This window comes from Panthera leo, chromosome E2, assembly GCF_018350215.1.
Source record: "Panthera leo isolate Ple1 chromosome E2, P.leo_Ple1_pat1.1, whole genome shotgun sequence".
In the NCBI taxonomy this organism is placed as follows: Eukaryota; Metazoa; Chordata; class Mammalia; order Carnivora; family Felidae; genus Panthera; species Panthera leo.
The window spans coordinates 32,550,465-32,622,130 of record NC_056693.1 but is presented as its reverse complement, the minus strand read 5'-3'; the positions used below and the strand labels follow the sequence as shown (position 1 = coordinate 32,622,130).

The following is a 71,666-nucleotide window of genomic DNA, read 5'->3' as shown; positions in this document are numbered from 1 at the left end:
GAGGAAGGTCAGGACAGGAGAGGGAGCTGGCTGGATGCCGGCTGGTAAGGATGCCCGCGGATTTGGAAGCGAGAGGGGAGGGAAGGGCTAACAAAAGGGGGGCCAACCTCTGGTCCAGGGGATTGGGAAGGGACAGTAGCATTAACCCGGCTGCTCCTGGCCTCCCCGGGGCTCGGCCGCCTTTCCGTTTTGAATCCGTAAAACAAGGAGCTGGTAACTGATGTGTGTGAGACGCCTCTCCGGCCATTAGTGTGTGATTCTACATCCAGTTCTGTCTCTTAACATATGGCCTTGTCCTTGCCACTTCATCTCCAGGGCTCCGTTCCCTCATCTCTACAGAGCAGTTGCGGGGGAGGAGGGGGGGCTCGGGAAAAGAATACCCACAAAGAGGCGGAGCCGGTGCCTGCAGCCTAAGAGGGACCCAATAAATGCTGCTTCTGTACGCGTCCCTTCGCCCCACCTCCCGCGGGCACATGGGGAGCGCCCAGGGGATTCGCGATTCCATATGCTTATTCCCGTAAACATCGTAGGCTCTGTGGGCTGTGTGTAGGGTCCTGTGGCATATTCCAACCCCCCCCCCCCCAACTATTTAACGATGTAAAAACCTTTCTCAGCTCGCAGGCTGTACGAAACCACCGTAGTGGGCTGGAGTTGGTCTGTGGGCCATGTTTGCCAAACCCTCTGCTCGCAAAATCAACAGGTCGGGTCCGACTCTCCCAGCTAGCAGTGTGGCCTCGAGCAAATCGTTTAACATCTCTGATTATCATTTTCTTTAGCTACCAAGTGGGGCTTATAACTACCATTTCCAGAGTGGTGCTTTAGGGATTATACACACAGGTACAACATTTAGCAGAATATCTGGGATACGGTTAGTTATTATTAATGTTGTCACGAATCGGCAGCTGAGAACTTGGGGCCTGCCTGGATGAGAGCTCAGGTGGGGACAGGGCTTCATTTTTCTTGCCACGGGGTTGAGGGAAAAGGAGTCTTTGGGCACAGGGTCCAGGGCATCTCTGAACCAAAGATTCATTCATTCATTCATCCATTCACTCGCAAACATTTATTGAGAATCTACAGCATACCAGGCATTGTAATCAGAATTGAGCATACAGCAGAGTACAATATAGACCAAATCCTTGCTCACAAGAAGTTCGTATTCTCATGGGGGGAAATAGATGCTACACATCTAAATAAATGTCAGAAAGTGATAAGGACTCTCAGGAAAAAAAAAAAATAAAGCAGAGTAGAGAGGGTTAGGAAATGCTACAAGGGGATGATGATTTTTTTTTTTTTTTGTATGGAGATCAGAGAAGGCCTCCCTGGGAAGGTGTTATATGAGTAGAGACCTGAATGAAGAGAGGGAATCAGCCATGTGGATATTGGAGAACGAATTTGGGGCACAAGGAGCGGCAGGTGCAAAGGCCCTGAGGCCGGACTATGTTTGGCCTGTTGCAGGGACACTGAGGAAGCCAGAACACCAGCAGCACCAGTGAGGCCAGAGCTAAGTGTTCCAGAAAGAGGTGGCAGAACGGATGTCAGCAAAGGAGGGAGGTTGGATAAAGGCTTCAGGCCATGCCCGGCCTGACAGACTGTTGTGAGGTCTTTCATGTACAAGGATGCTGGGGACACAGGCAGATTCCTTGCTCATTCCCGTTGAAGATATCTCTTTTTTCACCCAACCCATATCCATGTAGCACCCACACTATGCCATAGTCGCGTACCATCGTCTGTGCTCTCAAGGAACTCAAAGTCAAGTTGGGGATAGACAGCCATTAATTCAATAAAGACAGAAAAATCAAGACCACTGCCCTGTAGGGTGATGGGGTAAGAGGCTTTGAGGGAAACTGAGACTGGCAACCAAGGACGTCTACCCCAAGGAAGGAGCCATGGAGGGGAGGCAGCGTGGTCCCTCCAGAAACTCAGAGAAGGCCAGTGCGGCTGGCAGGTGGAGAGCGATAGGGGGCGTGGGAGGTGCAGTAGATGCCGGCTGGGTGTCCCACACCTTGTGGGCTGCGTAGGGATCCTCCTTTCTCCTGAGAGCAAGGAAGCCTCCGAAGTGGGCAAAACAAAGACGTGGCCAAATATGCAACTGGACAGGATCACTTTGGCTGTGCCTGTGGTTGGGGAAAGCAGACAGGATTTGGGGTCTCCAGTTAAGAGGTCATTACAGTTAGCAAGCTGCAAATTTAGCAGAGAGAGGTGGATGGCCCCTGGCAATGTTTTGCAGGTGGTAGAAGATTAGCCGTGAGGAGTAGAGAGAAGAGGCATCGAGACACCCCTGAGGTTTGGGATCTGTGCCCTCAGAGGGAGGGTGGGCAGGGTGCCAGCTGGAGGACAGAAGCCTTGACCCTTGCTGCTGCCATGCTCTGCCAGACCAGGCTCCTTGAAGGTAAGGACCAAAGTTAGCTCCCTCCCCAGCACCTGGCTGCTGACCCGATTACGACAGGTGCTAGGTCAGGGTGGCCCTGAGATCCTTTCAAGCCTCCAGGAGTTAGGAAAGAGCCTGAAAACACCCTGACCTGGCCAAAGTGCAGTGACATCGAGATTTAGTTTGGAAGTGAAGAGAATAGGGCTGAAAAAAAAGTCTGTGGGGTTTCAACCATCAACTGGGACAGTGGCTCCTGATTTTATCTGTCAGTTTCTCAAGGTGACTTTGGACTGCCTCAGCTCCCTCCCACCCTGGGTCCTTTCCCTCAGCTTCTCTCCTCCTCCATCGTCTCCACTCCCTCTCGAGCCTATTTCCATAGGCCACCCTGGAGGGGACGCGCCAAGCTCCTTCCTACCTCGAGGCCTCTGCACACACCGCCACTTTATCGTGAGTGCCTCTCCCGTCCAGCCCACCGCACCTCCCTGAGCCCTCCTCATGCCTCCGTGCCACCTGTCACCTGCTCAGGTGCCTAATCCTGGATCCCCTTCTCTAAGTTCTTCATTCCTGGAGCATCCTGTACTTTTCCTGGGTGGCCTTGCTCACAGCTGTCATTAGTTATTGTCCTTGTCCTTTCATACCCCTCTGGGTAGTTTGTGATCCTTGGTGCCTAGGGCTATACTGGCCAGTTGCTGAATGAATGAATGAATGAATGCATGAATAGGCGGGCAAGACTTACGCACTCTTAGGTTTGGATGAGCCAACGACAAACTCATATTATCCAAGTGTTTTGGAAAGAAGAGATTTTGCTCCCCATCTCCGAGGCATAGCTGCATTTTATGAGACGAAGTAAACCTGGGGCTAAAGGGACGCACCTCTTGGGGAAAATATTTTAAAAATATTCAATGCCTGCGGTTTTCATCCAAGCCCTCTATACATAACGTCCACAGCCGTTGTATCACGTTTGCTCCAGTGAAGGGTGAGTGCCACCTTGGGAAGGAATGTGATAGGAGGCAGGAGAAGTCCCTGCGGACGAGAGGGGGAAGGCCCTCCGGGCGAGCCATGAGAGGAGAATGAAGTGCATGGGCAGGAAGGGAGGCAAGCCACCGGAGTTCCGACCGCCGTCCCCAGCGGGGCCACGTTCTCCACGTGAGCCACCCCTCCAATGTGCAGGTGGCATGGATCGCTGGGAGGCCCTGGTCCCGCGGGCGGGAGTCCACCCCGGCGACCGCTGGTGCCAGCAAGTACTCAGAGGGCACAGTGCGGATGTGACGTCCCCTCCCTCCAGTGCCATAAGCGTGAGGATCAGAAGGGATGATGTCAACTGAGAGGAGACGCTCCAGCCTGAGGAAACAGAGCCATCTTTAATTAGGAAGCTCACCCTATCCACTCCTGAACCAGGAATGACAGGAGGCTTCGGGGAGACGATAAGACCAAGCATCTGAAAGAAAACAGCAGCATTTTCTTTGGACAGTTAAGTGGTATTCTGACTCGCCCTCCTTCCGCACCCTCGTATGCTCGCCCCTTAGGACCGGACCCGCTTGATATTACACGGTATGATGTCTGCCCATTGGTGGCATCCCAGCAGCCACCCTACGGTCCCCAGCATGCCTCCTCCTCCAGGTTGCCCTCCTCTTCCATATCCTCTGTAACGAAGATGCCCAGCACTGAATGACTATCGTGGTCCAGTAGCAAACAGGAAGTGGGGGTCTTGGGGCTGAGGCTCAGCTTCCCAGCCTCCCAGACTCTTTTACTTGATGCACAGGAGACAGTGGTGACCAGGGGGCGGGGGGGTGTGTGGCAGCATCCCTCCCTGCTTCCTTATACGCAAGACGGGTTTTCTCTGCCTCACCCTGTCCACACGCAGACGCTGGGTCCTCATTTTCATTCAGCTGGTGCCCCACAGATCCAGTACCCTTGGGCTCCTTAACCGAGCACACTTAACCCTTATCCTCTCGAGTGGCCGCTCTCGCCCACGAATCCCGTGATAACTGAGCAGGTCTTCCGTTCCTGGCTCATCCTCCAGCCCACTCCAATTACCCTCTGCTCCTTCTAGGAGTTAAATATTCCCGTCGTGACTTGACCCCCTTTGAAGATGTCTGATGGTCGTATCATAAAACAATGGCGAGGCAGTTTAATGGAACCTTCTTTTTTTAAGTGCGTACTGACATCCGATGCCGAATAATAATGCTTGGCACTCACGCAGGACTTTTCATCTTCAAAGCACTTGGCTGCCATTAAAGGCCGCATTTGCTGAAAATAGACTCGCTTTCCTGTGTCACACCGGATCGCATCAGATTGAATTTGGGGGGGACAGGGAGCAGGCGACTCCCTAGGAGCGCTGAGTGGTGCTTGCAAACAGCCTGAGAATAAGCACCAGGGAGCTGAAGGTAATTATCATTTCCTTTCTCATTCCTCACAATTGTGTCCCGGTCCTGCCTTCTCATTTCTATTTGTGGGCAGCACAGGTTAGGTTATGCTGCGGTAACAAGCAATCCCCTGACCTCAGAGGCTGAAGCTGTCAGAAGTTGGTTTCTTTAAAAAAAAAATTTTTTTTAATGTTTATTTATTTTTGAGAGAGACAGAGACAGAATGCGAGTGGGTTAGGGGCAGAGAGAGAGGGAGACACAGAATCCGAAGTAGGCTCCGGGCTCTGAGCTGTCAGCTCAGAGCCTGACGCGGGGCTCGAACCCGCGAGCCGTGAGATCATGACCCGAGGTCGGTCGCTCAACCGACTGAGCCACCCAGGTGCCCCAGAAGTTGATTTCTGAGTCATCCTACAGATCCAGTGGGTCACCTGGGGCTCTGCTCCATATCTCCTCTGCAAAAGGGACCCAGAATACAGAAGTGGCCACCACTTGAAATGGTGACGAATGCCTCTTAAAAAGGAAAGAGAGAGGGTGGGCAATCACACACGCTCACGGGCTGTTAAAGCTTCCGCCCGGAATTGCCACATGTCACTTCTGCTTACAAGACACGGACAAACAAGTCACATTGCCACATCTGCCATAAGCCTGAGACCTATCACAGCCTCCTAAATATCTCTCTTGAACCTGCTCGCTTGTCGTCCTCTACTTTTCTACTATTCCCACCACGGCCAGCTTCTCTCCTTGCCTAGACTTCTGCAGAAGCCCCCAACCGATGTCCCTAATTTCACCTGTGCTTCTGTCCCCTGATCAGCTCTCCAGGCTCCAGAGTGAGCTTTTCAGTATGCAAATCTTGTTCCACTACCCTCACCTCAAGGTAAACCGTCGCATTCCCTTTGCCTTGCTCTTCATCATGGCGGAGCCCTGACATGCCCACCAACCGCATCTCGGGCCTCGCTTCTCATTCCTGCCCTTCCTTCTGACTCCTTGAACCACAGGTTCTTTGCCCTTGATGCCGTCTCCAGGTGGAAAGCTCCTGACCCCAACTCCGTTCCCCCAGGTAGCTCCCAGCCAGGCACGCCTTCTCCGGAGAAGTCTCTCTGATACTTGGCGAGTCCGCCGTGAGCCTCTCTTATATATGGCTCCCTGCAGCCAGAACTGTATTTCTGTGGAGGACTCATGGATTCGAAGCTCCACAAGGGCACGGACCTTGTTCTGTTTCTGCTCGGCTGTATATTCTCAGCCTAATGGTATAGCGCCTGGTGCTCCATAAATATTGATTGAATGAATACATGAATGAACGAGTGAAGGAACTTCAGTCTCTGCCATTTCTATTTCTATTTCTATTATTCTTTATTCCACCGTTTTTGTGAACTTGTCTTTCCTTCCCCCATGGAGCCTGGTACCTTCAGAGCCTTGCCTGGTTTGACACCTAGCACATGGTTGTTACATGGACCTAACATAGCTAAACTCACCCTTTCCGGTTCCGATGCAGAATGAAGTCTGCGTGGCATGCCTGTCGTACGTCACGGGGTGCGGCTCTGCCCGGCTCCCTGACTTCATGCTCGACTCTTCCTCTTCGCCCCGTTCATCCTTCTCCGGCCACAGCAACCTTCTGGCTCTTCCTCAAGCAAACTGCAGGCCCTTTGCACTTGCTGTTTGCTCTTTCCAGAACACTCTATCCTCAGGTCTTTGTATGATTGTCTCCCTCACTTAATTCAGGTAACTGCTTAAATGTCACCTCTCCAGAAAGCTCTTCCCGATAAAATAATGGCTTACCCTAATTTCTCTCTCCCTAAAAATTGTTCTCTGATTTTTAAATGGTTTGTTAGAGTTTTCAGTACGGCATGCCGCATATTTATGTGTTTATTTTCTGACCCTTCACTGGGATGTATGTTCCAAGAGGGTAGGAATCCTCTGTTTTGCTTGTCACGGTATCTTCAGTCTCCTCAGCTTCTCGAATGGTGCCTGGCACTCAGGGGATCAAGGAACACCTGTGAATGAATGATTTTTATGATGTTGGTTCATTGGCTAGTTTTGTCACCTGGGGAGACAATGAAGAGACTTAACCTGATTGTTTGATGTTTTAGTTGTACGGGAACAGGTATTTTCTAGTTGTTCTCGTAAGAATAGGAGGCATTGTCTTCCAAATTTCAATCTGTTTTTCTTTCCATTCCTGCCTGTCTTCCTGATTCTGGCTCTCACTTTCTCAACCAATCAAAGTCACATACATATATACACATACATCTACTCCGAACAACTTTATTAGATCATTAGCTGAGCTGATGGAAAGTTGACGCTCTTTGATTTTGTTCTTCATGTGTTGTAGATTTCAAATAAATTAAGTTAGTCCCAAGAAAACAAAGTATGAATTTTGCAATTTTCTGAGAATTATTGGAACCAGGTCTTCAACACGAGATACGAGTCTATAAATATTCTCAATGCTTAAAGCGGTAATTACATTTCGGTGCTGATTCGCACGTAAATGTTTTCGCCTTTCCACCACATGCATGTTGGAGTGTACATATTTTTCTTTTTTCTTTTTTTCTTCTTTTCTTTCTTTCTTTTTTTTTTTTATAAGAAAAGCACATAAAATACAAATCTTTCTACTTCAAAGTGGCAGCAGAGGAGTTAGAGTTCTAAATATTCTCTGATTTGGAATGGTGTTCCACTAGCATGAAACCAACGTTTCATCAAAGTGGCTTGCTTCAATCAGGGTTGTACCGGTGAGATATAAATTATAAATCATATCTTCTGTTTTACATGAGAAATGGGAGCTCTGAGGTGGATCGTGCTCGAACAGATGGACTCGAGGTGGTTTCATGTCTTCTGCTGCTTATGTTTTGCTTCTAATGTCATTTTCAAAGATTCCATCATTAACTTCAGAGGCACTCAGGCAAGGTTCTTTCAACAACTAAATATGGGTTTTGGCAAGGGTTCCAGCAGCCAAACAAGGCAGGGTGGCCCGGGGTAGCCCAAACGGGCCAGAGGGGTGGGCACGGGGAAGGGGACTGAGCAAGGGACAGAGAAGGGACATCCCCCCACTGCCTTCCCAGTGCCGCTCCCTTAGAGAGGGAGTGTCAGGAAGGAGTATCGGACGGACTCTCGGGTCCAGTTTCGTCTGCGACTCATTGTTAGCTGTGGGCTTCAGCTTCCCGGCTATTCAGTTTCTAGAACACAAGGAGCTTGGACCAGATGCCGCTGTACGGATTGCTCAGCCGTGGTTCCGCTGTACGATTTGTTAATCGTTGAAATTCTGTTCAGTAAGAAGTTTCTGAGAGCTACGGTAACAAATAGCAACGGGCCGTGTGGCTTTAGCTCACCGTGCTGGAGGCTAGAAGTCCAAAGTCAAGGTGCTCGCCCTGAAGGATTTAGGAGGGAGTCCTTGCCTGCTTCATCTGACTTCTGGTGGTCCCAGATGTTCCCTGGCTCGTGGCTGCATCAGGCCAATCTCTGCCCCTGTCTCTACATGGGTTTCCTTTCTGTGTGTGTTTCTCTGTGTCCTCTCCTCTCCTTATCAGGACAGCAGCCATGGGATTCGGGGTGCATCCTTAGCCTGTTTCCAAATAAGACAACATTTCTGAGGTTGTGGGTGGACACGAACGGGGGGCAGGGGAGATACTATCCAGCACATAACACCCCTGAATGCCCCTGCTGTCCTGGCTTTCTTGTCTCCTCCCTTGGACTCCATGAAGTTCCCCTGAACCCAGCAAATGATGTGTTCATTCATGGCACAGCAGGAGACCTAGGGACCCTGCTCCCAGGCTCTGGGAAGGACTGGAGGATCCCAAGGGCTCTGGCTGCTCCAGCATGCTGACCCAGTCAAGCAGCAAGGACAGCATAACGAGAGAGCAGGGATGAGTCCGGTGAGGACCAAAGAGACGTCAGATGTAGACAGAGGGAAGAGGATGGATGGGGGGGGAGGGTGGATATCCTGGAAAGACTGGGCCCCAGTGTCATGGTGTGTACGTGTGTGTACATGAGCGTGTGTGCACGTGTAGCCAGTGGGGGCGTGTGCTGAGAGTAGCCTCTGCTTGGCCAAACTGGATGCCTTTGCTATGTGTCTGGGCAAAGAGTGCTTTCCTGCACCTAAACATTTGCCCATGCTGTTTCTCTGCCTGGAATGTTCTTCTACTTTCTAAAGCTGTATTCTTTATCCTTCAAGGCTCTCTGGGATTTTGCTCATGCCTGTTGTGCCAAGACTGTATTCCCCATCCTTCCTCTGTTCTGCACTGCAAGAGAGGGAGAGCCGGAGACACACACAGAGAGAGAGAGAGAGAGAGTCAGAGAGCCAGAGACCTGCAGGCTACACCTCCCCAGGCCCTGAATCAGCTGGTCTCCAGCTGGATTCAACCAGGGGGAAGGACTGCAGAGGCCTGGAGGGGGTGGAGGGTAGGCAGAAGCCTTCATATTTCTCCCTTTCCTCCCCTGCTGCTGCTGGAACTTCACAATCCCATATTTGGCTTCTTATTTCTGTCATTGGTAACCAATTCCCTCCAATAAATTCCTTCTGTTTTAAGTACTCAGGCTATTTGACTGAAATACTGTTCCTGTAGCACCAAAACACGCTGCATAGCCATTTCTTTATTTATCTCTCTGCCTCCCCAACGGGATGGTGAGCTGGTAGAGGGTAGGACCCGTGTGATGTTATTTTTCGAAACTTCCCCCGTCAGAGCCTTCCTCTCCCACCCAACCTTGTCCTGTTTTTTGGTGCATAGGGAGGTCACAGTAAATGTCTGTTGATTGAATGAATAAGCGATAGAAAAAAACAAGCTTTCCAGGAGCTTGTCATTGGCAAGCCAGACATCGTCTTCCATTTCCTTGACACAACTTACAAGAGTCTGTTCTTTGCCTACAGAGCACTTATCATAATGTAGGATCGTGTAGCTATTTGACGTGTATTTGATTGTCTGTCTCTTCATCTTCCAGGAACAAAGCTTGGAGGAATTTTGTTTAGCTCACTGCATCGTCCCAGCACGGTGCCTAGCAGAGAGCAAGTGCTCTGTGAACTCTTTGTTAAATGAACGACGGGTGGCCCGGGGAGGCCTTCCAAATTTCTAATTGCTTTGAAGTTAAAAGAGAAAACTTAGCTCCACCTACTTTGGAATACAAGGGAAAATGTGTTAGAAAATAAAACTGAAAGACAAAGAAAGTGTTGGCATTACCAAATAATATTTCCTTTTGCTCTCACAGACTACTAGAGGCCCAAATCACTTTGACGTTAAAGATACCTGTTAAACGGGGAAGGATAAAGATTATGTTTCCTGGGGCACCTGGGTGGCTCGGTCGGTAAAGCGACCGCCTCTTGATTTCAGCTCAGGTCTCGATCTCGAGGTTTACGAGTTCAAGCCCCATGTCGAGCTCTGCACTGACCGTGTGGAGCCTGCTTGGGATTCTCTCTCTCTCTCCCTCTCCCTCTGCCCCTCCCCGACTCATGCTCTCTCTCTCTCCCTCTCGAAATAAATACACTTTAAAAGAAGACTGCTTCCAAGCTTCAGAAACATAGACCAGGTTTCTCTTCTCCATCCTTCCACAGCTCCCTGGATGGCTCTCTGCCAGAGCCAGCGCTGATCAGACTCCAGTGTTTTGTGGATTTACACACCTGGATCTCTCACTAGCTGTAACCTCCCAGAGGACAGGAGCTGTGTTGGGGTGGGCATTGGTGCTGACCACAAACATTCCAATTCTTTCCTCCTCCCGGCACATAGTAGGATTGCATTCCCTGGCTCCCCTTGAAGTCAGGCAGGGGCAATCACATCCTCATAGAAGTGATGTATGTCAGCTCCAGGAGGAAGCTTAAAGAGCACGTAGCATGATTTACTAGGCCTCTTTCCCACTGCGGGGGAAATGCCAAAGCACCTGCCCCGCCAGGGTCTCAGTGACTCGGAGGAGCAGCGCCCCCTGCTGGCCGGTGACGGCCACGCAGCACGAATGAGCGGTCAAGTCACTCTTGGAAGTTTCTGAAACTGTGAGCTTGGTTGTTTTCGCAGCAAGATGGAGCCTCTCCAGACTGGTAGTCAAATTTCATTCACTTTTTTAGCTCCCGGATCCAGTATGGAACCTGACTTCTATCCTGTGGGCTCTTAGGAATTATTTGCCGAATTCACAAATGAACAAAGACACTCAGCCTGACTCAGCGTGCAGACTTTGTGGGTAGAGTTTCTAGAGTCACAGGAGACAAACCCTCTCATTTCTAGGCAAGGAAACCAATTCGGGTGCAGACCCGCGACTTCCTCAAAGTCATTTGGTGAATCGGAGTCAAAATCAAGACTAGCATCCAGTTCTCCGGGTCTGCAAAATTCCAGGAGGGGCCTTTGCCCAAATCACACGGGCTTTTTAAAAACCTGGTTTCGAACCGACTAGCAAAAAGCTCTTCATGTTGATTGTGGGTGGGTTTTTTTTGTTTGTTTGTTTTGCTTTGTTTTGTTTTGCTTCAAATCAAAACCAATGAAATACGAGAGTCAGAAACACCAGGCTGGAAGGCGCCTTCTCGAGACCCCTCAAGACTCTGCTTGGTCTGACATGCGGACATAACGCAGACCTGAGCTCTGGGCCCACATGCCGAGTGGACGTCTTGTAGCCCTGCATGACAGTTGCACACAATCAATATGGTGGGTGTTTGTGCAAGCACCTCTGAACGCCAGAAGTCCGGGAAGCAGGTGGCTCATTTTGCAGTGGGGGAGGAGGCAAGCAAGCCCTACCAGGTATCTGTTACTCGGAGACAGATGAAAGAGGTCTCAGCAGGCCCTTTTCAAAGCTGAAAACAGTCTGCCTAGGCCGCTCCGGTGGATGGCCAGCCAGCTGGGCGACAGGAATTTCTTCCACTGCGGTTGACCAGACCAGGAAAACTTCTCTGGGCTGCTTGTTGTTAATAGGTTGTTAATGATTGATGCGGGGGCCTTTTAAGTCGCCAAATGAAAGGCAGAAACAGGGCCTGGCTTGGGAGCTGATGACTACACCAGCACTTGCTCCGTGCGAAGGCGGAATTTTAAAACATTTATGTCGGCTGAGCTTGCGCTGGGCTGCACAACAGCTCGTTGAAGGAATGAAGCGATCTTGTCTTGTGTCCGCCTTCCTTTGTTCTTTCACTCAGACATTAAAAATACAGCAGGCTAAAAGGAGAAAATAAATTTCAAAGATCCCGCTGGATGGCAGGCTCAAAGAGGAGGCGAGATGTGGAGTGAGTTTGCTAAACAGATGAAGCAAGTAGGTAGGAGATAAGGGGTGGATTCTTTGGACACAGAGACTTAACTCTCTCTTGGGCTCCTCGCAGCCTCCTTGGGGGATTTCTTGTACATGAGCTGGGTGCACCTGCTGCCCCGACCCAGTGGTTTTTACAGAGGATCTAGAATAGTCTAGTGAAATAGCCGTTCTCTGTGCTCTCGGCTCAGCTGAGCTGAGAGTTGCCCAAAGTAGTGCGGCTCATGTGCTTAAAAACAATAACCTTGCCCGTTGATGTATAACACACATACAGAAGAGCATTTTCCGTAACTCATAAACGCGCATCTTTCTGTGTGTTGTATATGCGTTCACCAATGGAACACACCCAAGTCAGCCCCCACTTGTGTCAGTGAGCAGAACGCTAGTTTGGACACATCGTCCCCAAAGGACCAGATGATTTCTTTGGAACCCTTCCCATGGCCGATCGGATTCTCTCCTGGATAACTGCTAACGAGTGGGGTGACCGTACAACTTACGCCAACTGGGACCCCTCTGGGAATGAAAACGTGCAACGGGCATAAGTGGGAATCGTCCCAGGAAACCAGGATGGACGTCCTCCCTGCCGATAACGACGGGAAACACGCACGAAGCACGGTGCTCTTGATTCCCTGTTTGCCACTGCCTCACCCCCTTCACCCTGTGCCCTTCTCTCCCTGCCCTGTGCTCCGGAGAGTGGACTTCTGTGCACCACGTCTCTGTGTTTCATTGCCCTCTGGCTTCTGCCAGTGGGAAGTCTAGCGGGAGACTGGAGGGCGGGAGGAGAGGGACGTCAGAGTATTTCTTTCCTGCTACCTCCTTACACTGCCGTGGCATCTCTGGGAGTGCCTTGCCCCTTCTAGCGCTCAACTCCCGCCAGGCTGTTCTTCTTCCAAACCCCAGCCCTCTCTGGCCTCTGGTTCCTCTTCAGCACTGGGGGATGGAATCCGTTTTTCTCAATCGCTAGTCTCCAGGGGCCTCCACATCCCTCCTTGGTTCCCACAGCCCCGCCCACACCTCTGTGAGTCGCTCCTGCATTGCAGCCTTTTCATTAGAACCCTCTGGTTGAGGGGCGCCTGGGTGGCTCAGTCGGTCGAGCTTCCGACTTCGGCTCAGGTCATGATCTCGCGGTCCGTGAGTTCGAGCCCCGCGTCGGGCTCTGTGCTGACAGCTCGGAGCCTGGAGCCTGTTTCGGATTCTGCGACTCCCTCTTTCTCTCTCCTCCCCCACTCATGCTCTGTCTCTCTCTTCTCAAAAACAAATTCAACCCTCTGGCTGAATTCCTTCCTGCCAGGACCCTGACTGCTACAATTGCTTGCGAGGAGCTGGCATTTTGTGCCCGTCGTCTCGCGGAGTCCCGACCGCGGTCCGGGAGGTAGTGACTGCTGTCATCTGAGATGACACACCGAAGACAGAGAAGTCAAATCGTCAGCCGAGACGCACAGGTAGAGATCGGGTCCCACGCGCACGGCGGGAGTCTGGAGACCCGTGTGCTCCTGCCGCAGTGATACCGGTGACTCAGACCGATGGCTCGGGGGGTCTCGGACCACATCCAGGAGGAGCCAGGTGGCTCCAGCTGTTCAGCGCAAACCCTGCAGGTCAGAGAAGAGGCTCAGATGCGTGTAAGACTCAGGCTGGCTTTCTGCGGGTGAAGCACCAACCGAGCCCGTTTTTCTCTTTTTGAGCCGTTGCTTTAATACCGAGGACCAGTAAGTTGCCCAGAACGGCAGCATCAGAATAGCTTGTTAAAAACGCCAAACCCGGGGCCTCACCCCACACCTACTGAATCAGATTACCTGCAGTGTTCCACCAGCAATCGATTTGAACAGGCCCCCCAGGGGACGCTGATGCCCTGGCCCTTGGGCTCCTGCGGCTTTTGCCTGGCACTGTCTGGCTCTTCAGAGTACCTCGGGACCTCCCAAATTCTTTCTTCGTCTAATGGGATTGAGAACAGGTGAGAAGATGACATGAAAAGCCCAGGTCCCCAGTCTCCCTGCTTCCCCTGGGGGCCCCTCTCTATTTGCACAGCTGTTAAAATCCGCGAAGCAGTTGTTCATGAATATTTCAGGGCCTCTGACAAATCCTGAGCCTGATTAGCAAGGCACAGAGGCAGGAACCCAGAACCGCCTGACCTTACAGCCTGTTGCTAAGAGAAGCGGTTATTTATTCGTTGAATCCTAAGTGGGACCCCCCGAATCTGGAAGGAGAAGGCCTTAGTAAACATGGAACCCATGTCTGATGGGGGCAGTGGTTCTGACTGAACTTCGCCACGCTGAGAAGTTTCTACGTGAAAAGTGAGGGGGGTAGTCCCAATACTGTGGTTTAAGTGGGGTGCTCTCACTTGGTGATAAGTAACAGAAGCTAGGGGCGCCTGGGTGGCTCAGTCGGTTAAGCATCCGACTTTGGCTCAGGTCACGATCTCACGTTTTGTGGGTTCAAGCCCCGTGTCGGGCTCTGTGCTGACAGCTCAGAGCCTGGAGCCTGCTTCGGATTCTGTGTCTCCTCCTCTCTCTGCCCCTCCCATGCTCATGCTCTCTCTCTCTCTCTCTCTCTCTCTGTCTCAGAAATAAATAAACATTAAAAAAATAAGTAACAGAAACTAACTACATCAAGGGAGAAATAAAAGAAGTTTACTAGAAGGTGTGTCAGTCAGCGTTCAATCCAAGAAACAGAACCAGGAGAAGGTAGATAGTAAGAGTTTTATTGCCAGGAATCGGCTTACAGCGGGCTGGCTAGGCCAGTCCTACCTCCGTAGGGTAGGATGTTGGGAAGATAGGCTGGAACACTGAGGCATGGATTGTAGCTGCTATCCACGGGCAGGATTTCTCCTCTTCCGGAAAGTCTCCATACCGTTCATAAGGGCTTTCACCTGGTTGGATCAGGCCCACCCACATGATCTGGAATCAACTCACTTCCTTAAAGTCAACTGATCAGCGACTTTAATCACATCTACAGAATACTTCACTGTAACCTCTAGAGTTGATTAAATAACTGGGGACTATAGCCTAGCCACGTTGACACATATAGCTGAGCATCACGGAAGGGCATGGAGTAGCTCCAAGAATAAAGGAAAAGCCACGCTGAAAGGACCAGGGACTGTTCTGGAAGTCCTAGTGGTGAGAACACCTGGGACGCTTCTGCCGGGAGCCATACTAGGGACAACAGTTCCCACCAGTGTTGACCTCCTGTCGTTGCTGCTCGAAGTGACGATTCCTGAGTTTATATGATGCCTTCACACACACACGCGCGCGCGCACACACACACACACACACACACACACACACACACCTCTCACAGTGAGAACACGGGTCCCAACGATATTGATACATTACTCAATACGCACATACTAGTTAGTTTCAGAACTACTGCAAGGTACCCCCACAGACAGAAAACACTCGAAACAAAGTGAAAGATTTCTTCACTCTTTCTCACTTCCTAGACTATGTCCTCCTAGATGTGGACATTCGGAATATATTCAAAAGTTGCTAGAATTACTTTCTGTGTGGGTATGTGGTTATGGTATCGCTATGAAACACAGTTCAGGGCACCCATTTCTGTCTGAGTTCAAAGTTAGGATTTGCTTTCTAGACCCTTTTACATTTATTTTGTTCTTTTAAAATATTCACAAGCTTCAAGGGTCGGAGTCTTTTTATGAAGAGGACATGTAAAGGGAAGTTTCCCTGCCACCCCTCACCTCCCTTCCTCCTTTCCCAGCCCACGCCCATAGGAAACCACCTTCACTCATTTCTGGTTTATCTTTCCCGAGTTTCTTTTTAGAAAAATACGCAAATACTGTATATGTTCCTATTTTCTCCTGGTTTTTACACAAAAGCATATTATACATATTTAAACATCTTTAAAAACTGTGGGTAAAAAAATACATTACATAAAGTTACCATTTAACCATTTTAAGTTCACAGGTCGATCCTGTCAGGCGTGTTCGCTCTGTGGTGCGACAGAGCCCTGGAACCTTCCTTCCTGCCAAACTAAAACTCTATCCCTGTTAAACAGTAACTCCACTCCTCACTTCCTTTAGCCCCCAGCAAACACGATCCTTGCTGTTTCTATGAATTCAACTACTTTAGGAAGTGGAATCACACAGCATTTCTGATTTATGCCTGGCTTACCTCACTTAGCATAATCTCCTCGATGTTCCATATCCATCCGTTTGTACCTGCATTTGTGACTTTTAATATTTTCTGGAAGTCACTCCATGTTCGGTTTTGTGACTGCATAATACTCTGTGTATGGATTTGCAATATATTTTTTTTTTCAGCCAGTCTTCTGTGAATGGGCATTTAGGCGGTTTTCGATATTTGACTGTAACAAAAAAAATGTCACAGCGAATAACGTCTTCCGCATGCGATTTATATTTGCCGAAGTGTATTTTCTGGGTACATTCTGGGATGTGGGGTGGCTGTGGCAGAGGGTGGAGGCACTCTTGGTTTTGCTGGATGTTGCCAAGTCCCCTCCGAAGGAGGCTTGCCTTACAGCATTTCCTCCAGCAATCCGTGAGACTCCCCGTTTCCCTGCAGCGTCTCCAACAAAGTGTGTTGATACGTTTTTGGATTTTTGCCCATGCGTTGGGCGAGAGACAGTTATCTCAGGTCAGGTTCTAATTGGCATTTCTATTATGACAAGGTCGAGTGAGCATCTTTTCACGTGTGCAAAGACCATTTGTATGCCTTCCGTTGTGAGTCACGACATAGATTTGCCCGGTTTTGGATTTTCCTCTTCTCCCTCAACTTTTAGAGCGGAGACGGCACTCTTGACGACCATACTTGCTACAAATAGATAATAATGTAAAGAAGGGAAACATGTATTGTTGTTATTTCTTTTTTTTCTGTCCAGCATTCAGGTGTGCCCTCCTGAAAGCACCACGATCTCCTTTTTAGGGGAATGTCCCACTGCGTGGAGGCGGAATGGGCCGCGTCTGCCTTCCCACACCCTGGCCACGAGGGCGGCGGACGTAAGCAGCCAGGCCCGGCTCCCTGGACTCTGACACTTGGGCAAGTGCCTGCAATTCCAGGGGGTCACTTGTCACAAGTGGCAATGGTGGGGAGCTCTTCCATCAACGCTGCTATAATTTGCAGCCCAGCCCTCCTGAGATTGCTGCATTCCTGTTGGTTCCCGGCCCCCTATTCCTGGCTCTGGCCGAGTCTTCCCCAACCTTCCAGGTAACCACCTGCTTCTGCCCACGCTCTCCAGAGTCAGTTTCTGTTGCTTACTCTCAATAATCCAGAATCATTCTTTCTTTTGACGATAATTATTGAACTCCTACGAATGTATTATGTTAGGCATGAGCAGTATGGCTGTGAACAAAACAGAAAACGTCCTGCCTTCTTGGAGCTTACATTCTGATGGGGGAGACAGGCAATGAAGGAGAGAAATACGAAAGACAGACGGAACATGAGGAGGTGGTAAGTGTGTCGGAGAAAAACGAAGCAGAGCAAAGGGACCGGAAATGGGGGTGGGTTGTCAGCAATTTTTTTTAATGTTTATTTATTTTTGAGAGAGACAGAGTGCAAGCAGGGGAGGGGCAGAGAGAGAAGGAGACACAGAATCCGAAGCAGGCTCCAGGCTCCCAGCTGTCAGCACAGAGTCCGACGCGGGGCTCGAACTCACGGGCTGCGAGACCGTGACCTGAGCCGAAGTCGGACGCTTAACGGACTGAGCCACCCACGCCCCAGGTTGGCAGCAATTTGAACTGAGGTCGTTGGGGAGGTTGCAGAAGTTGGCAGCTGACTGAACACTTGTCGGAGCTAAGAATACAAACCACACAAAATGACTGGGAAGAAAAACTTCCAGGCATAAGAGACAAAAGATGCATTGGCACCGAGGCAAATGAGCATGATACGTTTGAGGACACCGTGCCTAGAGATGGGTGAGCGTGGGGGAGACCAGGAGGTGAGGTCCCGGAAGAGGGGTGGTGGGCGGGGCCAGTGGTGCAGGGTCATTTACATCATTGTAAAGACTTGGGATTTTGCTGGGAGGAAGACGTGAGGCAGGGAGGGTCCTGAGCAGAGGAGTGGCAAGATCAGACGTCTCTAACCGGATTCCTCTGGCTCCTAAGCGTGGAATAGACTATACGAAGCAAGACGGGGAGGGGTTGGGGGGGGGGGTAGAGAAACAAGGTAGGTAGGCAGGGATACCAGTGAGAAGACAGGAACTATGCACTTTAGAGCAGGGTGGCCGTAGAAGGTGGACACCATGAAAAGGCGGTTTAAGTGTCTCCCCGTACTGACATTATCTCATATGCTCTGTGTTATGTGTGTCCACTTGGGGAATTGCCATATTACAAAATGTAGATTTACATTTCCCACCACGGACCAGAAGTCTTACTGAGTTGGAAGGAGAAGAGGGCCCCATGGGTGGTTGGCCTTCAGGGTCTCAACTGTCATAGTAACAGGCAGAGCGGAACTATTATTAAAATGGTACAGAGGAAGAAATGGAGTCTTTGGGCTCTAGTGGGGGAATCAGACCAAAAAAAAAAAAAAAAGAAGAAAGAAAGAAAGGAACTAAATTAAAAACTGGTCAGCTTTCCTAAAGCCACGAGAAAGGATAAAATGAGGCTGGGCCAGGAATTGGGAGAGAGAGAAAACCTGAGGTTTGTATTGGAAAGAAAGAGAAGGAGTCAGCCAAGAAAGGAATGGAGAGAAGAGGGGGGTCCTAGCAGGCGGTGGGAACAGCGTGTACAAAGGCCCTGGGGCAGGAATGTGTGGCTATGCCAGAGAAACCAAAGGAATGGGGCTTGGATTTTTACTCTAAGGGACAACCTCTGTTCATCTCCAATTTCACATGCACATACATGTGCTGCATTAGCTGTAGTTCAGCTGTTTTGTTTTTGGGGGGTAGAACGTGGAGCCATTTCTTAATCGCTCTATATTTAGCTTTGTTTAAAAATCTATAATTTAAAACCCACCGAGGGCTGGGCTGGTAATTCAGCTTCCATGGTCCATTTCCTCTCTGGCCTTGGCTGCTGTGCCAGCCCACCAAGGTGACAGCATGCGCCAGTCACGTTGGAAGTGTTTGTGAGCAGAACATCTGCTCCCCCAGAGCTGGCCTGGCTCTACTTGCCAAACCCCAGAGCTAATCCCAGGGCCCCTTGTTTCAGTTTCCTACAAAGGGGGGGGGCGCCAAACGGGGACAGCGGAACGGCTGGGGCTTAGTGGAGGGAGGTGGCGAACAGCATCACGGGCCCTGGGTCATTTCAAGTCTAGGCTGTGCTATTTAGCAATCACATCACTTCCTCTCTCAGGGCCTCAGTGTGTTCACCTGTCAAATGGACTGGATGGAATAAGAGGCTCTTACTGACTGGAAGCATTCTTATTTACTGTTGGTGGGAGTGTCGTTTGGCGTTCCTTTCTTGTAGGGTCATTTGACAACAGCACAACTTTTTTTTTAATTTTTTAATGTTTATTTCTTTGGGCGGGAGGAGGGGCAGAGAGAGGGGGAGACACAGAATCCGAAGCGGGCTCCAGGCTCCGAGCTGTCAGCACAGAGCCCGACTCGGGGCTCGAACTCACGGACCGTGAGATCATGACCTGAGCCGAAGTCGGACGCTCAACCAACTGAGCCATCCAGTTGCCCCGACAATACCAGTTTTAAAGGCACATCCTGTGATGCAGGAGTCCTAGCTCTAAGGGCCTCTGTGGGAGGCCGGGTGGCTCAGTCGGTTAAGCATCTGACTCTTGGTCTTGGGCTCAGGTCCTGATCTCACAGTCCGTGGGATCGAGCCCCGCGTCGGGCTCTGCGCTGACAGTGCGGAGCCTGCTTGGGATTCTCTCTCTCCCTCTCTCTCTGCGCCTCCCCGGCTCGCCCTCTATCGCTCTCTCTCGAAATAAATAAATACACATTAAAAAAAAAATAAGAGTCTTTCTTCCAGATGTGTTCACACTCGTACGGTTAAGGAGGCACGAAGACGTTCACATTAGCACTATTTGTGATAACATAGATTAGAAGCAACCTAAATATCCACCAGTAGGCAACTGGTTATATAAATTATGGCACATCCTACAAAGGAGTAGTGTGCAGCCTTTGAAAAGAAGAAGACAGATCTATATGCAGACAAGGTACGATGCCTAAAATAAAGCTGCATAAAACGGCAAATGCCATGTACGTTTGCATTTTTTAAAAATTTTTTTTAACGTTTATTTATTTTTGAGACAGAGAGAGACAGAGCATGAACGGGGGAGGGTCAGAGAGAGAGGGAGACACAATCTGAATCGGGCTCCAGGCTCTGAGCTGTCAGCACAGAGCCCGACGTGGGGCTCGAACTCACGGGCTGCGAGATCGTGACCTGAGCCGAAGTCGGACGCTCAACCGACTGAGCCACCCAGGCGCCCCGACGTTTGCGTTTTTAAAAAAGGTGATGATGTCATATGCTTGCATCTGTGTGTGGCATCTTTAGACACAAGAAATCTAGTAACAGTGGTTGTCCTGGGAACAAAGACAACAAGATGGGGTGGAAGGGAGGTTTCCTTTCCACAGTACGATTTGAAACGTTCGCCACAGGCACGATTAACTCAATACATTAAATTTTAGAAAGTTTGAAATGCTCACAGACCCAGATAGGCGGCCTCACTGGCCGAAACGGGCTGAGTGTAACACAGCGGGCAGCCGTGGGGGACGCTGGTGATCTGGAGTGCTCAGCTTCGCCCAGAGGGACAGCTGTCACTCAGCCCTCGCAACACGGCCACGGCTCGTGTGGTCAGACCCGACTTCTCAAGAGACACCGAAATTCACATTTTAACGTGGACTCTTCTGATGCTCACGCGTTCGCACCTGATTTACGCCGTTACAAAACCAGACGGCGTTTGCCCCTGTTTGCATCCAGCGTGTGACTGCTGTACTCGGTGACCTCCAAACGTCCTTTCAATTTCACCCATCCTCGGCCTGGGACGCTCACAGCCACGGCACACGTATTTGCTTGCACGCAACGGGTCTTCTTTAGGCTGGTGCGGGGGATTCTTCGGAGGGTGGCCCGGCCAGTAGGACACAGTGACATCTCCACGCCAGCGGCCATAGTAAGTGGGAAAAGCACTGGGCTTTGGTAAGCACAGGAAGCCTGGCCTGTGGCAGTCAGCCTTGGTGTCCTCATCTCAGAAACGGGGACCATCGCCATCCTGCCCTGCCAGGAAAAGCTGAATGTAAGCGCACTCTGACCTTGGCAGGACAAGGGCATCGCATTGCTTCAAGGACACAAACCTGGACAGCCAGCCCCAGGCCTCCTGGTAAACGTCCTCCCTACCCTGGGCTCACGGGGCCCTGGAGAGTTTGCTGCCCTACGGAGGAAGTTCAGAGAATCTGACGTCATGCACATTCAGACCCCAGAAGCACCCCCGCAAACTCACAAACCCCCAGCGGATAGTGAGACACCCACCCCTGTGTTCTAGCACACCTCCTCCGAACGTTCTAGAACGGAAAGACTACTTCATTAAGAACGGCGTGTGAGCCCAGCAAGAGGTGATTTTCTACCGCCTGTGGAATGACTTGACACGGAAAACAAAAGTGTTCAAGTCAGAGCTGAAAGGACAACTTGCACAGCAGGACAAAAATTTCTCAACCGATCCCTGCTTTTGCCACCCGTATCAACATGCTTTTGTTGTCTACATTCATTATGTTTTTAAGTTTATCTATTTTGAGAGAGAGAGAGAGCGAGCGAGCACGAGAGGGGCAAATAGAATCCCAAGCAGGCTCTGCACTCCCAGGGCGGAGCCCGATGTAGGGCTCGAACCCACAAACCCTGAGATCATGACCTGAGCTGAAATCAAGAGTCGGACGCCTGACCGACTGAGCCACCCAGGCGCCCCTATTGTCTACATTTAGACAACAGAGAAAATGAGAGCCTCCTTCGGTGTGGCTGAGGTTCCGAGCTCCACGAGAAAGACGTGAGAAGTGCACGGGCCATAAATAATGTATTAAAAAGCAATTATTTATTTCCTTCCCTCTAGTGGCTAGTAGCTGCCTGTTTCCCCTTGAATGAATCTGTTTCCTGGACCGCCGCCCTCAAAAAACGGTAATAACAAGACAGCCGGCCTTTCCGCACAAGACGACCGATTATGGAGGCCACTTGGCCAGGTTCGCAGAGGCTGCAAACCACGAGGAAGGATAATGCCGGTCATCGCGGAGCAGGGAGGTGATTATCCATTCACACGAGACTCCCCCGAACAATCCGGGAAGAGCAGCCTCAAAGACATACTTGAAAGGTGATGCGAAGGGGGAAACGATCAGCCGCGTCTCCCCAGTTAAGGGACCGGTGCAAGTGGGAAGAGAGAGAGGGAGCTCTTTGTGTATAACACCGGCAGGCAAATCAACACCTGAGCCTGCGAGCCCCCCCCCCCCAACCCCCACCCCACGCTGCCTGATTGAGATGTGCGGGGAAGTGACGCCACATTTCACATCACTAATGAACGCGCAGCCCGGCAACTGAGAGCCTCTCATCCCGTCCTCCCGTCTCTCCTCGCCTCCTGTCCAGCCAGCCTCCGGAGGATGAGATGTTTGTTTGGGAACAGAGAGAGGCAGCTTCAGGATCTGGACCCAGAACTGCCTACCATCAGTACCCGGATCCTTTCCACTGAGAAAAACCCCTGGCATGCAAGGCCTCGGCCCACATGTCCCTTCCTATATCTGCCAGCGACTCCACTCCAGCCAGACGGCCTTCCCACTTAACCATTTCTGGGATGTTCCTTGAACCACTTTGCCAATGCCCTTGCCCTGGGATTCTCCAGCCTCGTCCCTCCTCTCTTATCTTGCTCGTGGTCTGCCACGGCTCGGGGAAGCCTGCCCTCTCCTCCTTATGGTGGGGTCTCCTGCCCGGTACTATGGTTCACTTGCACGTCTGAACCGCCCCCTGTCCCCACCTATCAAATCCATACGTACCAACATCCCATTTTTCCCACAGTTTTTGTTCGGCGATTACGCTTGGCCCCGAAGAAACGGGTGGGTTCTCGCTCTACCCCTTGGTGAGCTGAGGCTGGCTGAGCGAGGCAATGCTTCCTGGGTTCGCTTTCCTCATCGTAATGAAGCGGACGACCTTGTCCTGCTCACAAAGTTCTTGGTGGGAAGCAGGGGAGGGGGGGAGGGGGCGGACCATGAACTGAAGAACTGCAAGCCATGCTTTCAACTTGCAAAAGAAGTTGCATCATTACAAGGATTTACAGGTTTTGAGTTTCCCTCCATCACATCTTGCCCTTCAAATGCTCCCACGAACAGGGTGTGGGAGAAAAGGATGTTCCCAGTTTTTATAGATGGGGAAACAGGAGCCTGTAAAGGCGAGTGACTGACTTAGGGAAGAAACAGAAATAGAAAGAGAGCCCCGAGAGGGTCTTTAACGTCCCAACCTCTTGCTTTTTCATTAGATTACAGGGCCTCATTAACAGCCCTTCTGTTCTCATTCTCAGAGAAATGGTCATTTTCATAACTCACATCCAGAAAGCTTTTAGTCAGTAGCTACTTTGCACCAGGAGGAGACTCAAAGGCCTGGGCTGGCTTAGGGAAACTTAGTTAATGAGTTCCAGCCCAGGAAATGAAGCCTCTGACAGGCACCCCGGGTGGCTCAGTCGGTTAAACATCCGACTTCGGCTCAGGTCGTGATCTTTCGGTTCGTGAGTTCGAGCCTCCGTTTGGAGCCTGCTTCCGATTCTGAGTCTCAGTCCTTTGTGCTCTCTCTCTCTCAAAAAAAAAATTTGAAAAAAAGAGTACCTCTGAAGTCTTAATCCTCGTAAAGTGCACAGAACAAAGCCTAGCATCTGTAGACTATTGCTGATTTGCCCAACAAATATTTGGTAAGTGCCTTCAGTGTCCTAAGCATTGTTTTAGGCGCCAGGCATTCAGCACTGACCAAAACAAAGCCCTTGCCCTCAAGGGGCGTGTAGGCCCATAGAGAGGCAGGTAATAAACACACAAATGAACACTCTTAAGTCATTTGGTTAGCTTTTCTTAACTGCCATTTCATAGATTATGACATTTTTCATTTGATTTTATTGGCAGAGAATGTGAACACTTATTGGGTCATTGATTTTAAATTTCTACATGACTTGGCTTCTAAAGATCCCAATTTGACTGTCAATGTCTCATTGCCGATCGCTCACTGGGAAGCAAGTGCCCAGTGAGACGCCAATTCAACTGTAGCCTAGAACTGAAACCCATTTGGGTTTCAGACCCTAAACGGTATAAACGCAGGGTTTGCTTAAATTAGGGCTTGCAAACTCACATGTTTGCTGAGGTCAGGTGAGTCCCATAAAAAGGGGCAGCTGACGGAAGGTCACTGTCACAACGGGGAAATGCGCGGGGGTCGGGGGGGCACCGAATTTTCCAGTCTTTTTCAAGACTACGGCAATTCAGAATTAAAAAAAAATTTTTTTTTTAATGTTTATTCAGTTTTGAGACAGAGACAGAGTGCAAGCAGGGGAGCAGAGAGCAAGGGAGGCCCAGAATCCGAAGCAGGCTCCGGGCTCCGAGCTGTCAGCACAGAGCCCGATGCGGGGCTCGAACTCACAAACTGTGACATCATGACCTGAGCCGAAGTTGGACGCTTAACCGACTGAGCCACCCAGGCGCCCCTTCGGAATTTTTTTAAAAAATAAAATGTCCTGATTTTTGTTGAGTGGAGACAGATTCACCTTGAAGATGAAACCATCGAACTGGACCAAGTGTGGGGAAAAACTAAAATCTTCTGCAGGACTGAGCTTCAGCCTGAGCTTTTGCAAAGATCCTTTGTTTATAACATTGTGCATTATTTTCAACTTTGTCCGAAACTGCCCTGCCTTTCAAAGACACCGCGGTTTTGTTCCTTTTGTCTGTCTCTTTTGCCGCCATCGCCCGTGACAGCGGTCGCTATAAGCAGATTTTGAGGGCCAGACCATGGCACGTTCTTGGGCATTAAATCCTTTCCACCGTAGCCCATTTTTTGGTGGAGTCCATCCGAGCATGGGGGAGAGAACCCGTTCCTACTCTCCCGACTTGAGTACTCACTGCCTCTTTGTACTTTCCTTCTTTCTGGTGATGTTTGTTTTCCTTGCATATGAATGTGTCCCGCAGCAGAAGGCTGGAATCCAAAAGGGAGCAAGTGTGGGGCATGAGTCTGTCTGGCACAATACAGATGAAACCGGAACCCTCGGCCTCCCCTGCTTGCCGCAGACATCCAGGAGACTTTGGCTCTGTGTTTCCCCGAAGACAACAGGATCAGAGTAACGGGTCGCCCGGTCCCAGAGTACAGCCGGCCGCGCGGCTGAGCGGGGCTCAATTCTGCACCAATGGTGAGTGACTGGTGGAGAATTTGGGGCCAGGCCGACATGCGAGTGTGAGTGAGCCTTTATTCCTGGGTTCTCAGAGCCAACCGAGGCAGCTTCGAATCATAACAAGCTTTTCAGGGCTTTGGACTCCGGCCTTCACCAAATGGAATTCAGAGGGGATGAGTTTAAGGTTTCGGTGCCTGTGTTTCAAAGAAGCCGTTCAAGTAAATGCACAAATCTGGCACCTCCTGAGGTAGGGGTTCTGAAAGCTGAGGGTGTGGGGGCCTGAGGACACAGGTTTCTGCCCCCACCCTTGGCCCCCTCCACATTTAGGTTCGGAAGGTCTAGGATAGGGCCCAAGAAACTTGCCTTTCTGGCAAGTTCCGAGGTGATGCCGATGCTGCTGATCCAGGGACCACACTTTGAGGAGCACTGTTCTAAGGAAGTGGCAAACGGTTTTCGAAAAAGTCAGGAATGCACGCTCTTAAAACACGTGTTGCTCTGAATGACGTTTCGAGGCTTCCAGTCTAGTGGAAATCAAATCAGGAAACCTGGATGTCAGCCCTGACCTTGCGTTACCAGCCCTGTGGCCTTGGGCAAGACCCTTGCCTTCTCTGAACCTCAGCTCCCCACGCCCTGCCCCCTGAACCGGAAGCTGAGATTAAGAACTCTGCAGCCCTACTTTTCGAACAGGGGTGTGGGGAGACACCCGTGCTCAAGACCCTCCGTGAGGGACATGAGGGACTGTTATTGAGACCTTGGGGCTTTGAATTGGGGGTTCTGTTTGTGTCTTTCACTGTGGGGAGTCCTCTGCCCAGAGACTTTTTTTTTTTAATGTTTATTTATTTGTGAGAGAGACAGAGTGTGAGCGGGGGAGGGGCAGAGAGAGGGAGACACGGAATCCGAAGCAGGCTGCGGGCTCTGAGCCATCAGCACAGAGCCCTCGACTCGGGGCTCGGGCTCACAAACCGCGAGATCATGACCTGAGCCGAAGTCGGAAGCTCACTTGACTGAGCCACCCAGGCACCCCTGCCCAGAGACTTTAAAGGTGGAAGTCCCTCAGAATTTGAGATCAATAGGTTCATTTTCATGAAGAATTAATCCTTACTCAGAAACAAACAAACAAAAACACATTGTGACTTTCTCAGTCTCCAAGAACCTCTCCCAGCCTGAGAAAGAGGTTCGCTTCCAAAGTGGGCGAAGGTCTCAAAATAATGGCAACGTGTAGGAGCGGACGGGGCTTCTCTTCGTGTGGAGGGTTGGTTTCAAATATTGCGCTAAAAACAAAGATTGTCGGCTTGAAAAATAATTCCGCATCAAGGAAGAGCTTAATTAGGCCAAGACAATAAGCAGATGCTAGAATCATGGAGAACACCACGGGGTCTCTGCGAAATGGCTAGGATTTGGCTCACCAAGCACATCTTGGGCTGTCTTGTGTCTTCTCCCGCACAGTGGACAGAAACTCTTCCGTAATGAGCTCTTGATTTCTTTCTTGATTATAAATAGACATTTCTTCTCCCTATTGGCCCAGCGCACATCCATGCTGGGCAAAACTAGATTTTTCTCTTCCATTTCCAGGATCCTTTGCAATATCAAGCCCGAAGGCTGGGCTGAGTCGGTAGCTGGGTGTCTGGCAGGCTGATGGGGGCTGCACAGGGTCACAGCAGAAATGAAGGTGGCAATGAGAGTTATGAGACACGTTGAATGTCTCACTTCCCGCTCCTAAGCACCAAGTCCCAGGATCGTCTGAAGCCGGGTTGTGGCTTAACAGGCCGATTGATTTCAAGTGTGCTGTGTGCCCAGTATGGGCCAGGTCTGAAACAAGTCTGTAGCCAGAGTAATTATAAGTTGAGTCTCACCCCTCAATTTTCAGCTGCAGAGTGGGCAATTTAATCACAGCAAAGGGGAAGAGAATGTGAAATGACCTCCTGCCACCAACGGTTGCACATCTATAGTGTCAGCTGTTCCTTTAATCGAAGGTCAGCAGTGTGACGTGTGTGTTTGGAGTGAGCCTGAGACTTTCCAAAGGGTTTGGATAGAAGACCGGGTGTGACGAACTAATTGCCTTGGAATCCTGAAATTGTGCCACGTTCCAGTCAGAAGAACATTTACAGACCACGGCGTCTAGCCTCCTTACTTTACGGATGGCGAAACTGAGGCCCAACGCTGGGGGAAGGACATGTCCAAGTTCACTTGGGTTTTAGTGAAAGAATCATAGACCTGAAAGTCAAAGCTGGAAGGGCTTCAGGGTCATCCAGGCAACCTCCCCATTCAGCGGGTACCCAGCAGGTGGCAGAATCCCTCTCTACAGCTGGAATCGTTCCTGCAAGAGGGCACTCACTGTTTTCAGGAGTATATCGTTCCTTTCTCCGATAGCTAGAAGCATTGGAAAATCACTGCTTTATTTCTGTCTTCCTGTGGTTTCCTAGTTCTAGCCTAGGGGATACCTGAATAAATCTCAATCTTTAATTGCCATTCCTGTGGCTATTTGAGGCCATCTATCATATTTTCTATAAATCTCTTTCCTCGCAGAGGACAAGCGTCCCTTATGCCTCCTGAGATTCACTGTCCCTTTCTCTCAGCACCCAATCACTCTGCTCACGTTTATCTGCGTCCCTCTTGAAAGTATGAAGCTTCAAACTGAATACAACCTTCCTGTGGTCTAATTAACACGATTACGTTCTTTGTTCTAAAGTCTTCATGTCTATTAATTCATCCTAAGATCACACTGACTGCTTTCAGAAGAAATCATTTGGGATCCTTTGGTTGGAAGTGATGTGAATTCAATTCTAAGCAGCTTAAATAAAAGTGGGAATTTAATGGCTCACACAACCACAGAATCAGAGCCGAACTTCAGGTATGGATGGATCCAGGGGCTCAGGCAACATTCGCCTGAGGTAGGTATCTCTGGAGCCATGGCTCAACTTTTCCGATTGTTGGCTCCTTTTCCAGGCAAGATAAATGCCAATCATGCTGTCCTAGTCCCTTGAGCCTGTTATAATAATATGCCACAGACTGAGTAGTTTTGTAAATAACAGCAATTCATTTCTCACAGCTCTGGAGGTGGGAAAACCGACATCAGAGTGCCACCGTGGTAGGGCGAGTGCCGTTCCCGGACTGCGGACCTCTTGTCGTGGTTGAAGGGGCTAGGAACTCTCAGGGGCCTCTTTTATAGGAAACTGATCCTATCCACGAGGCCTCCACCGGAATGGTTTAAGCATCTCCCAAAGGCCCCACTTCTAACACCACCATCTGCAAAGATTAGGATTCTAAGGTATGAATTTTAGGAGAACGCATTCAGACCACAGCACATGCCAAACTTAAACCTTCAAAGTTCCCAATACACGGGAACAAAAGAGAGGGGGCCTCTGAATTGGTTTGCTGGGGCTGTCATAGCAGGGACCACACTCTGAGCAGCTTAAACGAGAGAAATCGATTATCTCGTGGTGCCGGAGACTAGAGGTTTGAGACCACAGTGTTGCCAGGCAGGACTGGCTCTGTAGAAAAGTTTTTCCACTACCCTTCTAGGTTCTTTTGGCTGGTCTAGTAATGAAATGGACAGAAGACCGATGAACAGGAAAAGAACTAATTTCATTACCTGCTTACGGGAGCCCCATGAGAATAGGAGACCCCCAGGCTTAATGGAAGTTTATATTGCCATCCTCAGCTAAGGAGAAGGAGGGGAGTGGTCTGGGGTTCAAAGAGGAGGAAGACAGTCCACGGGAAGAAAGGAAGGGCCAACGTTCCGTAAACAAAGGTCCGCCATGCCACGCACACGGAGAGGAATTTGGTCTCCGGGGCCGGACGGGCTTCCCCGCCTCTCCCCCTACTTAGCCCGTATTCTTTGTGGCTATTTCTGGTGATTTGCCCTTTCTGGACCAGGCCCTTTATGTGAAATATTTTAACCAGTTGAAGGGGGAGGTAAAAGCTCTTGCCTGGTCTTTTGGGCCTCGATCGACTTCAGCCCCCAGTCATCTGCATGCCACAGTGGCTTCTCTGGGGGAGCCTCAATCCGACCCCTTTCAGCTCCTTAGGAGGGCCATGAGGAAGAATCCGCCCCATGCTCTCTTCTAGCGGCTGGTGATTTGCTGGCCGCCTCTGGGGGTTCTAGAAGCACTATCCCTCTGGTGTTCTCCCTATGTGCTCATGCGTCTGTGTCCCAATTTCCTCTTTTTATAAAGATGCCAGGCACTCCGGTAGGACCTCCTCTCAACCACTCGCATCTGCAACAGCCCTAGGCCCAGAGAAGGGCACATTCTGAGGAGCACGGGGAGCTAGGACTTCAACACACATATTTGGGGGTGGGGAGGGGGGGAGGGGGGACACGGTTCTGCCCACAGCAGCCTCGACTCAAGACAGTATTGCCAAAGACGCTCAAGGCTGCATCTCCCGGATTTCTACTGAATCACACCCCCATCCCTGAAGCGATTAACCACCGTGGTGCCGGGATGGAGACACGTCTTCCCCCAGAACCAGTGGTGAAGCCAACACGACCCGAACCACCGGGAATGGGGGAGGGGAGACACTCGAGGGAAATAAAGGCGCCCTTAGAAGCACGAACGGGCACCAGGCAGACGTTCACCAAACCAGCAGACGTTCACCCCACAAGGATGATGGAGCAAGCCAGGACCCGTGGCCCGGGGGCTGGGCCACAGCTGAGGCTCCAGAAACAGGCAGCTTCAAGGACGGGCTTGCCTTTATCCCCTTAAAAAGAAATCGCCTGTGCGTGTGTCACGAGTCAGAAAGGGAAGCCGAGCCGCCAGGCTGTTTTCGGTTCCTACAGAGCATCGTAGAGACTGCTCCGGCCCTTGGTAGCTGTGTGTTTTGCATCCGTTTCTTTTCATATTGGAAGATTAAAACAATAGCTCCTGGTTATCACCCGGCGCATTATTGATTACAATCCTTGCCCGAAGACTTTCCATCTCACTTTTCAGCATGGTGCGATTTGCTTTTCTTTTTACTCCCTGTAACAGATGATTAATGCTGATCTCCCGAGTCCCGGTGAGATGAAGCCGGGTGTCAGGCACGATTTGTCAGCTTGGAAGTATAGATTATTTTATGTTTCTCGAACTTTGTGGCCAAGGGAACACAGCTCTTGATTGTTAAATCCATCCACACTCTCCCCTGGGCTATGAAATGCCAGAAACATTAAATAGCCCACTTAATACATAACCTCATTCTGTACGCTTGACTATTTTGTTTTTAATTTTTCTTCCCTTTCCCGGCTGCTCACACGAAATGGGATCAAAGAAAAAAATTATCCTCGCTGGATTTTGTTAAAATATTAATAGGTTAGGGTTGACTGGCTAAATTGAATATCTTTGCTGATCTCACTTGCATGTTTAACTTGTGCTTAGGAAAATATGTTTCCTAGGTGATAACCTTTTATGTACCAGCCTGACTTCATTGAAATGCATAGAGATAAAAATATGTCACGCTCAGCGGCTATGCTATTCTTGTGTGGCACTGTGATTATTCAGATGGTAATTGACCCCCACCTGTAGACAGCTCTTACTCTGTAGTCAATCATTTCATTTGATATTAAAATATGTCCAAGTCCAATTATGTAATTTACATTACAAATCATGCTGAATGCCAGGGGTCTCTGAACCGCTGACAAATGCAAAGGAATCGGGGGTTGGGGGGGAGAGAACCCTGGTCAATAAATGAAGTGAATTCCACCGGGCGGAGGGTTCAACTTCCCTTATTTGTGTCCACAAGAGCTTTTGTGCATGTGTCATTGAAAGAGTAGCAATGGCCTTCTCGCTGCGCCATAAATGGCAGCGTGTGAGACGTCTTTCCGAGGACGTCTCCCCCCTTTCCTGGCAAAGAATCGCTTCTCCCGTTAGGTGAAGAAGTGAGGGCTTGTCCAGGCCTGGAGGGAGAGCAGATCTATTCAAAGGAAGAAGGCGGCAGGTCTGGGAGGTTAAGGTGGCTCCTTGCAGCCGAACCCAACACAGGCACGGAGGGTAGACTTGTAAATTAGGCTTGCGTGTTTCCAAACCCCAGATCTTGGCCATCACACTCGACACTTGCATGGCTATTATTGGGAGTCACAATATTATTACTTAGCTGGTATTTAATATGTGCCAGGCACCGGGTTGAATATTTCAGATACCTTGTCTGGGTGGCCCTCATGACACAGCCACGTGAAGTAGCAGGTCTGCTGTTGGTACCCTTTTCCAACGAGGAGGAGAAAGGGCACAGCGGTTCCAGGGCTCGCCCGGGGCCATTGGGTTAGAAGGTGGACCAGCAGGCGGTGGCAGAGCTGGGGTCGGTGACCACCCTGCTCTTCTGGATCAGGCATCAGATGCCTATGGTGACCACGCAGGACTGGGAAGGTGCACAGGACAGGGTCTTAACTCAGTGGGGCTTATGGGAGAGCAGGAGGGTCTGGGTGGGAGTGGGGATCCTTGGTGAGGGGGATCTGGGTAGGGAACTCACCAACCACGGAGTTTCCGATGGACGTGGGCTATCCACTCGATGTGACACGTTGGAAGGGCCAACGCCTGTCCCGCCCCAAGGCCTTGCTGATGAGCCGGGCTTCAAAAGCTCTTCTAGGCCGGGGGGGGGGGGGGGGGGGGGGGAAGGCATGACGATTTCTCCTGTGGATACGCAATACTTCCGGCATCGGGGCCACGCAAAGCCAGACTTCCTTGCTCCTTCTTCTGCCACATTCCAAAGTTGCAGGGCTCGGCCGGGGCCACTGGCTTCCAGAAGCGAGTGCGGTACTGGTCCAGGCGCATGAAAGACAAAGCTCTACTCCCCACAAAGTGATTTGGGGCACCTAGAGCTGGGTTGTGTTTCTGATGCGGACACCTGATCCTTGAAATGTGCTGGGAGTCCTGCCCTGCTGGCTACGAACCACGGGTTTGCTGCCAGTGCCTCTCCCACAGGGGTGAGCTTTGGAGCGACATCCCCTGGCAGTCCTGGGGAAGAGTACCTGGGGCAGATGCCCATCAGCAGACAGTCCCCCTCGTGATGTTTATATCCCGTCCTCCTCCACTCTTAATCACTTAGAATAATTGTGAAAAGCACTGAGTCCGCAGACACACCCCTGGGTTCAAATTCCTGCTCTGCCGTCTGCTGGCTGTGAGATCCAGGATAAGTTAACCTCTGTTTGCCTCGGTTTCCTCATTTGTAAGCAAAGTGAACAGCAGTGCCTGCCTTATACAGTTGTCAGAATGGAGAGTTAGGGGCACCGGGGGGGGGGCTCAGCCGGTTAAACAGCTGACTTTTGATTTCGGCTTCGGTCATAATCTCACGGTTCATGGGTTCGGGCCCCGTGTCGGGCTCTGCACTGATGGCACGGAGCCTGCTTGGAATTCTCTCCTTCTGTCTCTGTCTCTGCCTCGCTCTCAAAACGAATAAATAAGCTTAAAGAAAAAGAACTAAGAGTTAAAATGCAATTGGAACAATGCCTGATAAATAGGAAGAGTGCACGTGAAGCGTTAAATAAATTTGCCTTTTTTCTTAAATAAAGATTGTTTTTCTGGGGCGCCTGGGTGGCTCAGTCGGTTGAGCGTGCGACTTCGGCTCAGGTCATGATCTCACGGTCTGTGAGTTCGAGCCCCGCGTCGGGCTCTGTGCTGACAGCTCAGAGCCTGGAGCCTGCTTCGGGTTCTGTCTCTCCTCCTCTCTCTGCCCCTCCCCTGCTCATGCTCTGTCTCTGTCTCTCAGTAATAAAATAAACGTTAAAAAAAAATAAAACAAAAAAAGATTGTTTTTCTTACCCAGTTGTTATATGCCATCTATATTTATTTCTTATCATCTTTAAAAAAAACCCATGCAAGTACTGAATATTGTTTTAAATTCTGTGCACGGACTCTCAGTGGACTGGGCAGTGCACTATGGGGGAATCTCCCAAAGAGTCAAGTTCCAGCCCCTCGGCCTGCCATCCAGAATCCCCCACCAACCGTCCCCCACTCACCTTTGCACATTGCCTCCCACTGACAACTCACCACATACCTGTACCTTGTGCTCTGTTGATTTAGGTACTTAAAGAATACGAAGCTGTGTCCTTATTTTGTGAGAGGCAGGATAGCATAGCGGTTAAGTGCACTGCACGGGTCTAGAGCGGAAGGACACAGGTTTGCACGCCAGCTCTGCCACCTTGGCTGAGTAGCACCATTACTCTCCCCGGTGTCTCAGCTTCCTCATTTGGGAACTGGGGACAGTGATAGAACCCACCTCTTCAGGGCGGTCACAAGAATGGAATGAGTTAATTCGCGAAAGTACTTAGTTCAGGGCCGGGCCAAACGAGTCCTCCCGAAGTGTGAGCTCAGCTGGTCTTTGGTATTTCGGTCACATTTATATGTTAAATAAAAGCCCTTAAGCCTGCGTAAGGGCCCAAAGAATGAACCAGCGACTTCCCTGCCCAGGCTCTGGGAGAGAGCTTTTTGAGGGGGCTCCAAAGCCCTTTCTCCCCCGCTGGAGATGCACAGCGGAGAGCCAGAGACTCGGGAAGCTAGCTGATCTGGGAATGAGCCGGTCATTCCTCCTATGAATCAGAAATCCCGGCAACAGAAATCACCTCTCTGTGAATGAGCCAGACGCTCTGGCCAGGGAAAATTTCCCAGGCACTTTCCGGAGACTCATTTTGAAAGTGAATTGAGACATTATCTTTAATTAAAGTGGCAATCTGCCCCCCATGAGTTTCCCATCCCTAGATGCCCAAGCGATGGCCTCTGTTTTGTCCCCTCCCTGCCTTCTCTACCTCCTTTTAATTTCAAGCCCATCAGCAGGCCAGTTTACTAAATTGGTTTTAATGGAAATTTAGCCAACATGAATAATAATGAAATGTAAAATTATTCCTTAGCTAATGAACAGCCAGCGGCTTTGGGGTTAATCGTTTGCTTCTGGTGTCAGCTTATTTATATTGAAATAGAATTGTAATAGGATTCCAAACTAAAACTGTTTCACATTCTTGATCACCGCTTACCTTAGGGTTTATTCTTTATCATTAGCCATTGTTCCGTAATCGCTCCCACTTTGGACCTACTTGTGAATTAATTAATTACCTAGCTAAACTTGAGTGGTATTTTCCTTAAAAGACAGAAAACTTGTCTTATTTTACCTTAGCGTTGTGTTTTTGTTCCAAAGGTCTCCAGACGCACAGAAGTATCTTCTTCCCTGACCAGCTGGTCATCTTGATAAGTGCGGAATCATGACTTCTGGCTGTCTCCCCTGATCCCCTCAGAGGACTCAGGGACAGACGGCAGAGGGATTGTCCATTTCTAGAAACTCATTTTCCTTCCTGAGGACTCAGGGTCCCCATTAGAAAAATATATGGGGTTAGATCACTAGAGCAATGTTTTTTACACCTGTGGAAGTTCTTCAGGAGTTGTTGCTGGCGGACATTGGTAGACCAGGGATGGATAGATCGGTTACTGACTTGGGAGAGAACTGGTTATCCGATCAGTTCTTTCTTTTACAGATAGGTTTTCTGACTGAGTTTTTGTTTGGAAAAACAAAAAAAGCGGAAGGTGAGGCTTACCCTGTTTTTTTAAAAGAAAGCTTACACTCTGGACCAGATTCATAGTTTCCAAATCTGGCTACGTTGAAATCACAAAGGTAATAATTTCTTGGATGTAACACCAAAACGACAGGCAACAAAAGAAAAAAAAATAACAAATTGGACTATCAAACTTAAAAGCTTCTTTGCATCAAAAGACACTATCAGCAGAGTGAAAAGGCACCCCTCAGAATAGGACTGCAATCCTGGGTCCAATGAGGGATTAATATCCAGAAGGTATAAAGAACTCCCACAACTCAACAACAAGAACCCAAACGACTGATTCAAAAATGCTCAAAGGACTTGAATAGCTATTTCTCCAAAGAAGATACTCAAATGGCCAAATAAGCAAGTGGAAAGACTTGCTAATCGTGTCAATTAGGGAAAGACCCCTAATCATGGGGGAAATGCAAATTAAAACCACCGTGAGATATCACTTCACACCTACCTACCTACCTCAAAGGATGCCAGTGAGGTTTAATGATAAAATACGTGGAAAATAGTTAGCACAGTGGAACATTAAATAAATTATTGATACGTCAATTAGTTCCCCTGACGCGTATTGAGCACCCGCTGTGTGTCGACTAAGGTGCTCTGTGCTGGTGATCTGGGTTACGGGGACCATGTCCTACCAATGAGCTTGCAAGAGGGCTCGGAGAAAGGTTAAATGGTAATGAAAGACGAAACTGTTTAAAGGAAGGTTAGTTTCTGATGACAGGTATTTAGACTGGGCTGTCCCTATTTTTCTTCATTTAGAAAGACCAGGATCTTGAAGAAAAAAACAACAAACACACAGAAACTACGCCATTTCTCAGCTCTTAAGACTGTGTCTAATTCCTAAAACCCCTGGAAGTGAATTCAGCCCTGGCCACCTGGGTTAGGCCTTGCTTCTGTTACTCCCATCTGGAATTCGCTAGAAGGCCAAATCCAGGCCCTTTCCCTAGGCTCTTCCCGCAAGGCAGAATTAGGTTGGGCTATTCCAAGCTGAAGTCAGGACGGGCCCTCAGCCAAGCTGCCCGCCACTGTGATCAGAGCCTGAAGGGGCCCTTGATGTCTGGCTCACCCATTTCATTCTAGAGCCGGTGTGGGGGGGGGGGGGGGAGGGTGTTCCGTGGCCCTGAAAGGGACCCCAAGCCTCACTCAGGGATTTATGGCACAGAAGGGGGTGCAATTATGCTATTCTAATTGTCTGTTCATCTGTCTTTGTATCATACCCTAGGGAGCACCTCTTCCCCCACGGGGGCCTCTGCCTCTCCCATACTCAGTGACCTCCCATCTAGTCCTTGTTGAAACTTACTTTTCCTTAACCCCGCTCCTTAGAAGGATTATAAATGACTAAAGAAGACAATTTGGGCGATACAAACTAACTTTATGTAACACTTCATGAAGCGGGCAGTCTCCGTTTCCAAGGGTTGAGTGAACTGCAAAATGGAGGAAGACAGCGGGAAGCTTATATGGGATAAAGAGAAAAGAATGAGGAAGAGAAGAATAGAAAAATGAATAAGGAACAAAGAAGTGAGTATAGGCAGAGCTGGCTTGGCGTCTGGGGCTTGGCTGACTGGATATACTGTTTCTCATCAGGTGGGACATTTACAGGGGCATGACAGTTATCTAAGCGTCTGTTTGCTAACGTGCCCTTCCCCCACCTCCCCCATCCCCTGGGGCAAGGGCGGCTCCATCTTGGGCCTGGAGATGTTTTTAACATAACAGTTTGCTCCTTCTGATTCACAGTGAAGGGTAAATTGTGCCCTTGATGGGGACACTGTAGAGGGGTTGGAAGGGCTTTCTGAGGCTGGGGTCTGTGGTTTCCTCCTGCGGGCCCCCACAGGCAGCCTCTGCCCTCTCCCACAATGCACTGCAGGATGGCCACCCCTGAGTCTGTTAACAGCTATGGAATTGAAGGGCCCAGAGACTCCTGAGTACGTGTTTCCCAGATTTACCAGACACTCAGGATTATCTAGCATGCTTTCACAAAGGCTAGGATTCTGAACCCCTCTGCTTTGGAAACTCTCATTCGGTAGATGCCATGTGGAAACTGGGAATCTGTATGTTTGACACCCCCCGGGGTGATTTTTAGACTTTGTCCAGCGAAGTCAGTATTTCCTGCCTTTCTTTTCTCCCATGTAACTTGCAGATAAGAAGATTGAGCCCCGAAGGTAAGAAGTAACATTTTTAAGTGTGTAAAAATTGTTCTAGAACCCCACCTACCTTTTAAAAAATGATTTCTTCTTCTGCCCAAAAGCCTTGAGGAAGGCCATAAAAGGAAAACCGTTTCTTTGTCATTCACAACCTTGACAGTTGGACAGCTCTTTCTCTGGTCTCTCCTTCGGGACAAGCATTGTCATTTTCCTTTGGCGACAACCTTGTAGTCACCCGCCCATGAATCCTCTATAACAACCAACCCCCCCCCCCCCCCCCCCCCCCCGCCCACCCACCCCATGTCAGTTCACAGGGAGGAGTAACAACGTGCCTGGGAAGAAAAAAAAAAAACTCTCCTAAAATTATGAAATAAAAACATCAGCTCTAAATATATCATCCATGATGAGGCTTCTATTTCTGATCCATTGTGGCATGGCTGTGATATCCAAGAGCTACCAGTCTGCTAAGCTTTGCTGAAATTAGACTGCAGATATTAAAAGCAATTAATGTTCTTCTCTCTCGCCTTATTTATTTATTTCTAAGTTTCGCAATGCAATTACTTAAGAGGCCTTCGGAAGAAATCCCGAGAATCATTTTCAATCAGCAGAATGAAAATGTCGCCTTTTGTGATTTGGCAAATAAACGACGTGTAGAAATAACTCCCTTATATGCCGCTGTGTACTATTCATTAAGGGCTAATTGCTGTGGTCTCTAAATGAAATATGGCAAACTGTGCCACTTCTGTGCCAGTTTGTTTAAAATCTGCAAAGCTTTATTATTAACACTATTTAATTATGAGAATGTCAGCCATGGAGAATTCCAAACCCACACTTTCCCTTCATCATTAGTAACAGGGCAAAAATGAAACACTTTCAACAATGAACGGTTCATATTTCAAGCTTATACAGTAGCTGCTAAAAGGCTATACTCAGAAAATCAATTTTATTAAAGTCCTTCGAGCACTAAAGGGACTTGCATGCAACTAGGCAATTTTAAAAACATGTCCAGGAGCCGCGACTTTTTGATTCATGTTTTTAGTGGGATTATTTTTGACTATTTTCAATATTGTCTCCTTACAGTGGGGTCAGGAGTGATTTGAGGAAGGGGCAAGCAAGGCAAAAGGAACATGTCCTCACAATTTCTCCCTGCCTCTATTTCCATGAGACGTGGGATCTATGGGAACAGGCAATCCAGAAGAGCAATGGTGTGTAAGACCAGGAATGGGGGAGGAAGGGCAGGGAGGGAAAGGGGACCGCCTCGTCCCGACTTCATTTCGTTTTATATTTTTCATTTTAAACTCAGGAAAATAATAACTAACTATGGATTTCCGCCACAGCTCTACCAGCCTGGGCTTCGAAGCCTGCAGGAAGCCTTCCCAGCCACGCGAGTTCCAGAAACGCGTTCTGTTCAAATTCCTCCCTCGGCAATTTCATTTACTGCCTTCCTACAGTCGTCAATGTCACCTACTTTTATCTCTGAACTCTTCTGTTGGTGATCTGTGTGTCTCGTCTCCTCAAAAAGATCTTGAGTGTTTTGAGGGCAGAGACCCCGGATCCAGGAAGCCAACCGACTCTCTCCCCGAATAAGTACTTTCCTCTTTAATGACTACTTGTCTAGTTGCCTAGCTATGTCTCTCCTCCCCAGCCTGTCTCGCAAACCCTTTGGGGAGATGTGGCTTAAGTCATCACAGGGTTTAGAAACGAGCTTGGCACATGTCAGGTCCTCAGTAGATGTTGGTCGAATCCCTTGGTGTATTAATAATCAATGGCTCCATTTCTGTGGATTCCACGTAGCCTGGCCCGGGGCTTCTGTTTTAGTAGGTCCACAGTGATTCCTTTCTGTATTGTTATTTCAGTATTTTAGCGTCATTTAGTATTTTAGCATGATTGCTTACAGGCGAAGTGGCAGGACAACATGGGAACCCCAATCAGACAGCCGGGGTCTGAATCCTGGTGCTGCCTAGTTGCAGCCATGGGATCTCCCCAGAGTGGATTAACGACTCCTCGAAGGCAAGAACCGGGTCTTATGCTTCCCAGTGTCTCTCCTGGTTTAGAACAGCGGTAAGGAACCCGGGTTACGGCATCACATGGGCCTTCATTTGAAGAGGGATTTCATTCCGTAGGACCCGGGCCACCCTGGGCTACTCCCCTAACCCTTCGAGGCCTTGGTGTCTTTATGTGTAAAAAGTGTCTCTTCCATAGTATTGTTCTCAGGATTAGATGAGATAATGCACGTGCAGCATTCGTGCTGGGCTGGGTGCAGAACAGGCTCTACAAACGGAGGCTTTGGATGACAGCAACAAATACACCATGGTTATTGTCTGGTTGAGCAGGCAAGTTGGAGGTTTCGGTGTGAAACTACGGTCGAGAAGCCAGGACATTTGAGTCCAGTCCCGTGTCTGGCTGTGGGCAAGACCTTTCACATCTGTTTTATCATCTTTGAAATGGGTACAATTTCTGTTTGCCCTGTTTGCCTCCCACCGTTGTTGGGAGGCTAGGAGAAGAGAATAGATCTAAAAGGAATGGCAGTGTGGACAACTGCCCAGTTTCTGTCTAAAATATGTATTTGGTGAGCGCTGGATGACCTCACCGGCGTCTACCATTGTGAGGACGTGTATGATCGAAGTCCTGTCCTCCAGGGTAAGGTAAGGCTAACCCTAAGCCCAACAATAAACTTAACCTTACTTGAGCACTTGCCACAAGTTGGTAGTTCATTTAATCCTCATAACAAACCACTATGGCAATGTTATTTCCGGCTTCTTTTACAGATGAAGACATTGAAGCTCAGAGAGGGACGGCGATCTGCCCAAGGACACACACCTAGCGAGTGGCAGAGCTGAGATTCAAACGCAGGGGGTCTAGCTGTTCACTACTCTTGGGCTGTTTGTTCTGTGGTAAACTGCTTCCCCTCGCTGGGTCTCTGGGTTCCCTTTCTCAAGATGAGCGAACAGCTTTCCACCCCGTGCTCCTTAGATCCCAGAAGGCCCTGGCGACAGAGGACAGGAGTGGAAAGGGATTGGGGCAGGAAGGGTGGGGAGAGGCCGAGGAGAGCAGGGCTCTATTTTAATAAAAACGGAATGTCTTAAGTTGTCAAACCATTAACATTTCATACACAGCTCCTTTCCTTGTGTGGATATTTCCTTGTGTGGATATTTATGGGATCATCTCCAGCTCAAGGTCAGACAAAAAAAAAAATCTCCTTATCATCTGGTCTAGTTCTTGCTTTGTTTTAGTTTTACACTGATGTCTTTAATTGGACTGGGATTTATTTGGTATAGGAAGTGAGGTGAGGCTCTAACCTTGTATTTTCTAAATAGTTAATCAATCTCTTTGGCACGATTTCATTAAATCATTATTAATTTCCTAACTTATTGGAAACGCTTCCTTTATCAAACAAATGAATATGTAAATTCGACTTTGTTTCTGAACTTTCTCTTCATCTGTGGACATCTGTCTACTCATGTGTCAATACCACAATGGCTGTTGCTCGTTGATCAAAGTAAATCCATATCCAATGTCTGCATGTTAATAATATTCAAAACCGCCAACTTTGGATGTGAGGTCAAAGACAACACCGACCCGTTACCATTAGGACTTTGCGTGCCTGGGCAACCTTCCATCAGAACAGTGCTGCGGTATATCAAGGCTCTGGAAACATCGTTTGCCAATTAGTCATTTGACTCATTGTCCAAATGGTTGGTGGGAAGTCTTGGCAACCATCATTAAACATTTGTAAAAGATAAGGACAGACGAGCGGGTCAGGTGGGGAGCTAAAAATGTGGTGAGCTCTCCTGGTTTCCGAGAACCCGAAGGGGCGTTTGGAGATGGGTTTCCCTGTTGACCTAGTGTCAGCCCATGGTACAGATTTGGGCAGAAGAAGCCACTCCAGTATCACTGGAAATCCACTTCAGTGGAAAAATCCACTTAGCCCAGGACAAACATCCGGGAAGAAATTCCCACTGCCTCACGCTCAGTGCTGTGTCCGTGTGTCCCTGGATGCCCGTTCTATTTAAGAAAAAATATGCTTGAGTAAAGTATTGGCATTTGGTAACATCTCAAGCTAGGACCACAGGAATGGAACGCCTTGGGTCTTGTCCTTTCGTGGCAATCCAGGTAGGCGTTGAGTGGCCTTTTTGCCACACCAAGATTTTGTTTATTTCTTTCGAGAGAAAGAGCGTGAGCAGGGGAGATGGACAGAGAGAGAGGGAGAAGGGGCAGAGAGAGAGAGAGAGAGGGAGAGAGAGAACCCCAAGTAGGCTCTGTGTCATCAGCATGGAAACAGGGCTCGAACTCACGAACCGTGAGGTCATGACCTGAGCCAAAATCAAGAGTTGGGAGTTCAACCGACTGAGCCCCCCAGGTGCCCCCCCCCCCCAAGATTTGATGTCATGGAGTTTCACACTAAATTCCTCAAAATAACTATCTCTTCTCGTATCTTCACCTGTACTTTTTCCATTCTCTTTTGAGCCCTGTCCAATCAGGCTCCTCTTCACCGAGAACGCTCCTTTCAAGGTCATACTGTTAAAGCCCGTGGCCAAGTCTCAGACCTCATCATACTCAGCTCCTCTACAGTGTGTGACATCGTTGATCATCTTCTACTTCAGGAAGCACTTTCTTTGTTGGCTTCTAGGATACCACACTCCCCTGGATCTCACCCTCCAGCAATGGAAATGCTTTCTTAACTGGAGTTCTTCCATGATCTCCCCAACTGTTAAATGTTGGGCATTCCTGAACTCAGTTCTCAATTCCTTCCCTCCCTCTCCCATTCCTTCCCTTCCCTCACTTTCTCTCTTGTTTCCTTCCTCCCCAACCCTCTCTGACTCTTCTCCTCTTCTCTTCGCTGTTCATACTCATGCGTTTGTTGATTTTCTTCTCTGGCTACTCGTCCAGTATCATGGCTTTATCTTGAAACATATCTTTAGATGAGACCTCTCTCTCTCTCTCTCTTTTTAAAGTTTATTTATTTTTATATTGAGAGAGAGAGAGAGAGAGAGAGAGAGAGAGAAAGAATGTGTAGGGAAGAAGCCAAGAGAGAGGGAGAGAGAGAGAATCTCAAGCAGGCTCTGCATTGTCAGCATGGAGCCCAACGCAGGACTTGAACCCACGAACCATGAGATCATGACCTGAGCCGAAATCAGGAGTCTGATGTTCAACCAACTGAGCTCCCCAGGCGCCCTGAGACCTCTCTCTTGATCTTCAGGCTCATATATCCACTTGGGTGTCTAAAAGGCATTGCAAACTTAGCACATCCAAAACCAAATTCCTGAATTCGCCACCTGTTGGTGGTCCCCTTGCAATTCCCCCATTTCAGAAAATACCTCCATTTTCCCAATCATTTAAGCCAAATTCCTGTTGACTCTACCTTCAGTATATATCAGGACCTCTCCTACTCACCCTCTCTGTGCTACCAACCAAGACACCAATATCTCTTAGAAGGAAGACAGAGATGGCCTCCTATCTGGTCTCCTTCCTTCCAATCTTGTCATAGTCTTTTCAACATTAGGAGCCTGCATGATTCTGTCAAAATCTGAATCTGATCCTGTCATTCCTCTGCTGAAAGCCCTCCAATGGCTTCTCGTCTTACTTGGAGGAAAAATCAAATCCTTACAATGGCCTATAAGGCCAAAAATAAGCTCCTTCACTGTCCCAGTATAATTTTCCATTTCCTCTGTCACGTTTTCGGCTCCAGCCAGACTTGCCTCTTTGTTCCTCTTGTCTCAGGACATTTTTGTTTTTAAGTTTATTTATTTTTTGAGAGAGTGAGAGAGAGAGAGAGAGAGAGAGGGAGAGGGAGAGAACGAGACGGGGAGGGGCAGAGAGAGAGGGAGACACAGAATCCGAAGCAAGCTGGAGGCTCTGAGCTATCAGCACAGAGCCCAATGCCGGGCCAGGCCCAAGAACCATGAGATCATGACCTGTGCTGAAGTTGGACGCTTAACCAACTGAGCCACCCGGGAGGGCCCCATTGTCTCAGGACTTTTGCACTGGCTGTTTCCACTGCCCAGGGTGCTTTTCCATCAGCAATAATCCTGTGTTCCCCAAGTCCTCCCAAGTGGTGTGTGTTGGGGGGGGGGGTGCAGAGCTGTCCCCAAGCCTCCGAGGTGCAGATCCTGGCGATGGGCCTGGCAGGATGGGAAGGCTCGAGGTTACTGTCGGCATGGCAGGCGTTTGGACACAAGGCTTGAAAAGGCAACAGAACGACTTCACAAGGGAGAGCAAAAGCCAACCAAGCAGGCTGCCATCATAAACTGCCCAGCTTGCTGTCCTAGGTTTGTAGAGGATTTGTCTGGACTGATCTCCTCCGGGGAAACTGTAATGTGTGTCAGCAATTACTCTTTCAAGTCGAAACACTATCTTTATCCAGGGCGCTCAGGCGCTCACTCGCTCGGAGGGTTGTATGAAGGGAAGGGGACGATAACTGAGGCCTTCCTGGGCCTGGGGCGGGGATGGGGGTGGGAGAGGGCACAGGGCCCGGGCCCCCGCCGTCTGGAGGGACCCCAGCCTGGGCAGCTCACCTGAGACTCAGGGGCACCCCTGAGCTGGAGCTCGGGAAAGAGAGCCAAGCCACACAGGGCCGGTTGTATGCTTTTAGTTCTAAGATAGCGATCGTGGGGGAAAATTCCCTGCGTTTGTGGAATCATAAATTTTTTAAAGTCTCTTGGCTCCACTTTTAAATTTAGTGCCTGAATAAAACGTTGGCTCGAGCTCCATATTCGATTATTAAAAATCATACTCAGGCCTGGGAGACGAGTATTTACACATCTGCCTGCTCATCTGAAGCCCCACATATCAAAATGTGGCTCACATCACAGCGCGGTTTCGTGGGAAGGGAGGCACGCGGGAACCCGGCACCGCGTTTGTTCGATGAGCAAGTTGGACTACAGGGTCTTTAAGACTCTTTCTTGCTCTAAAATTTGTGAGTACTCCTCGCTGCACTTTTACCAAAATCGTGGTTTGTTTTCCTTCCCTTGATTTTTAAAGAAATACATGGATGCTTATGTACATGTGTGCGTGTGTGTGTGTGCGCGTGTGTGTGTGTGTGAGTTACTAAAGGAAAGATCTGGAAGGATACAGACCAGATTGACTAACAGTGGTTACCTCTTACGAGAGAACCAGGATGGGAAAGGATGTGGTCAAAGGAGACGTTAACCTTGTACGTATGTTTAATTCTTTTTTCTAAGAACATGTAGTGGCATATTGATTAATTATTTTTAAGCCAGTGCATGATTGCTGTAGGTTGTCCAGAAGCCATAGAAAGGCATAAAAATGAAAATCAAAAATGAACCCTATTTCTCTCCCTCCCCCCCCCCCCCACCAGTGATGACGCTCTTGGTGTTTTGCCCTTTTGTTTCCAGAAACGTGTCCCAGGGAACCAGGCCCACTGACACAAGGTGTTCGTGTCAGGGTTATAAGGACATAGCATTTCCCCTAAAATAAAAATCAACCATAAAATACCCCGAGGAGTGAGATGTGAAAAGTGTCCATTTTGGCCCATTTAAAAAAAACCCCAAACATCTGTACATTTTATTTTCGTGGATTATGAATCATCAGGGTCCCAGACATGATAAGTATTTACCCAAAGGAGGGAGAGGGAAGTCACTAACAGGAAAAGGAGACAAGGAAGGCTCTGAGATCTCTGAGATAAGGAAGAAGCTTCTAATGTTTGCTTTAGAGGAAGTTTTGCACTGAGGAAGTTTAGTAAAAAGACAGCTGCCTCCCGATGGCTCCAGGAGGCCCACAAAAATGCCACAAAAACACCTGCGGTTCAGGAATGGCTGACATAACAAAATACATAGATTCCTTCAAAAAAAAAAAAAAACAACAAAAGAGCCTATAAACAGCTAATCTGTATTTTGGAAATTGTTTTCCATGAATTTTAACTGGACTTCACCAACAGCAACTGAGCTCATGCGTAGGCACATGCCCACACTTTAAAAGCATCACGGTGGAAAAACAAACACCATTAACTGGAAGAAAATTCTTTTAATATTAAACGATCCTCAAAATAATGCCCCGACCATGAATGCCATGTGCAGTGGTGATTGATAAACATCTCAAAAAGAAAAAAAAGGGCCGAAAGACGCGGCAAGGTCATTTCTGTGGAGAATGTAGGAGAGATTGGCAGACTCCGCCTCCGTTTTAGAAGGAACAGAGGTTCTGGGTTGAGAGAAGGAGAGAGACTGGCCCCAGAGTTGGGGACCCCATACCGCGTGGGAACTGGCCAGGAGAAGAGGCTATAGTCAGAACCCCCAGCTGGGCCTCCTGACACCCACTTAAAGCAAACCTTGGGGGTAACGTCCGGATAGTGACTCTGCCCCTGTTCTAACTGGCCTCCAACTCTGGGACTTTGGGAGCCAAGTTCCTTTTCGAGGAGTCTCCCAGTTTATGTGCAAGCTCTGGGTAACAGGAGAAGTGCATAGGGCTTTGGGGCTGGGAAGCAGGGGCCATACTCTTAAAGGCAGTATCTCTATTTCTTTGCTTTAAGCACGGAATCTGTCATTTTAATTGTCTCCATAGCAACTCTACCCTCATAAACATAATTTCTCTGCTGGAAAAGCTGGGTCACAAATGAGAAAGACCTGATTCAAACACTAACCTCTTCATCCTGAAAACAGATTCATCATGGCTCAGGGTTAGCAGGAATGTCAAGGGTATCTAGTTCAACCTGCACCTGCTGCTTGAATCTCCCTGATGACATCCTGTTAGACACTTTCGTCTTACACGCCCACAGGGGAGGGGAACTCATTACCTCCTCACATCCGAGAGAGTCGGTAACTTTTCTTCCCGCGGAGTTAAAATCCAGCTCTAAAAATCCTTCATCCAGTGGTCTACACTGTGGGGTCTCCATGACAACAGGCTGTCACATCTCCCTGGAGTCGCCCTCTGTGTTTCTTCAACTATTCCTCACATGTGTTTTTCTAGGTCCCTTTCCTGTGAGCTCATGGCCCTACCCCCTACTCACCCCACCCCTCTCCACCCTGCCTTAGCTGAGAACCCCAGAACCACGATGAGTATCCACAATTCAGATGTTCAAGGCAATCTACAGAATGGATTGCATTAGTCAGGACTCCTGTGACCGCAACCCAGCTCAAAAGAGCCCATGCCAAATTAGGGAGTTGACTGGTTCACACCACTGAAAAGTCCAACAGTGGGTCTCAGGCATGGCTCGATCCGTGGGCTCACTAGTGTCTCGGGGCTCAGGCTCATTACCTCCATCTATCCCCTCGGCTTCCTTCTGTGGGAGACCAGAGTGGCAAGATGGCCACCAGCAGCTCTGCGCCTGGCGGAGGAGAGGGCTCCCATCACTGATGGTTTGGGCCACAGTTCTAGGTCTGACTGTCACTGGCCTGAATTGGATCACGTGCCCATCCCCCATTGTCCCAATGGAGGCCACGAGTATTGTGGAGCTCTGACTGGATGGACCTGAGCCAAACCCCCCACCCCTAGAGCTGGTGTGGGAGTCAACTTCTCCCCAGACCCATGAACTGAGAATGGGATTTGCCAAAGGAAAAGAGGAGACCAGTTACCAGAAGGAGGGGGAATGGAAGCTGGGGGCGTGAATGTCCCTTACACCATGTGAAGACATGTAGTCCCTGTTCTGGGATCACTGATGGGGACAAAGAAAAGATCCTTGAGGAGGTAAAGGAGGGCTGTGGTGGGTTATCCCTGCAGGTCAGCATGTCCTTTGTAAGCACAGAAACAGTCAGCTTTCTCCCCCGGGACTTTGGATAAAAGCTTTTCCTCACAAGTACCCCAGCTTTAGCGCCACCATTCACAGCTTTCAGGTGGTTGCCACATTGTTCAGAAGGAAAGTTGATTTTTGCACTTAAATTAGGTTGCTTAAAAAAAAAAAAACAGTAACACTAACTCCTCTTCCTTTTCCCAGCCTCTCCTCACTTTGTTCAAAGACGGGACCCACTAGAGACTTCGGGTGCTAAATGTGTATCACGAGGATAGGAAAGGGGTCCAAGTGGCAACATCAACAGCCCCTAAAGAGTGCTGTTTCGAGAAGGTGGGTGGTGCTGGGGCTCCAGGTAGGGCTCTGATATGAAGCAAAAAGATCTTAGGGCGCTTGGGTGGCTCAGTCGGTTGAGCATCCGACTCATGATTTTGGCTCAGGTCATGATCTCACGGTTCTGTGCTCTGAGTGTGGAGCCTACTTGGGATTCTCTACCTCTACCCCTCTACCTCTCTCTCTCTCTCTCTCTTTCTCTCTCTCAAATTAAGTCATAAAAGTGAAACCCTATTGGACTGCCTTCTGCGTCCCCCATCCCCCACCCCACCCCAGGAACAACAGTCTTGGGGACAGGAATAAACAACAATGTGATTGGCCAGTTACCAACGACCGAAGCCCAGAGTCAGATGAACAGCACGCCAAGCTCGTGTGACTCTCACGTTTTGACTAAAATACTAGGAGACCGCAAACACAGTACAGGCGATCTGTTTCAATTAACACAGTGACAAAACATCCCAAGTATACACCACCCTCTTTCAAGGTTGACGGAAACAAATACCCTGGCAGAAAAAAAAAAAAAAAAAAGTAAAAGACTTAACCAGCCACTTCGTAAATGAATAAAAACGGATGAAGATTCAACCTTCATACCAATCAAGGGATTTAAAACAACAGGATGTAATATTTGGGGCCTATCTAAAAGCTAAAAGTATTTAAAGCGATGATGCCGAGGGTTGGTGGAAATGTGGGCATATATTCTCGTGTATTCTGCTCAGGAGAGTAGGAAGTGGTCCACCTTTTTCGGAGGGCGTTTCGGCAATTTCTACACAAAGCTTCAGAAATAGGCATGCCTGGTGACTGGGCAAGTCTACATTTAGGAATCATCCAGACGCAATTATCATACATATTTATAAAGCTTTACGTATAAGAACAATTACTGAAGCCTTACGTGCAGCAGCAAATTATTAACAAAATTAAATTTCCAAAAATAAGATACTGGCTAAAAGAGCCATGAAAATCCCATTTTGGAAGAATCTGGTGACACAGGAAATGTTTATAATATACCAGAAATTAATAAGCAAATTGTGTGTGTGTGTGTGTGTGTGTGTGTATTTGGAAGAAAGATTAGAAGGATAATGTCCAGAATATTAACTATGGTTATCTCTAGGTTTGGGATGATGGGTGATTTTTTTGTCTGTATTTTTTATATTTTCTGTTGTAAAAAAATAATGCTGACAATGGCTATTATTTACTGAGGACTTATGGCATGCCAGGCATTGGGAGAAACTTCTCATAGGCTAGTTTGCCACGGCTACCACCTTGTGAGAAAGATATTAAAACTGTACCCGCTTTACAGATGAACAAACTGAGAGGATGTGCCCACTCAAAGTTCATGCCCTGGATACACAGGAGCCCAGCGTTCCCTGCCAAAAGGGCCCTGCTGTGGGTGAGCCTACAGAGCAGGACCAGTGAGGAAAGTGGGAGAGAGCTCTCCCTATGGTCCAGGTCCCTTTTTGTGAGTAATGCCCATCTGGTGTGTATTCTGAACCTTCTTTCTCTGCCCGTCTTTATCTGTCAAGAAAGAAGCAGAGCACAATGAAGGGAGCACCCCGTAGAATTCCAGCCCTACGTTGGCTGTGTGACCTTGGGCAAGTTACTCCCCCTCTCTGAACCTCAGAGTTTCTAGCTGGGGTCAAACCTGCTGTCCGATGCTCAATGACACTACTCACCAAAGAGGATCTCTAGAAAATACTCAGGGGGATTGGTAGGGACTGAAATAAGCCAATTCTCTTTCTTCAGGCCCCAAACCCTTGGAGCCTAGTGAGAAACAAATTCTGAAATCCACTCACCCGTCTGCTCATTCCTACAACGAACTCCTGTGTGCCCCTTTGTCGCACGTACATTCTTCAAGCCTCCACAAGGGCTGTACTGACTGGGTGGGTATTACGAGTTGCTGTTGACCTTCTGATTTGGGGAAAGAGGTACGTGTTTAGGTAGCTTCATCAGCCACGAGATGAGAAAAATCAAAGACAATGAAGGTTTTCGCGGTGTCCGTTTTGAACCTTCCTGGTGAGTTTAGTTTCAGAATCAGCTCTTGGTTAATATGCCTTCACGCACCGACCTGCTGAGCACAAGTGAGGTCTGTGGGGAGCACCCAGAGTCGACTGGCGTCCACAACCCGTGCATGGGGATTCAGCTGAGTCCTGACCCACCCCTCGGCCGCATGCACACTGATGAGGCGGCTGCTGTGGGCGTACGTTGTATTAAGTGTGGGCTGCGAGGGGAGAAGCCTGGCAAAGTAGGGCCCCCGTGAGTACACGCGGCTCCGTATAAGCCCCATGCTTAAAACCCTCCCAGCAGCAGTCCCTGAAGTTTGGGCTAAAATTCAGGCCCGTCCCCTGGGGGCTGTTGACTCCATGTGAAGCCCAGCCCACATATCTGCCATCATTGTACTACCCCCCCCCCCCGCCCCCTGCCCCCAGCATTTTCAGCTCTAGCACCCTGGCCTTCTTTAGGCTGCAGGGACATACCAGTCTTATTCCCACCCTCTGACCCTTGTCACTTCTGTCCCTTCTTCCTGGAATGCTCTTCTTCCAGAACTGGGCATGGCTGGGTTCTTCTGGAATTGACATTCCAGTATCCACAAAAAGCCAGGGAGACCTGGGGTGTCTCCACTGAAGATCCCCACCACCTGAAACACCACGTGGCACATAGCAGGTCCCCAGTAAAATTTTGAGACCTGAATAATTCTTCCAGGAGACATCCCCAAGGTCTACCTGGAGGAGGAGGCATGTGAGGTGGGCCTAGAACACTTAAGCAGCCCGCTGGGCCTCCCTGACTCTGGACACACCCTCCCTCCCTCCCTTTTGTCCATCTGGACACACACTCTTTCCTGGGATGACCTCATCCATGTGTATACTGGATTTCAGCTACTATCTTTGCCCCACAATGCCATTTCGCTCTTCTCCCCCCTCCCCTCCCCCCCCTGCTTTTGTCCATTCTCAGCTGTCCTATTTCTGGTGCTTAATTACAGTCCTGCTATGCAGACAATGACGATGCCATCATTCTCAAAAGATGATTGTGTCTGCTCGTTCTTTTGTCCAGAACAGAAAGACAGCAAGACCGTCCAGGTCACAGAAACGAGTGCTGTCTTAGTTAGCCACCATTTCGGAAAGCACTCAGAGGACACTGTCCCCAGGCTCTCCCAAATGGCACACGTAGCTTCTGATCTACTCCGGGGGGGATGTCTTATTAAATCAATTACAATTTTAAGGTCTGAACCCCCCCCTTTTTTTTTGTTTTTTAGAAGCTTTTAAAAACAGGTTCTGTTTTGTTTTGTTTCTGGTTTCAACGTCAGGAACTGGAGGTTTTCCAGGCAGGAGCAAATTTAGACACTAAATGGTTTGGGTGGGAAACGTGCTCTCGCGTTCAGCTCCTGTTTAGGTTTTGGCAAACAGAGCCATTGCCTTCACGGGACACGACAGGCAAAGGGCCAGAAGCTCAAACTTTTCAAGGCCCTTCAAAAATGTTTGAGACCTAGGGGTAAAAAGTCACTGGCTCGAAAAGGAGAACAGAACACCATCAACTGAAAATGAATAATAATGTTAGAAGCAAAACCAGAAAATTCTTTCCCATCCTGCACGGGGTGGGGGTGGGGGTAGAAAAAAACCCCAAACTTCCATCTACCTTGGGATGTGAGTGTGTTTCGTTTGATGTGGCCTCGGAAGGGATAACACAAGGAAGACAAATTCGGTGTGTAAGGAGTCTTTCAAGGCCTGACTGCTAAACAGGGTCACCGTTCTCCTGTTCTCTGGTCTCTCGACCTCGCCAGAAGCCACTTGAATGCTCCGGACAGAAAGCTTTTGCAGCGGTGTAGGAGAGGCTTTTATTTCTCTACCATAAACCGAGGAGTTTAAACGTCACTGGCAAGAGGAAGATTTAAGAATTAAAATGATGAAAACTTATAAAATCTTTCCAACAGGACGGTAATTGCAGTAATAATCCCCCTTTGTTATAGAAGCTACTGTATTATGGGTGACCTTGACTTCTATTATGTACTGTTACCTTTAGCTCAGAATCTATAACTCAGGGGACTATTAATTATCTTGCCATAAGTGCCCGCCCGAGTGGGGGACTTTCTGGAGAAGTAAATGCCACATCAATATAAAGTGGAGCTTCTCCGCTAGCCGCTTGACGGCTGTTATCAGTGATTAGGGTTCAGCAACCCACGGTCAAAGCCAAGGGATTATTCCCGCTTGGGTTCCACGCCATCTCAAACTTTTCTCATCGCTGTGACCTCTATCTGTGATTTACCCAGCATGCAAAACACAGCAGTTTACACACACCATTTAAACACCTCCTCCTTTTCACCCATCAACTGCCTCCCTGGGGTGTGCTCAGACTTTCGTAAAAATAAAACACTGTTTTCAAATAATTTTTTTCCCCTTGGGGTATTTTCTTCCAGTTGATGGTGGAATTAGGTATTCCCTGTGGAATTAGGTATTCCCGTCTTCTGTCGTGTATTACCATCAGGGGACAGAATGTTAATTAAGCCTCTATCCAGCTCCATCAATGTGGTATATGTTGGGGGCAACATGAAGAAGACCGTTTCCAAAAAAATAAGCTAGAAATCGGGTAAAAGAAGGGCATTTTGTCTGCCATCATTTTCTTAAAAGGGCGAGCCCGAGCCAATGTTCTGACTGCCCGGCATCCGTTGGAAATTTTATCCTCCGATTTCAGTCTTCGGTTACAGCCAAGGAACTATCCCGAGAAGTTCTCAGCAATCTTGACTAACTAACCCCAAAGCGAAATTTCCATTTTCCCCCCCGTGATGCCCTAATTGAATTTAGGGGTCGGTTATGTTTTGCATAGGCATTCACCCCACATCAATGGCATACATTCAAAAAGAGTCTTACGGAGGGGATCAGATAAACATGGGCTGCAAATGTGCTGATTTACCCCAGCTTGTAAAACAAAACAATTTACGTACACAATTTAAACATTCTTTCTAGTTTTTCATAAACCACATCCCTTGGGTGTATAATTGACATTTCCTTGCCACCCAGAAGATAGCGAGATAGTCTGCTGGGCTCTGTTCCCCTTCTGCGGGAGGGCGGCTGGAGCCGAGCGCCCCTGGTTAGCAGCTGCAGATTCGCCGCCGTCAGATGCTGGACCCGCCGGCGACGCTAGGGGGCAGGCTGACACCAAAGATCGTGGGTGTGTCGCAGAAGCCAGACGCCCCATCTGAAGAGGCGGAAGCCCCTGCAAACGGAAGCCTCGTCCGTCTCCTTTATTCAGGCTCTGTGTTTTGCCGAAGAGCGGGAGAAGACAGAGAGAGAGATGCAGGGAGCGGAGGGAAAGGGGACACGTTTCATGCTCGAAGGGCTTGGCCAGCTTGAGCCAAACTGCCAGGAACAGGGTCCTCATATAAAATAGAGAGCCACTGCCAAGGAAGAAGGGATTTTTCTGCCTTGCTTCTCCAGTGATGGAGCCCCAGAGGAGAGGCTGTGGCCTGTGCAAATACCTGAAATCAACTTCCGTGATCAAAGGAACCCGGGCACCTTTTTCCTATGTGTCAGACATCAGAATAACCATAGTAAGCCGGCTGACTCTAACTGTCCATCAGTAGGGGAATAAATGAACAGTTAACGGCTAACAAGCTAATAAAAACCAAATCGTATAGTGGAACGTTAAAAGGGATGCATCAGATTGTCAAGTGCAAAAAGCAAGTTGCAGATTTTACGAACACCGCAAGTGATGCTATGCCTGGCGGGTGGGGTCTCTGTAGAGGGAGTAAATGTTCAGAAATGAAGGCAAGAAGGAAACAGACAACCTTCAGTCCAGTCCCTGGAGGAGGTGGAGGGGAAGGAGAGAAGGTCACTGGGGGGGGGGGGGGGGGGGCGCGGAGAAAAGAGAGCAGTTTTATGTGCATTGTTTAATTTTTATTAAAGTAATCTGAAGCAAATATGACATTTAAAAAATATTTGTTCTTTCTGGGTTGTGGAAGGTCGTTTGTTTTTTTATTCTTTGTACTTCTTTTTGTATTTAAAGCAATGTGGGTTTTTTGTTTGTTTGTTTGTTTGTTTGTTTTAAAGAAAAACAATTGGAAACATGAGTGTGTAAACCACAGACAGAAATTCAATTTCAACAGAGTTTAGGCCTTGGGTCCATAAGCCCCCAAATCAGACTGTGGTTCAGCAGTTGTAGAAGGCAGTCACCTTTAGAATTTTAAATTGCACCATTTGGGTGTAATTGAGTCCCTTTCTGCCCCCCTCCCCTCTCCTTTTAGTCAAATTAAACTTATTGATTAGAACCCATTAGTATGTAATGGATTGTTAATTTGACTCTTTTTACAAATCATATTTATCTGCACCAATAAAATATTTGGATTTAATATGCATATGTCACATTTATGGTGATGTTGATTGAGGACCAAGCAATTTGAAGTGAAAGCAGACACTTTGTCCTTTACTCACACAAGGGAAAATGCACAGGTCGCTACATGAACCCTTCCAAAGGTGGGAGGCTTACATATAAAGACAAAACAAAAATTAGGGAAAAAAAAAAAATTTAGAGGAAAGGAGAGAAATGCCCCACCCCCCACTTTTTTTTTTTTTCCAAAGTTGAGAGAAACTCCATAGAGTGCATGCTTTTCAGCAAATACACCAGAATTGGGGCACCCAGTGCGGTATTCGATTGATTTATCATGTGGTTGCAAAGTCTCTGCTGGGAACGAGAATCGGCTTTTTGGTTAACATCAGCTGAGCTGTGGTCTCATTTCTCCTATTGGGCAAAATAGAGCCCAAAGAAAGATCAACCCCTTGCTTCCTTTTTGGCTGGTGGAGGGCACTTAGCAGGCAGGTGCCTAAAGGCGAAACAGGAATATATTTTCTGCGTAGTTCAAACACAGTATATAGTAACTGAATGCCGCAGGTGATATGGTTGCTGGGAATGGACAAAATATTGGAAACTGCCACCATTTAATGAATGCCTATTCTCTGCGTGGCTCCTGGGATGATGATAACATTACTTAGCAACTAATACAGCATGGGCATCAAGCAGTTAGAGTAGATGTCAGCCGAAAACAAAGCTGGTAAGTGTTCCTGGTATTCCAGCTGAGTTTCTGTCCTGCTTTTTCTTGAGCAGGAAATGTTACATCAAAGTCCGTTTACCACCCAATTATGGAACCTATATTTGCCTGGATTTACTTAGGCTAATTTTCTTTTCTTTCTTTCTTTCTTTCTTTCTTTCTTTCTTTCTTTCTTTCTTTCTTTCCTTCCTCCCTCCCTCCCTCCCTCCCTCCCTTCTTTCTTTCTTTCTTTCTTTCTTTCTTTCTTTCTTTCTTTCTTTCCTCCTTCCTTCTTTCCTTCCTTCCTTTTTCTTTTTTTGCTTAAAAAAAATTCTATTTTTATATCTGCACCAGTCTTAATGCATATAGTTTTCCTGTTTTGCTTTGGCTTCTGTTTTTGTAAGCCATCCTAAACCTTTTGAGAAGCAGGCAGGGTATACCCTGTAAATAAATAAAAAATAAATACATGCTTTTCCTGATCCTGGCCAAATCCCATTACAAAGAGAACCAAGGCACCATCAGAATTCCTTTGTTGCCTAGGGGTTGTCCTATCAATATTGTATAAAGCGAGCAGGTCATTGGCTAGGCCTTTGGATTCTTTCTGTTATTTCAAGGGTTTGGGGTGATATTCGTTGTAAAGAGAGCCAATCCGTAAAAATAAAATTTCTTTCTTTGCCAGGTGGTAACAAAAAAGGTTTGCACAGCCAGTGACGGGCTATGACAATATTTGGCCCATGGTCTTTGCAGACAAAGAGCTTGGCTGGTCATCATTAACGATAAGCATGATTGCTACAACTTTTTTGACAGCCAGCTTCGGTAGAAACTATATGTAGCCTATTGTCAAGTCATTTTACTGAGCTCAGGAAATTTCCATTTGTCACTTAGCAGCCATGTGTCAGAAGCAAGATGCTTTGAACGCGATTTGTGATTTTTTTTTTGTTACCTTCTAAAAATGCATGTTCTTTCACTAGTAGGAAATGACCTAATTTTTTAACCTTTATTTTAAAAAAACCTATTAACATCCAAGTTTTCGTGTCGAATACCGTCTTAATTTTTTTTTTTTCTATAAGGAACCCAACCCCCTTCACGAGCAGTCATTATTCTAGATAAGTATATGGTGAGCCAGGATATAGAGAGGAAGCTGGAAGTTTCCCTGGACTCAGCAGAAATTTGGTGTTAGAAGCAGAAATAACCCCTTGTAAGTGCCTGGCTAATAGTTATGTAGTTCCTCCTTTTCTGCCCAGGTTCTAGGGGATAGATTTTGACAAGATGATGCTATGGCTGTGGACCGAAGTCTAAAATCCTAGCGGACGGGGAAGAGGTGACATTGTCCATTTCTGTCTGCAGGACCTAACAAAATAAGTATTTGTCCATTGCATGCTAAGTTCGGGGATGAGAAATGTCCTTAAGATCTTGACTGAGTTACTTCAGACGCTGGCATCACTGTTTTATCGTGTCCGGACTGAGGGTAATGCTATTTTGAAGATTATTGAAATGTTGGGTAGTCCTTGGGCTGTTTGGCTGTTGTGGAGACAGAGCAACAAGGCAAAACCATTTATCAAATACATAATAATGATTTATACGGTAAGTTTACTCCCTCGGGCGAAGACGTTATACAAACCACAAAGTATTTGGCCACTGCAACATTTAAAATATCTCACGATGCTTAAATACCCTGAGATTTATCAATATTTTTAGTAGTTACATGAATTTCACTTTGGAAGTTACCCAATATTCTATGAGATTTGAGACTGGAGCCTGTTTTTCTTTTTTGTATTTGAATGTGCTCCATTTAGATGGATGCAGGCGTGTTAGTATGGGTGCTTAATGGCATATCATAAAGGATTTAACTTAATTCCACCATAATGAATTAATTCTCTCAGTGACACTGTTTTCATTATAGATTTAATGACATCACCTTGGCCAGGATTCAGGAATTCAGAACTCTAAGTTACTCTGAATCGTCTAAAAACGAAACTGGAAAGATGATTCTGCTTTGTGGGTGCGTTTCCTCCAACTGTGGATCAGAGCACGTGGGGGACGTCTATTATTTTGAGTAGTCGAGTTAAAAATAAAACTCTTAACACCCGTGAGGAAATTGGATTCCGCATTCTCTTAAATTGTCTTTAGGGACGTTGGTTTTATAAAACATGAACCCAGGAAAAAAGAAGAAAGCCCTCGTGTTTCTTTTCATTTGCTTATGTCATGGTTATCTGTTGGAAACATACACGGATAAATACGCGATCTCAAATCGTAATTCAGAAACAAGTTTTCAGCAGCTAAAGAAAGAGAGGGGGTGGGTGTAAAAATATTTATGCTGCGTTTTCGAGGACGGTGCTTGATTTCCTTTCGGATTTGTTCATTTTATGGAATTAGAGGGATGGTGCCTCCTATTTTTACAGGCTTGTATTGTCACCCCAGGAATGCTTTGGCAGTCGCAAAATTGGAAACAAATTTCGTGTGTTTCTCCAGTGCCTTTCAGACCTTAAAGGACAGGAACAAAGTGTGGCGGTTTGTCATCGGAACTCCAGGAAGCCACAAGGAAATGGAGCTTACAAACCAAATTGCTCAAAATGGGAAAGAAATGCAAAATACACAGCAGATGCTCCCAGCCTAGGAGTGGAAGCGTCAGGAAGAAGGGACCACCAGTAATGCTAACCGGTCTTGAACGATGGCTGTTTGCACCGAGACATGAGGCAGGGTCCCGTTTCCCTCTGATTTTGTTCCATAGACATCTTTCCAGGATTTGAAATTGATAATTGTAGACACAAAGATACACTTGGCCTAATTTGCCAGCCTATTGGAGTCACGGGTGATCACCCGACATGTCTGCACGTGCGCAGATGGTTCTTGCCAGGTTCAATCAGATTGGAAAACACAAAATGTGTGTATTTTTTTTTTTTTTCAGACTATTGAAAGGGGCTGGTTGTCAGTGCCCTGGGTGTTGAAATGAGAAATATTATGCTGATTTTTTTAGACGTGTTTCTTCCACTTACAGACCAACGACACCAAAAACTTAGTTATCTGGGCTAAATTCGGGGATGGGAAAAATAGAGCCAACCAGCAGAGGAATCAAGCTGGAATTAGTGAATGCTTGAGGAGGGCAGATATTTCTGATTTCCATGTGTCAACAGAACGTCTGCTTTAATCGGTTAAGTATTTCTGTATTAACTCAGTCATTTCCAAACTTCACACAGGTATGGCTTCTCGTGTCCGAGTAGCTCTTGTACTCCATTTATCTGTTTTTCTGTTCAAACAGACTTACTGTTTCAATCGCCTGCATTTGTTTTAAGAAGAAAGTTTACATATCACTTCCATGAATGGAAAAAAAAAAAACAACTCACAAAAAAACCCAACGATGTCTCTTACCACCTGTACAGAGTAACCATTAAAATAATTGTCGTTTGCCCAGGCTCCCTGAGCCTCAGGCCTTCCCTTTCTTCATTATTGCATTTTGTAGTACGCACCTATGCTCCGGAGGAATTTGGAAAATCGTTAGCTAATTAACAGCTACTATTTACTGAGTGCTTGTTGAGCACAGGCACGGAGCTAAACGTTTCGCATGTGCTCTCATGTGTAAGCCTCGCGCCAAATCCAATGGCACAGGTAGCCCACATTACCTCAGATGTGGAAACCGAGGCCAAGAGAAGTTAAGTGGCCCAGAGGCACACAGGTGACAACCCAATTAGGCTGCCTACGGCCTAGGAAGTGTCTCAACATCTATGTTTTTACCGTAAAATAAAGTTTAATTTATATTTGGTATTTTGTCGATGGAAAAATATATGCTCCCTTCTAGAAAAACACCCGCCCTTTGTATCGGTTAGTTATGGCCGCCACAAACCTGTATAACAAGCTTGGCCAGACCTCAGCGGGTTGAAACAGCAATCATTTGTCATTGCTGGTGGGTTAGCGAGCCAGCTGGAGAGATTCCGCCTGGGCGGCTCTGCTTCAAGGGTCCCTCATCCTTTTCCTGGGACGAGTAGGCTAGCCGGGATATGATTTCAGAACGATGGCAGAGAAGCGAAAGAGCCAGCCTATCTTTGCAAGCACAGGCCCACAGCCCATTTCAAGCCTCTAGTCACAGCATGGTTGGTGAACCTTCCATGGTGAATCTTCCATGATTTGCCAGAGCAAATCACAGGGCCGAGCCCAAAGTCGAAGGGAAGGGAAGTATACTATAACTATATGACAAAGGGCATGGGACACAGGGAGGGCCCCTGATGCAGAATCTATTCCTTCTTTTGAAGCGCAGAAGTATCTCTCTCTCTTGTTTGTAGTTACGACTTTGTCGGTTTCTTGCTGGTCTTTTCAAATACAAGAAGTATCTCAGTCCAACCTCCACCCCTTCCCCCATCAGTTGCAAGAAATCGGGCTACAGATAGGTGGATGTTGTAGTTCCTAAGTGTCTCTACTGCAGCTCTCTTGGTCTCCAACCTGAAGAAACTCCAAGGAGAGAAAAGTCCAAGGAGAGGAAATGTCTTTTCCAGGTCAAAGCATTGAATGAGTGGTAGCGGGAGGAACAGACCCAGATTTCCTGACTCCCGCCTAGTCTGCCTCCCACTCTGCAAAATCAATGGGGTCAGGATCAGTGAGATTTTCTTGATGCTTTTTTCACATAAACAAGGGAGTTATCGAACTCCACGGAGAACAAGATATCTTACTTGAGTTAAAAAAGCAGCCCAATAAAAATGTTTAAAGAAGTTACTATGGAGGTATTTTGGATTCAGCCCTTCATTGTGTTTTTTGTTTTTTTTTTAGGTTTATTTATTTATTTTTGAGAGAGAGGCAGAGAGCACGTGCACGGGCAAGCAGGAGAGGGGCCGAGAGAGAGGGAGACAGAGAATCCCCAGTGGGCTTCAAATTGTCAGCACGGAGCCCAAGGCGGGGCTCCAAACCACAAACCGTGAAATCGTGACCTGAGCTGAAATCAAGAGTCGGACTAACCTACCCGAGCCACCCAGGCGCCCCTCATCCCTTCGCTGTAACTGAAATTAGATGTCGCCGATGAACACAGGCTTACGTTTACACTAGCGACTTTGGAGATTGATTTTGTCCTGCTTTAGAGTGTTTTAAAAGCAAAAAAAAAAAAAAAAAAAAATTAGTGAAATCATTTACGTCATGTCAGTTTAAATACGCTTCACTTCCAGGCACGGAAATATTTTCATCTGGGGCCTGGATGGGGTTTCCCTCTTCTTTCCTTGATGGTATACAGTGGATTTCACTTTGGTAAGATTCACTCCGAAGTTCGGAAAGAAAGCAGCATGGTCGTGGAAAAAGAAGCCCGGAGAACTGAGCTTCTGCTTTGGCAGAGAGAGACCTTGGACCCAGAGTCTGAAGACCGAGTGTATTTTCCCCAGACAAACCTGCCCTCCCCCAGGGTACGGCGGCTTGTCCCAAGTCTGGAGCAGCAGCCGGGTCATCTGCTCGCCCTGCTTTGTCAGGATCATCCTACACGTGCTCTAGCTGTGAGCAGTCAGTCCGAGCGGCATCGAGGTATTCGGAATCCCTGCCCGAAGACACGGACCACAACTGGGGCAGAGTCAGAATTTCCAGAGCTGGAAAAATCTGAAAGATCGTCTGGATGGAGGCTCTCATTTTTTAGGGGGGAGTAGGGGCCCAGAGAAAGAGAGCATCTTGCCCGAGGTAGCACAGCTTGGTAAAGGGTTCAGCAGAACTTTGATGTGGTGATGGAGTTTATGGAGACGTTGTGGAGCTCTCCATAGGGAGAGCTCCTCGAGGGCTGGGTTTCTGCTGATTTCATCTCTGTTATCCCTATTAACTTACTAGTGTCTTTAGGATTGACACAAGGATTCCAGGCTGCTCTGTGAGTTATTCCCAGGGCACTTAGTACAGTCCTGTGCCTGCTCCAGGCAGAACTTGGTAAACGTGAGCTGAAACCAGTCCCTGATACCCTTGCGTTACATTTTGTGGGTTTGTTTTTTTTTTTTTTTTTTTTTTTTTTACTATTTATTTTTGAGAGAGAGAGAGACAGAGACAGAGTGCGAGCGAGGGAGGGGCAGAGACAGAGGGAGACACAGAATCGGAAGCAGGCTCCAGGCTCTGAGCTGTCACCACAGAGCCCGATGCAGGGCTTGAACCCATGAACCATGAACTCATGACCTGAGCTGAAGTCAGATGCCTAACTGACTGAGCCACGTAGGTGCCCCAGATTTTGTGGTTTTAAAAAGCATTTTCCAGGGGCGCCTGGGTGGCTCAGTCGGTTAAGCGTCCGACTTCCACTCAGGTCACGATCTCACGGTCCGCGAGTTCGAGCCCCGCGTCGGGCTCTGGGCTGATGGCTCAGAACCTGGAGCCTGCTTCCGATTCTGTGTCTCCCTCTCTCTCTGCCCCTCCCCCGTTCATGCTGTGTCTCTCTCTGTCTCAAAAATAAATAAATGTTAAAAAAAAAAAAAAAAAATTTAAAAAGCATTTTCCAGGGGCACCTGGGTAGCTCAGTCGGTTAAACTTCTGACTTCGGCTCAGGTCATCATCTCACAGCTCATGAGTTCAAGCCCCGCGTCCGGCTCTGTGCTGACAGCTCTGAGCCCGGAGCCTGCTTTGGATTCTGTGTCTCCCTCTCTCTCTGCTCCTCCCCCACTCATGCCCTCTGTCTGTCTCTCTCTTTCTCACTCTCCCTCTTTCTCAAAAATAAATTAAAAAAAAAAAAGGAAACTGAGACCTGGAGAAGGTAAGCAACTTTCCCAGGTTTACGCACCTAGTAAAATCCAGCACTGGCTGCTCCTAAGTCCACACCCTTGGCCACTGTGCCGGTCTCCCAAACACATTCAATAATAAGAAACCCATGTGGTCCTGAAGAAATACAGATTCCCAGGTGTCCCTCCGTCCATCAAGAGTCAGTAGTTCTTGGGTGGGGCCCGGGAATCTGGATTTTAAGAGACGCCTGTGTGATTCTCCTGGTGCTGTAACTATACTGTCTCATTTTTAAGACACCAAATGCAGAGACTGTCCAGCAAACCCAAACCTCCTTCCTCCTTGCTCTCTCCTACACCTGAACTCAGACCATGCCTCTGAAAAGTGAGGTTAGCCAAGCACAGGCCAGTCTTCGTGTCCTGGGGAAAAGCATGATTGCTTTCTTCTCAATGCAAGGAAAGGGGAGGTGAGAAATGCACTTAAGTGGGCATTGTGAGGAAAACATTAAAAAAAAATCCCCCAAATCAAACCCAAGAATCACAGTTGCCATTGGGAATCATTAAAGTTCTATTCAAATATATCCAAGTTTCAGAATATTCCTTAGCCCAAATGTCTTACGGGAAGAGGTACCCTTACCGCTGCCTTTATTTTTATGATTCTTATCTCATGACCAGGACTAGGATAAATAACTCGCTTGAGACAACGCACTGTGACAGAATAGCGCCAGACTGAGACCCGGGAGATCTGGGCACCCTTGCTAAATGGCATCCTCGAGAGGCTCTGGCCTCCGTTTCTCAGGCTCTGAAATGGGCGGTAAGCGGACATGGCCCCTGCCATCTCTGGCAACTGTAAATTAAACAAATCAACAAACCAAAACCAATGACAAATAAAACCAATAAGACAAACGTAAAAACAAGCAAGAACTCACGGCGCCCCCAACTTGCATCCGTGCCCATTTCGGAAACCCTTCCTAGTGGGGTCAGCCCTGATATATTTTTCTGAGAAGGCATTCAGCAAATGTTACTTAGATCCCTTTTCTGTGCCAGGCAACTAGGGTAGGACCTGGGGACAAAACAACAAGGCTTCCCTAACCTCACTGAAAGCAAAGCCGAACCAAACTAAATATTCTGGTCTTAACGTGTTTATAGTGTAGTCAGGGGTCAGGGGACGATAATTAATGAAACACATAAATACAATGGATACATATTATAATGTATATTATACCAATATGTAGAAACTCCAATAACACATTCATATTATTGGCATAATATTGGCACAGGGGTGAGTGCCATGAAGAGAACAGGGTGGTACTATGAGTGTGTGGGTCAGGAAAGCTTCCTGGAGGAGGTGATAATGTTGCTGAGAATGGAAAGGAAACTTGGAAGTTTTGGCTCGTGATGCCTTAGAACATAATGGCCGTGGTCTCATCTGATTTTAGATGAATGGAAAATCCCAAAGAAAATAACTCAAGCGTGAAATAATCTCTGTTCACGATCGGGAAACTTGCTCCCGTTCCAGCTTGGGCCACCTCGCACGGCTCACAAGAAGTAATGGCTGAATTTTCAGGAAGTTTCTGCATTGGTTGTGAAAGGCAACCATTATTAAAAATTAAACCATACAACCTTTCGGTTAAGTAAATCATTAGAAACAGAGGCGATAGATACCCGAAGCATCACTTCTTAGTTATTTGTACTATACTGATGGTCTTGACATTAGTCACGTCCGTTGCGTGTGCATCTTGGAAATGCCATACGCGGATGTGTTATTCCAACTGTGTGCCTCTTCCCAACTTCTCACTTGGCGAAGGCATACTGGGGACTTGAAATCGGTCACGGGAGTATTTACACCACAGGAATTAGCCAACACTAGAGAGCAGGGCTCCCCTTTTTCTCCGCCCTGGGAGCCAGCCAGTTGTTAGACCAGTGCAACCGCTTCCCCTTCGGAGCTACTCACTCTGGGTGGCCGTTGAATCACTCTGTAAGGTCAGTCGGTTGACTGCCATGGGAGAGCCAATCAGAGGGGTTACAGTTCAGTTCTTTTTTTTTTTTTTTTTTTTAATGTTTATTTATTTTTGAGACAGTGAGAGACAGAGCATGAACAGGGGAGGGTCAGAGAGAGAGGGAGACACAGAATCCGAAACGGGCTCCTGGCTCCGAGCTGTCAGCACAGAGCCCGACGCGGGGCTCGAACCCACGGACCGCCAGATCATGACCTGGGCTGAAGTCGGACGCTTAACCGACTGAGCCACCCAGGCGCCCCTACAGTTCAGTTCTTGTAGAGGTTTGTGTCCAACTCACCCTGGGGAATTTCAAGAACCACTACTTAAACAAATATTCATTCATTCATTCATTCATGCACATGGCTTAAGAACTTTGAAACCAAGATTGATGAGAAGGGAAAAGTAGAATCCTTTCTTTCTCCATCCACTCCCCAGCTGTGGCTTTGTATGCCTTCCAGACCTTTCTACACAGTGCCACATCTCTTTCCCCCTTCCAACTCACTATGTGTTGGTCAGTAAGTTGCCTTTTTTTGTTGTTGATTTTTGTCCACTTAATAACGTCGCCGGGCTCTGCAGAGAGGGCAGTGCAGCCTGGTGTTTAGAACATCATTATGGAGCCAGACTGTCCTGGTTGACCAGCTCACCAACAGTATAACCTGGGACAAGATCCTCCCCTGCGATGCAGTTTCCTAATCTGTAAAATGGGAACAGAGTAAAAATACCTGTCCCCTAGGGTTTTGCATGCGTTCTATTAAGGAACACGTTGAGCATTCCACAGGAGGTAGCCTGTGGTATTTCCCTCTATCCGATCATTTTTCTCATTTTATTTTTTGTCACTTACTATTCCATTTTCTAAGCGTACTAAAATACACTTAAGTAGCTTCCCTAATATTGAGATTATTTCCTTTTTTTTTTTTTTGGCTGCTACATACTCATGTGAATATATTTGCACAATTGTCTGAGTTTATTCATGAGAAAAATTCCCGGAATGGAGACTTCTGGCTCAGAATTTGGTAGCTATGGCCAGTGACTCCAAATCAGGTTGAAACAAATACACGCTCTCCCAACAGAATGTGCGAACGCCCTACTGCATTTCAAACGCGTTAGCCAACCTTTCGTGTTGCCAATGCAGAGAGGGAAAAGTCGTGCTTGATCGCTTACTCTGCGTTTTCTAACTTTCCAAGAAGTTTAACTAGCTATTCATATTTGCGTTATCCATTAGCGTTTCTTCGTCAAAAGACGAAGTGTTCCTGTATTTTACTCTCCATATTTTTGCAGCTTGTCTTTTCTTTTTGGCCACACAAAATATTTGTACGTATTCAAATGGATCCATCTTTTATTCAATGGTTTCTGGGTGGTATGCCACATGGAGAATAGACTTGGATTGCCCTTTTGGAAAAACAAAATTATTTAGGTTCCCTTTAAGTTCTTTTAGGGTTTTACATTTTATATCCAAGTATTTGAGACCTCTGTAATAGTTGTAAAGAGAGCATTAATGATGAATTTCATTTTTTTCCCAAATATTTAGCCAATTTTCTCAGCACTATTTTTTGATTTGGGTTTTTTTTTTTTTTAAATAATTTATTGTCAAATTGGCTAACATACAGTGTGATCTTGGTTTTTGGGGTGGGTTCCCGTGGTTCATCGCTTACGTACAACACCCAGTGCTCATCCCAGCAAGTGCCTTCCTCAATGCCCATCACCCATTTTCCCCTCTCCCCCAGCCCCCCATCCCCCTCGGTTTGTTCTCCGTATTTAAGAGTCTCTTATGGTTTGCCTCCCTCCCCCTCTGTTGTACCTATTTTTCTCTTTCCCTTCCCCCATCGTCTTTTGTTAAGTTTCTCAAGATCCACACATGAGTGAAAACAGAAGGTATCTGTCCTTCTGTGACTGACTTATTTCACTCAGCCTAATACCTTCCAGTTCCATCCACGTTGCTGCAAATGGCATGATTTCATTCTTTCTCACTGCCAAGTAGTATTCCGTTGTGTATATAAACCACAATTTCTTTATCCATTCATCAGTTGATGGACATTGAGACTCTTTCCACAATTTAGCTATTGTTGAAAGTGCTGCTATAAACATTGGGGCACAAGTGCCCCTATGCATCAGCCCTCCTGTATCCCTTGGGTAAATTCCTAGCAGTGCTATTGCTGGGTCGTAGGGTAGATCTATTTTTAATTTTTTGAGGAACCTCCACACTGTTTTCCAGAGCGTCTGAACCAGTTTGCATTCCCACCAAAGGTCAGCACTATTTTTTGAATGAGCCATACTTTCCCCATCAATTTGAAATGGCACTTTGATGACATATAAGATCCCCATGTTTTTTCAGTTTAACTTCTTTTAGTAGTGACTTTTTATTTCTTATGTTTGTATTTATTTTTATTTTAGAGCGAAAGTAAGAATGGAGGAGAGGGGCAGAGGCAGGGAGAGAGAGAATCTTAAATTTTTTTTTAATGTTTTATTTATTTTTGAAAGACAGAGAGACAGAGTGCGAACGGGGGAGGAACAGAGAGAGGGGGAGACACAGAATCTGAAGCAGGCTCTGTGCTGGTCAGCTCAGAGCCCGACGCGGGGCTCAAACTCACAAACCGTGAGATCCTGACCTGAGCTGAAGTCGATGCTTAACCGACTGAGCCACCCAGGCGCCCCTGGAAGAGAGAGAGAATCTTAAACAGTCTCTGTGCTCCGTGCGAAGCCAAACTTGGGGCTCAGTTCCATAACGCTAGGATCATGACTGAAACCAAGAGTTGGATGCTCAACCGACTGAACCACCCAGGCACCCAGACTTTTCAAAATTTTTAAAATTTTTGCTATTTTTAAAGGTTTATTTATTTTTATGAGAGAGAAAGAGCACAAGTGGGAGAGGGACAGAAAGAGAGAGAGAGGAGACAGAATCTGAAGCAGGTTCCAGGCTCCAAGCTGTCAGCACAGAGCCCCATACGGGGCTCAAACTCACAAACTGCGAGCTTACCACCTGAGCTGAAGTTGCCCCTGGAGCCACCCAGGCGCCCCTGACCCATTTTCTCTTTTATTTCTCATCCTGATGCTGGCAATCCCGGGCTCCCTTTACAGGTAAAAAACCCGAGGCTCAGAGCAGCGATGGCCCTTGCTTGCAGTCACCCATCCAAAACAGGGGCGGTGTCCTAAGGTTCACACCCAGAGTTTTCTGACTCTAAATCCAGAGCTCTTTCCACCGTCTCCAGAGAACGATAAATGAAGGAATTCGTTAAGAGAAGTGGGGAAAAAATTCCGTCTTTTAAATCGAGAGTCACCAAGGAAATCACTTGGAATCCAGGTACGTGTTGAATTACACAACGCGTCACGTCAAACGAAGCCACCCGTCCACGTACGATTCTGACCTTCCTCGGGTTTGTCCCGATGACCAACTCTGGAGCCGTTATGAGCAGCCAAGGCTCCAGAACTTCTTGCTAATATTATGTATTAGGTACAACCACACTGCTGCTTTGGGCTGCTTCCTTAAGAATGGAGGAAAAAAAAATAAGGCTGAGACTTTGATCTCGTGTTTTCAATCTGGCTGTTATAAATAGAATTTCAGCTTAAGTATACTAATGATTTTTTTTCACTATGCAAATGATATTGGTTCCCTAGCAACAGAACAAATAAGTGTTTCTCCTCTAATTCTGTGTATGTTAGTTTAGAGAAGGCACACAATAAGTTAATTAGAGAGTGGTTGGGGGTGATTTGTAAATGTCATATTAACATGCTGCTTGCCTTTGTAGCACCCAAAGATTTTAAAATATACGGATGCCGTTTCTGGCACGGTTGATTCATTTTTGTGTCTCTAGCACCTTTCCCCCAACTAATATTTGGAATACAGATTGGGAAGTGGCATGTGATGTCTTTGGTGGCAACTTCTAATTACGGAGGCACTCTGTTTGGAAGAAAACAGATCTCTAAAAACCGAACCTGAAGCTAAAGATAAATCAGGGCGTTACCAGAATCCCAGTGTATCAGAGATGGACCGCAGAGGCCTTTGATTTCGCCGAGGTGAGAACCGAGCGGTGACTTATCCAAGGGCCCGGGGTCTGTAGTTGGCTGTGCTTCTAGCCAAATCCAAGACTCCCTATTCTGTCCACTAGCCCCCTCTCGTGCCAAGGCTTGCCCTATATTCCTTAAGCAGCCAACGCTTTTCTGTTTATTGGTAAGGCTCTGTGTATACTTCTGGCTGTTTTCTGTTCACCTTGGACTTGATTTCTTCTTTTCGTTTTTTTAACTTTTTAAAATGTTTATTTTTTTTTTAATTAAAAAAAATTTTTTTTAACATTTATTTATTTTTGAGACAGAGAGAGACAGAGCATGAACAGGGGAGGGGCAGAGAGAGAGGGAGACACAGAATCGGAAGCAGGCTCCAAGCTCTGGGCCATCAGCCCAGAGCCCAACGCGGGGCTCGAACTCACGGACCGCGAGATCGTGACCTGAGCCGAAGTCGGAGGCTCAACCGACTGAGCCACCCAGGCGCCCCTAAAATGTTTATTTTTGAGAGACAGAGCGCAAGCTGGGGAGGGGCAGAGAGAGAGGGAGACACAGAATCTGAAGCAGTCTCCAGGCTCTGAGCTGTCAGCACAGAGCCCGACTCGGGGCTCGAACTCACAAACCGAGAGGTCATGACCTGAGCCAAAGTCCGACGCTTATCCGACTGAGCCACCCAGGCGCCCCTGGACTTGATTTCTTCTAAAAGTCACCCTCTGCCCCTTCTGCCCACCACAGATGACTGGTCTGTATTACATCTGATTCGTGAACTGTTTCCAGGGAGGGGGTAAAGAGAAGGGGGTGCATCGAGGGAGACAGAGTCTATCACATCCGGGATGAAGTCTGAGGTAGAAAAGCTGAAAAGAACTTTGACAACAACAACAACATCAATTAACTTATTAAAACAACAACATGCTTTCTATTTGAATTCTTTCCATCGCACAACTCAAAAAGTTTTGACGTTTCTATCTGCTTAAACCATCACCCTCGTTTTGACTGTTAAAAAAAATGTAAGGCAAAGATGTACCTTCATATTTTACAACACCTAGCGGGCGAGGAAAAAGAGCTACACGGACAAGGGTGCAGGCTTTGTATTCAGAGACAAAATCAAATTTTGTGCGGGTTAGGAATGCGTTTGGGCTGCAAGTCACAGAAAACCCCACCGATAGCGGCTTAAACCACAGGACCAGTCATCGCCTACGTCGCATGAAGTCTGGACGTGTGCGGTCACAGTATTGTTCGGAATATAAATGACGTTGGGGTCGCCGTTGTGCTGATAGCGGGCGCCGTCACCCCATGCCGCATGATGTCACATGACCCATCCAAATGCAGGAAACACAGGGAGGCCAGGAGGTGAGGGGTCTCCTTATATATGTCTTTCCCTGAATCAGGAAACAAGTCTTTCCCAGAAGCCCCTCTTTGGCTACAACAAAGCCACCCTTAGCTGCAGAGGAGGCTAAAGACGCCTTCTTGCTGAGAGGCGGGCAAGGACGAAGGGGTTGGGCACGCTGCTGCCTGGGGAATGCCCGGCTCCTCTCCCCCTTGACATTCACCCTTCTGTGTACCTGCCATTGCTGTGTTCTACTGGGAGCGGCTGAGGGCTTTCTCTTGGCTGCAAGTTGGCAAGGCCTGGGTGCTGGGGACTTGTACCCCCTGTGTGCAAGTTGGAAGTGAAGGACAAATGGGAGACAGAGGGTTTATACCCCAGCTGGCTCCCCCTTGAGTGGGACAAGTTGAAGGCATATTTCACATCTGTTCCCAGGGGTTCCTGATGGGGTAAGGACCCAGTTGCCCACAGAGGTAGCTCATCTGTCAATACACCTTGAGGTCCTTGCCTTGCCTTCTCTGTCTTGCTTCCCCATGTCTTCTGGGACCACCTTCCGAATAAATCACTTGTGTTCAAGTCTTGCTTTAGAATTAGCTTCCGAGGGCAACGCAGCCTGTGATGCTGGCTATGAGAGCCTCCTTACCTTCATTTCTTCGAGCTGTGGAAGGGAGATACCAACCTTCATCAGGTAGGCCAGTTGGGAGGGCCAGTGAAAAAACATCCGTGAAAACATGTTGCAAAACGCAAAACATTAAAGACACAGGGGTAACGTGGGCTGGAAAACACCACGTGCCTTTTCCCCCAACCCATCAGTTTGGATTCCATTTCTGTAATTTCGCGCATACTTGCCAGGGACTAGGTCTTTGGGCAGAGATCCCTTCCTTTGACAAATAAAGGAAGTGTAATTGCTAAAGTGGTATTTCCCCTCAATCTCAGCTAAGAGCCTTGCTTTTATGGCTGTTACTCCACTAGGATTCCAATTAGCTATTATTCTTTAGAGAAGGGGGTGGTGGTGACAAAATGGTCCACACTGTTGCATTAGAGTTTTCAATATTCGGTACATTGACAAAGATTAACAGTTCATTCTCTGTCGCAGGTACTCAGCCGGAGACACTTGGGACTGCCCCAAACATCTTTACTCTCTGGTTTCATTTTCTCCATAGGAAGAAAAAAAGGGCACATCGATGTATTGGGTACAATCACCTTAATGAAGCCAGGCTTTGAAAAATAAGAAGCAAAGTCATCTATTTCCATGCAGTTGAAATTCTCATCTAATATGGCCTGCAGTTTCTTCTCGTTGTTGTTGTTGTTGTTGTTGTTGCTGTTGTTGTTGTTTTTCTTGACTTCCAGGCTGGGAAACTGTGGACCCCATTCTTCTAACTCCTGTCACTTGTTTGATGCTATTCTTCTGGCCTTGTTGTGACCTCCCGCAGTAGGGCTGTGCTGCAGCCTTCTTCTTCTGAACATAGCACCTGTGTTGGGTATTTCCCAGCCACCCCTCCACACTCATGCTCCCATTCTTTCCCCTGCTCTGTGTCCCTGGAGGTTGACTTCTACAGTCTGCATCACCAGGCTCCCTTCTCTGGCTTTCCACTGGAGAGGATTAGCAGGAACCCGGAGAATCTGACGAGGGAGGATTGGGTGTTCAGCTTCTCTGTACACTCCTGTTGAATTACTCTTCAGCAGAGGCTTCCTTGTTCCTCTATCTACCACGCCGGCTCATTCAGGCAGCCCCTCTCCTACAGCTCTCTCTTGTTCTACTGATAACTCCCTTCCTAGGGACTTCCAGCGAGGGGTGGTAATGACTTTCCATTGTTGCTGGTCTCTGGGTGCAACAACCCCCCTCCTCGGCTCCCTTAGTCTGCACCTCTGTAAATAGTGCTGTATTAACCTCTCTGCAGTCACCGCTTCAAGGGGACCCTCTGCTTCCCGATGGCTGAGACAGCACCCCAGTTTCCCTTTGAGAACTTACCTTTGTCCCACGGGATAGAGGTAGTGGGACATCATAATCAAGGTGCCCTGCCTTTCCTCAGCCCGAACAAAGAGGGTGCAGAGGAACACATGGTCCAAGCAAGTCCAAAAGGGATTCTGTCTCCCTGGGACTTCAACCGACAGCAGAGAAGCCACATTCCTCTGGCAGCCCAACCGAAGGGGCTGAGGAGCAATTCCTATCGCTCAGACTTCCAGAGCTGCTCTGGTGGGTGACTTTTCCAGGCCTGGTTCTGCAACCTTCCCCTCCATCCTCTGAGCCCTTCCAGAACCTTCCAATCAATTCCTTATTTTGCTCAAAGTGAACCAGTATAGGTTTCTGTTGCTTCGCCCCAGAGAATCTTCACTGATGCAACTCTGAAGCCACTTTTTCCAAGACTTGCCTTCCCCAAGCATCCGTATGGCTTAGGGGCCTTCCCCTTGGCCCCTGTTGGGGGAAATTGATCCTTTTACCTGCTTTCAGTTACTGCACCTGCTACGCGCTGACTTCTGAGAGCTTCCTCCTTCCTATTTACATGTGCACCCATAGTCTATCACAGTAACTTCTTTTGATATTTCCCGAATTACACCACCTTTTGTAGTTGTTGGGTTTTGCCTGTGATTCCTGTTTATAATGGTACAGGATCTCCAGACCGGAGCCCTATCAAAAATTGCCCAATGTTTTAAAACCGTGCCTCAAATTAGTTGACATCTGTGACTCTTAAGTATAAAGCTGGCTGAGGAAATGCTATCAGCATGACACAATTTGAATGTGGGCACACATGTTAGGTTTGAAATGTAAGGGTGTGGTTGGCTTTTAGACAGATATTTTTAAAATGTTGGGGGCAACCAAGTCTGGTAGTGACAGCAGTGTGGTCAACCTTTAAACATCTGTCAATACTGTGTTCAGAGTGTGGGATATGAGCAGTTTCATATACTGCAGAGAGGGGACATGTCCAGTTAGCGTCACTTTAGGGGACAGTTTCATCTATTAAAATGTTAAAGCAAATTCCCATGATCCATCTAGTGTACTGTTCAGATCCCACTCGAATAGACACGCTTGCCTATGTGCCCAGGGAGGTGCGTATAAGATGTTTAATCCATCAGGGTTTATAAAGATTAAATTTGGTTGGGGGGGGATTGAAAACAAATATACAAATGTTCGTCAGCTGGAAGATGGGCTAAATGCACCTTGAGAAATTCACCTTTTGGATCACTGGTGAGCAATGAAGAAGAATGGGCTATATTTCTACTCATGACTGGGTGCAGCTCAATCATAAGGTTGATACCATTTATGAAAGAAACACGCAAACACCGACGGTACCTCCGTAGGTCTGCATGGACTTATACATATTTATGTCATGCAAAGAAAGGCTTAGAAGGTATCACATCAAACTGACAGAAGTGCCTACCTCTGGGGAAGAAGAGACCAGGATTTTTTGAGGCGTGGGGCATGTGGTCAAAGGGGACTGTGGCAAAGACTGGCTGACTCATGGTCAAACCTATTCCTCTCCTTTCTGATAACCCAGCTACACAGCATTTTCCTTGCAGTTAAGTGTGGCCGTGTGATTAAAATCTGGCCAGTGGAAAGGGGGTGAAGAAGGCGTTACCACCTTCCAACAGGCAACCCTTCCTGCCTTTTCCTTCCTCTCCAACCTGGAAGCTACATTTCAAGATGGCGGAGCCACAGATGAGGAAGCTAAGTTCCTGGACCTCTCTGCCTGGGAGACAACTGCTTGCAGGTCAGGAACACCGGATTGGATTTCATGAAAGCAAGAAATAGATTGCTACTCTGTTAAGCCACTGAGATTCAGTGTTCATCTGTGCTGGGAACTAGCTTTACCCAAACCCACATCGCGATTTTAGTGTTAATTCAAGTGTTTTTACTTTTT

The 71,666-nt window shown here is 47.9% G+C and overlaps 1 long non-coding RNA gene across 2 annotated transcripts; it reads left to right on the top strand.

Moving 5' to 3' along the window:
- Positions 1–36,450: 36,450 nt before the first annotated feature.
- LOC122208309 lies at positions 36,451–40,098 on the top strand. 2 transcript variants are annotated; one of them, XR_006197194.1, is made up of 4 exons: positions 36,451–36,833; positions 37,896–38,020; positions 38,153–38,876; positions 39,584–40,098. It is a non-coding gene; the product is annotated as an uncharacterized LOC122208309 (long non-coding RNA). The 2 variants fall into 2 exon arrangements; XR_006197193.1 differs by having other exon boundaries at positions 36,456–36,833; positions 38,153–40,098.
- The last annotated feature ends 31,568 nt before the right edge of the window (positions 40,099–71,666 follow it).